At 40.8% G+C, this 72,089-nt stretch overlaps 1 protein-coding gene across 1 annotated transcript; it reads right to left on the reverse strand.

Moving 5' to 3' along the window:
• Nucleotides 1–23,353: 23,353 nt before the first annotated feature.
• LOC126111719 (trypsin-4-like) lies at nucleotides 23,354–55,223 on the reverse strand. Its single transcript, XM_049915006.1, has 3 exons — nucleotides 55,184–55,223; nucleotides 32,775–33,136; nucleotides 23,354–23,719 (listed from the first exon to the last, which is right to left on the reverse strand). The coding sequence occupies exons 1-3, from the start codon at nucleotides 55,221–55,223 to the stop codon at nucleotides 23,354–23,356; spliced, it is 768 nt and encodes a 255-aa protein (XP_049770963.1).
• Nucleotides 55,224–72,089: the final 16,866 nt, after the last annotated feature.

Raw genomic sequence — 72,089 nt, forward strand, 5'->3', positions numbered from 1 at the left:
TGTGTGTGTGTGTGTGTGTGTGTGTGTGCGTGTGTGTGTGCGTATGTGTGTGAGCGTGTGTTATTTATGTTCTGTGCCTTGTTTTAGTTGTCTTAAACCAATAAACATGTGGTGTTGCACAATGCTGTGTCTTCATTTATAACATATTTGTCTTCCACTACGGCTTTTTGTATGTAATAGATTTCTTCTAACGTTAATTGACGATGTTAACTACTTCTGTGTTCCAGAATGTGTGGATCATTTCCGATATCTGTGGGCTTGTGGTTTTAATTTGTTAAGTCTTGTGCCAAAGTAGGAGGTGAGCTATCACTCTTCAATGCTCTAATGTCTTCCATGTACCTTGTTCGGAAATTCCTGCATATTTGTCATACATATTGGTACGGATGGACGTTGCATGTGACTAGGTATATTCCTTCATGTTTCTTCTGTTATTATTTTTCTGTGTGTTACTGGGATCCTTTAGCTTAGCATTATGTTTCCAATTCTCTGGACTACTTTATTATATGTTAGTGTGTACAATTTGTTTCTATTTCCAAAAGTAATGCAATTATATATGTTGTCTGTCGATGTATGTTTTCAGACTCCTTAGATGAGTACTTTTGCGAGTGGTCACTTTGGTTCCTTTTCAGTTTTGCCTTATTGTTGAGCTTGTTTATGGTGTTTATTTACTGTTAATTTTCAAAAGTAATTCGTTTGGCACTATTAAGTTCATGTACATATGTTTAAGATTTGAGAATTATTCTGTCCAACCTTTGGCACACATGTATGTAACTGGAATATTTCCTTGTTGGGTGGTTGCATATCTTACTACAACAGGACTAGTGGCTACAGATTTTCTGTAGGTGAGAAATTCATGTTGGCTGTTGTTTTTTATTCTGATGTCTAAAAAATTTTGTTTCTTTTTTGTTGAAGTTTATAACTGTGTGTGTATGTGTGTGCACTGTGTTGATGTTATTGTGGACCTCCTCTGTCCTCCTTAGCACTTTCTGTATTAGACAAATTATGTCATTCACATACTGGTACAATCATATTATTTTGTACTCCTTTTGTTTCATAGTATTCTTGAATGTTATATTTACTATAAGATCCAAGAAAATGTTGGCCGAGCATCCACTGGCTGAGGGTTCCCCGGATAGCCCCTCCTGTTGAAAATAGAAGCTATAAATAGAAATAATGTTAAAACTTCCTGGCAGATTAAAACTGTGTGCCCGACCGAGACTCGAACTCGGGACCTTTGCCTTTCGTGGAAAAGTGCTCTACCAACCGAGCTACCGAAGCACGACTCACTCCCGCTACTCACAGCTTTACTACTGCCAGTATCTCGTCTCCTACCTTCCAAACTTTACAGAAGCTTTCCTGCGAGCCTTGCAGAAGTTTCATATCAGCGCGCACTCCGCTGCAGAGTGGAAACCTCATTCTGGAAACATCCCCCAGGCTGTGACTAAGCCATGTCTCCGCAGTATCCTTTCTTTCAGGAGTGCTAGTTCTGCAAGGTTCGCAGGAGAGCTTCTGTAAAGTTTGGAAGGTAGGAGACGAGATACTGGCAGAACTAAAGCTGTGAGTACCGAGCGTGAGTCTTGCTTCGGTAGCTCAGTTAATAGAGCACGTGCCCGCGAAAGGCAAAGGTCCCGAGTTCGAGTCTCGGTCGGGCACGCAGTTTTACTCTGCCAGGAAGATTCATATCAGCGCACACTCCGCTGCAGAGTGAAAATCTCATTCTAGAAATAATGTTGCTCTGTGATTTAATTTTGCATGATTCAGTTCCATTTCTGTGTATGTCTGGAACTTTTTTGAATTTGAGTTTGGTGTAAACGGTTGCAATGTTGAAAGACAGAAGTGTTATTGAGGGGGAAATGGAGATACTGATGATATTACTTTTGTCTGCTCTATCTCCTGTGTTTTTAAGGGTTCTGTTGTTTTTGAATATATAAGATTGCTGAAGGAATGTGTGTAAATATTTCCTTGGTAGTATGATGGAGCTTTCTTGAAACTTAATGAAACTTACCTCAGGACTGAGCGGAATGTGAGATTTCTGGCTTTTTGGAAGGTCTCTTTAAGGTTGGATCTTCAGGAGTCTCTCGTATAATTTTCTTTTCTCTAGTTTTGTAAGTGAGTATCAGTAACACTTTCTAAGAGTGTCTTCAGTTCCCTTTGTTATCTTTGGGTTGGTGTAATGACCAACTGGTAATGTCACTCTTATCCAAAGCTTTTCTGTTTCTTTCCTTTTCAAATTAGTAGCCTCTGTTATACGACCATTATATTCTTTTGTTTTAATGATTAATGTATTGTGTTGTTTTAGTTTTGTGAGTGTATTGTTTATGCTTTTCTCATCAAATCTTTTTGATGTTCTATGAACTGATTTTTTGTTCTCTCTCTGATTGCCTGTTCCATTTCCTCTACTACCAGTCTCTCTTTGCACCTTGACCGAAGTCTGATATGTTAGCTTTTTCCTTTTGCTCTATAATGTACCCACTTTCAGTAGTTAGATTTCCTATTGTCTTATGCGTTATGAGACTAGTTGTTGGATTAACTAATGGCTTACTCCCAAGACAAAAACATTAATTACTTGAGCAAAGCCCCAAATACAACTTGAACACGCACACAATGCATATGACGATAGAAAATCATCTTGCTGTAGTAGATCTGGAAGGTATTTCATCATAGCTTCCTTTTCAGTTCACTGTACAGTCAGTACACACTTCATATTATAGGTCGCCGTAAGTGGAACATCTGATCATCCTTGTTGTTGTTGTTATGGTCTTCAGTCCTGAGACTGGTTTGACGCAGCTCTCCATGCTACTCTATCCTGTGCAAGCTGCTTCATCCCCCAGTACCTACTGCAACCTACATCCTTCGGAATCTGCTTAGTGTTTTCATCTCTTGGTCTCCCTCTACGATTTTTACCCTCCACACTGCCCTTCAATACTAAATTTGTGATCTCTTGATGCCTCAGAACATGTCCTACCAACCGATCCCTTCTTCTAGTCAAGTTGTGCCACAAACTTCTCCTTTCCACAATCGTATTCAATACTTCCTCATTAGTTATGTGATATACCCATCTAATCTTCAGCATTCATCTGTAGCGCCACTTTTCGAAAGCTCCTATTCTCTTCTTGTCCAAACTATTTATCGTCCATGTTTCACTTCCACTCCACACAAATACTATCAGAAATGACTTCCTGACACTTAAATCTATACTCGATGTTAACAAATATCTCTTCTTCAGAAACGCTTTCCTTGCCATTGCCAGTCTACATTTTATATTCTCTCTACTACGACCATCATCAGTTATTTTGCTCCCCAAATAGCAGAACACCTTTACTACTTTAAGTGTCTCATTTCCTAATCTAATTCCCTCAGCATCACCCGACTTAATTCGACTACATTCCATTATCCTCGTTTTGCTTTTGTTGATGTTCATCTTATATCCTCCTTGCAAGACACTGTCCATTTCATTCAACTGCTCTTCCAAGTCCTTTGCTGTCTCTGACAGAATTACAATGTCATCGGCGAAACTTAAAGTTTTTATTTCTTCTCCATGGATTTTAGTACCTACTCCGAATTTTCTTTTGTTTCCTTTACTGCTTGCTCAATATACAGATTGAATAACGTCGGGGAGAAGCTACAACCCTGTCTTACTCCCTTCCCAACCACTGCTTCCCCTTCATGTCCCTGGACTCTTATAACTGCCATCTGGTTTCTGTACAATTTGTAAATAGCCTTTCGCTCCCTGTATTTTACCCCTGCCACCTTTAGAATTTGAAAGAGAGTATTCCAGTCAACATTGTCAAAAGCTTTCTCTAAGTCTACAAATGCTAGAAACGTAGGTTTGCCTTTTCTTAATCTTTCTTCTAAGATAAGTCGTAAGGTCAGTATTGCCTCACGTGTTCCAGAATTTCTACGGAATTCAAACTGATCTTCCCCGAGGTCGGCTTCTACTAGTTTGTCCATTCGTCTGTAAAGAATTCGTGTTAGTATTTTGCAGCTGTGGCTTATTAAACTGATTGTTCGGTAATTTTCACGTCTGTCAACACCTGCTTTCTTTGGGATTGGAATTATTATATTCTTCTTGACGTCTGAGGGTATACGACTTTTACACCTCACTCTTCCCTCCATTGTCAGTCTCACATTTGTTTGATGTCTCAAGATGTGTTCCACCAACTTATCGTTTCTTTTACCCAGGCTGTGTAATAAATTCCTATTTTCCCAAAATCCATTCAGTATCTCCTCATTAGAAATTCACTGTATCAGTCTAACCAGTAACATTCTTCTATATCGCCATATTTCCAAAGCTTATAGTCTTTTCTTGTTTGAATTATCGCCCATGTTTCGCTGTAATCCGGGGGTACACTCCTGACATAAATCTTCTGAAAAGACTTCCTAACGTTTAAATATTTATTCTGTGTTCAGAAATTTCCCTGTCTGAGGTATGTTTTTCTTGCTATAGTCAGTCTCCATTTTATATGTTCTGCATAGAGCATTATCATTTATTTTGCTGCCCAAACAGAAAGATTTCATCAACTACATTTAGCGTGTCATTTCATAATAAAATTCGTGGATTATCATCTATTTTAATTCGAATGCAGTCCATTAGCGTTGTTCTACTTTTTTTGGTGTGCATCTTATATCCTCGTTTCGAACAATATCCATTTCGTTCAGTTGCTGCTCCAAATATCTTTGACCAAAAATCCAATGTAACAGGCAGACCATTCTATTTTTATTTCTGCACTCTGAACTTTAATTCTCTTCGCAAACTTTTTTTTCTTAGATGTTTTTTTCGCTACTTACTCAACATACAGCCGGAATAACATTGGGAATAGGCTACAACTCTGTCTCACTCTCTTCTTCACTGTCACATATCTTTCGCATCCTTTGACTCTCATAACTGGAGGCTCTTTCTGTAGAAGTTTGAATAATCTTTCGCTTTCTCTATTTTCTCCCTGTTAACTTTGTAGTTAAAAAAGTCTCCAGTCGATATTGTCGAAAGCTTTCTCTAAATCTACAATTGCTATAAATGTAGTTTTACCTTTCTTCAAACTATGTTCTTAAGTTCGATTCTCTGGAACCAAAACTGATCTCCTTGAGGCCGTCTATATCAGTTTTTTTCATTCTTTTGTAAATAGTTCGTGTCATTAATGAAACTGCTACATAGTATATACCAGCCACCACCATTCTCTTTTAGAATTGGAATTATTATATAGTTCTTGACACCTGTCTGTCTGTAACATATATTTTGTATGATATTAGAATATTTTTTTCTCACGATAATCTCAATTATTCTGAAGGAGTGTCGTCTTTTCCGGGGACCTTGTTTCGACTTAGGTTGTCCCGCGCTCGGCAAATTACTTCTCACAGTATCATAGTTCCCCTTTCATTCTGATTTACCTCCTCATCAATTTGCTTGTGTAGCTGTCCCTTTCGCGTTTCAAATTTCCCTTCCTTGCTTAGTACTGGCTTCCCACTGGAGCTTTCGATATTCACATATCTGCTTCTCTTTCCTCCAAAGGACGGCAGTATCTGTCATTTTCCTAGTCCTGCATTTTTCTGCGGCCTTGTATTTGACACATACTGTACCTGGCCAGCCATTTTGCACTTTACGTTAATCTAAGTGTTGGGAAGACGACAGTATTGCCTTTTGTCAGCTTCATTGCTGCATTTTTATATACGTTCCTTCCTGCATACTGACCCTGGCAGCGCCATCAGAGCGGCTGCTATGTCACCCTTCGCCCCTGACAGAGCCGCTACTTCGCAGCCAAGTACCCGCTTAACCCGCATCAAGAGGCCGAGTTCATCCCGTGCAAGTCTTCCTACCAAGGGAAAATACTTGGTAGTTTCGCGAAATTAACCCGGGGCCTCCTTTTAGTAGTCCACCATAATGACCACTTATCCAGCATTCTAGCTTTCACAGCTAATAAAGTTAAATCATCATCAAATATATACCGTTTTTTTCAAATATACACCAAATTACACGTTCAGTGTGGTATTAGCGTCGGCTCTTACTAACTCAAGAGATACAAAATAACATTGTTTATTTTCGTTGCATTTGCGCTGTTATTTGCAACTACATTGACAAATTATGTTTACGCGATTAAAAGCATGTATTTCGTGAGTCGGACTAAATATCACTGTATAATGTGACGCCGACTCCAGCAATAATGATTCACTGCTGCATGAGCTAGTTCTATTTCATAATTTAATCCGGACTAGCGGGATTTGGGGCAATACCTAATGAGCCGCTTCAGTGGCCCTGCCTATTTTATAATAAACGAAATAAACGACTGGCAGACAGCTACACCATCGCTGCTAGCTGAAACGTATACGTGCTGAGTGTGGAAGCACCTACGTCACCCTGTGTACATTGGGCCAGTGTGGCTTCTGAGCGGTCCTTTCCTCGTCATACCAAACAATTGTACTGATACACACTACAGCTGTCTTAGGGTCCAATAGAATGGCGAGCCCAGGACACTGACAGTTTCATAACAACGAGAAGCGCCACAATATAAAATGACTGCAAACTACCAAGCTTTTCTTGGGCAGCTAACTTTAGAAACAAACCACGTATATAGGGTGGTGCTGGGAAGAACGGGAGGAATGTTCCTGTTACCATCACATTTAACATGGCGTTTGGAGATTTTCATAGCACTGGGTTCACATAGGGAACAGTTATCGATTATTTAGTTAATATTGATACCTTCAAAATGTTTTTACTGTTATATTTCTCCCAGGAATTGTTTCCATTTTTTAGAGATGACACCTCACGCGTGTTAGTCTTGCTCTGGATGTGCAGTGAGTTGACAAAAGTCATGGGATAGAAACATGCACAAATGCAGATGGCGGTAGTATCGCATACACAAGGTATAAAAGGGCAGTGCATTGGCGCAGCGGTTATTTGTACTCAGCTGACTGATGAAGAAAGATTTACGACATGATTACGGCCGTACAACGGGAATTAACAGACTCTGAACACAGAATGGTAGTTTGAGCCAGACGCATGGAACATTCCATTTCGGAATCCGTTAGGAATTCAGTATTCCGAGATCCACAGTGTCGAGAGTGTGACGAGAATGCCAAATTTCAGGCATTAGCTCTCACCACGGACAACGCAGTGACAGACAGCCTTCACTTTACGACCGAGAGCAGCGGCTCTAGTGTAGAGTTAGCAGTGCTAACAGACAAGAAACACTGCATCTAATAGCTGGAGATATCCATGAGGAGCTTGCGAGAACGAATCCGTTAGGACAGTGTGGCGAAATTTGGTGCTCATGGGCTAGGACAGGAAAAGACTGACGCGAGTGCTTTTGCTAACATCACGACGTCGCCCGCAGAGCTGGCCTGGACTCGTAACCAACTCGGTTGGATCCTAGACTACTAGAAATCCGTGGTCTGGTCAGATGAGTCCCGATTCCAGTTGGTAAGTCCTGATGGTAGGGTCTGAGTGTGGTGCAGACCCAAAGAAGCCATGGACTCACCGGAATGTGAAAGCTGGTGGTGGCTACAAAATGGTGTGGGCTATGTTCACACCTAATGGACTGGGTCCTCTGATCCAAATGAACCGATCATTGACTGGAAGCGTTTATGTTCTGCTACTTGGAGACCATCTGCAGCCGTTCATGGACTTCATATCCCCAAACAATGACGGTACGTCACAGGGCCGCAATTGTTTCCAATTGGTCTGAAGAATACACTGGACATTCGGGCGAATGATCTGCCCACCCATATGACTGGCGAAATTTGGTGCTCATGGGCTAGGACAGGAAAAGACTGACGCGAGTGCTTTTGCTAACATCACGACGTCGCCCGCAGAGCTGGCCTGGACTCGTAACCAACTCGGTTGGATCCTAGACTACTAGAAATCCGTGGTCTGGTCAGATGAGTCCCGATTCCAGTTGGTAAGTCCTGATGGTAGGGTCTGAGTGTGGTGCAGACCCAAAGAAGCCATGGACTCACCGGAATGTGAAAGCTGGTGGTGGCTACAAAATGGTGTGGGCTATGTTCACACCTAATGGACTGGGTCCTCTGATCCAAATGAACCGATCATTGACTGGAAGCGTTTATGTTCTGCTACTTGGAGACCATCTGCAGCCGTTCATGGACTTCATATCCCCAAACAATGACGGTACGTCACAGGGCCGCAATTGTTTCCAATTGGTCTGAAGAATACACTGGACATTCGGGCGAATGATCTGCCCACCCATATCGCCCGACATTTACGGAAATAATCGAGAGGTCAGTTCGCGCACAAATTTCTTCACGGGAAACACATTCGCAACTATGGACAGCTATAGAGACAGCATGTCTCAATATTTCTGCAAGGGACTTCGAACGACTTGTTGAGTCCACAAAAAATGTTGAAATGTGTGTGAACCCTATGGGACAAAACTGCTGAGATCGTCGGACCCTAGACTTGCACACTACTTAAACTAACTTACACACACTTACTAACACTCATACCCATGCCCGATGAAGGACTCGAACCTCCGACGGGAGAGGCCGCGCAGTTCGTGACATTGCGCCCCTATCCGCGCCGCCATTCCGCACGGCTGTTGAGTCCACGCAACGTCGAGTTGCTGCCCTATGCTGGGCAGGAGGAGGTCCGGTATGATTTTAGGAGGTAGCCACTGACTTTTGTCACCTCAATGTACTGTAAAACATATGTCTACAATTGTTCACCACCCTTGTGTAGCCACTGACTTTTACCTCAATGTACTGTAAATCATACGTCTACGATTGTTCACTACCCCTGTCCCCCAATGATCACTTTAGTGAAAGACAGGACGTAAGTTAGTGTGTGTGTGTGTGTGTGTGTGTGTGTGTGTGTGTACGGGAAGACCAGATATATTACGTGGCTCCGAGCAGTGCGAAATTTTTCCAGTATTCTATCGTGTTGCAACTGCTAGCGGAGGGCAATGAATAGTTATCCGCCCTATGCCTTGGCGGTTTTCGAATACCCAATAGAAATCTCCGCTTCCGCTGGCTGGCTTACGACACTAACGTGCGTTTACCCGACGCCAGCATCTGCGTGAGTCAGTCCCATACACTCGCCATTCAGTTTAATCTTGTACACCTTAGGCCAGTGATTGCAGAACATTTTAGGCGGTGATACAGTTTTGAGATGCAAAATATTTTACAGAGCCCTAAAACAAACAGACGTGTTTTTATGTCCATTCTATAATTACAATAATGTAAAGAAAATAATAAAAATTGATACATTACATAATACTGACTTCTACAACAATGTTTAAAACAACATAGAATCAGCCGGCCGGAGTGGCCGAGCGGTTCTAGGCGTTTCAGTCTGGAACCGCGAGACCGCTACGGTCGCAGGTTCGAATCCTGCCTCGGGCATGGATGTGTGTGATGTCCTTAGGTTAGTTAGGTGTAAGTAGTTCTAAGTTCTAGGGGACTGATGACCTCAGAAGTTGAGTCCCATAGTGCTCAGAGCCATTTGAACCATTTGAACATAGAATCGACAAAATAACACTGTACTTATTGCATGTAAATTGATGAAATTTCTTCCTTTTAATGGGAAGTATAAAGCCGTTTGTTTAATTTTGACAAGCTGTTTAATGTCAGGCCTCATAGAAGACAGTTGGATACCGTCAGGTTCAGCATCCTGTCTACTGCTCTATTTTGTCTTTGTAGCTGCATATACTGAAAATCCCATGTCACACAAATATGTTTTAGGAGACACGAGAAGAGCAGTCAGAGCCTGTGTAGCCAATTGTGAATATTAATCACGAGCTCTGCACCAAAAATCAAGTGGAAATTATTTTGAACTATAGTTCCATTCTTGAATTTGATGTCGTCCCTAAAAAGAATTCTTTGGTTTCGTTTCAAATGTTTTCACGCTTCTGGAAATTCGCCACAAACGAATTCCAGACCCATGAAATCAATTGTAGTTTTGCTTTCTACTCTTCAGGAAAATATGTCTCAAAAGATTCGTGGATATCATGAAGACAATGGACCAATTGTTGAGATATTTCATTTTATAATTCTATTGTCTCACAAACGAACACATTCAATGTGACAAAGCTACCTATGGCGTTCATTAATTATTCAGCCAGAAAACCTGGTCTGAAAAAGCAAGTCACACAGCTCAAACGGTCTTTTATTTTCGAAAAAATGTTAGTCATAACGACTTGTAATTCAGCTATTATTTCGAGTGATCTTGTTAAGGTATTACGCCGAGATAAACATCTAACACTGGTGTGGAAGAGAAGTGCTTCATGTCTGCTGCCATAAACTTCACTCAATATTGAAAATAATCGTCACTGAAAAAGGTGTGATTTATCGTAATTGATTACTTTTACTGCTTCATCAAGAACATTTTTGAGATTTGGTTGCATCTTCTTGACCATGAGTGTATGTCGCTGTAAGATACAACCGGTGGAACTACTGTTTGTCGCTTTACATGTTATTATTGATACCGCTCCTGCTATTTTACGAGTCAATGCATTGGCCTCTGCCATTACTTTGTCCCTATGTGTACAATTATCGATACAATTGTTTCGTCCAGGTGGGCTTTTTTTAGAAAGAAATTGCTACAGAAAAATGCTTAAGATTAGATGGGTAGATCACATAACTAATGAGGAAGTACTGAATAGGATTGGGGAGAAGAGAAGTTTGTGGCACAACTTGACTAGAAGAAGGGACCGGTTGGTAGGACATGTTCTGAGGCATCAAGGGATCACCAATTTAGTATTGGAGGGCAGTGTGGAGGGTAAAAATCTTAGAGGGAGACCAAGAGATGAATACACTAAGCAGATTCAGAAGGATGTAGGTTGCAGTAGGTACTGGGAGATGAAGAAGCTTGCACAGGATAGAGTGGCATGGAGGGCTGCATCAAACCAGTCTCAGGACTGAAGACCACAACAACAACAACAATAATCTTAAATATTACTTTTCCGGTTGTGTTAGTAGACAGTGATGTGCACACAAGCAAGTAATCTTCGAGCGAATGTTTATGTGGATTTCGTAAAATTATCAGCAAGATGCTCAGCCGCAACATCAGTCGACTCATCCATTTACAAGACAAGTTTGTTGCTTTGAATGCTACCAGTTAGTTCTTGTTTCATACAGCCTGCTGGATCGTTAATCTGACGCGAAACAGCGTCATTCGAAAGCGGCACTGTAGCAAAAGAAGCTTTGCAAATTTTCATTGAGCATACGTTGTGCTATACTTGCCACAGTTTTACTAAATTCTCAGCGAAGTGTGCACTTCGCCCACTAGTTCAATGAGATACCTGACCAAATACGTTGCTTCTGTGGCTTTTTCAAAGTGGTTCAAATGGCTCTGAGCACTATGGGACTTAACATCTGAGGATATCTGTCCCCTAGAACTTAGGACTACTTAAATCTAACTAACCTTATTACCTCACACACATCCATGCCCGAGGCAGGATTCGAACCTGCGTCCGAAGCGGTCGCGCGGTTCCAGACTGAAGGGCCTACAACCGCTCGTCCACATCGGCCGGCTGTGGCTTTTTCATTCACAGTTTTCGTCACATACTGCACATATTTTGACTTTTTAATAGTTGTTCTTTCTTATGTATAAATGATTCGTCATTTTTGTCTTTGCTATTGGGATGTATAGATCACAATATCGGTGGTTCTTAGCAGGTACCACGGAAATATTCGGAAGTAGTTTTTTGCTCAATATGCAGAGAGGTGAACCGTTGTTATCAACAAATCCGAGACTGGAGTAAAATACGTCAAACCTTCTTTCTCTAGGTGTCTTTCTCCTTGAAACTATGGAGACTGAAGCCGTTACATCACCTTCTTTAATCTCACAGTCTTTATCGGAAATCTTTGAGGTTGATGCCGCGTCTCCCAGGTAAACCACGTTTGAACTGTCAATGCAAGTTTATTTGCAGCATTTCTAAGCCAAAGTTCCATTCTATCGTTTAAAATGAACAGTTTAATTTTACAACAAGACAAACGTCGAATAATATCACTGCAAGGTACTGCATTACACAACTGTAGCCAAAACAAACACGAATCGAATATACTGCGGTCCGAGAGCAGAGCGATGATTCACCTTGCCGAATTGGATTGCGCATTGTAATGGCAAACTCGAGTAGGTTCTGCACTCTCTGCTGTACGGCGTGGGTTTACATGGTCCCGGGTGTTGAAGCATCGACGGCAGAAATACAAAATCCTTCAGGGCTGTTTGAGATGTTGGTCGATTGAGAGCGCGATGGAAAGGGTTTAGTGTAACGTCAGCAGTGTGCATAGCTGAGACAGCTCGCAGCGAGAGTCAGAGGGAGAGAAAGAGAGAGAGAGAGAGAGAGAGAGAGAGAGAAGGAGAGAAGGGGAGGGAGGGAGACAGGGAAAAAGTAGCTATACGGCCGCTGCGTGTGTGTAGTGACGAGCATCGAGTCGTCACAAAGCTACCTATAAAAGCTATATTCTTATTTTGTAGGATTTGATCGTGCATTATTGTAGACTTATTATGTTACTTGTCTCCACTTTATACACTGACAGAAAAAATGACTCATAAAACCGACATAGATGTGATATGATATTTATAAGAGTTATTATTTTAGTGTACGACAGCACTTGATGTGCTTTGTTATTCAACATGATATTATTTTATACAACCGTAGGGCAATGCGAAGCACACATTGACTATCGTTGCCCTATGGTAAACGATCGTTCAACATCAATATTTCTCAGAAATAATGCATCACTTCACGGGGAGTGATTATCATTCTGTTTACCCATAGTCAACATTAATTTCATCCTCTTTCTCTTTTGCTGCTTCACTTTCTGTTTCGTTTACTAAACTACCTGTTCTTCAGCATTTTGTTGCTTACCTGTGAGAGGGACTGCACCGTTGTTAAGGCACTGGGTTCGTATTGTGGAATATCCACCCAGGTTTAAGCTTTTCGTGAACACTGTACATCATTTCAAATGATTTCCCCGTACCTTCCCTGAAAAAGTCATCGGCACAATCGCTTAGTCTCCTTTGTTCATTCCGAGGTTAGCTATCTCTCTGTTAGCACTATTCATGACGACTCGTTAAATCCCAATATTTCTTTGTTCTATATTTATCTATACATTGGAGTTAACGTATTCAAGTGTCAAGTGTAACTGATTAAATAACAACGATTCTAGAACTTAAACGATCCCAAATTAATATTAAGGTAGAGATATTTAAGTCATAGTGCAAAAAAAAAGCAAAAAAAGTTACGAAAATTAGAGTTTGCAACGTCCCGCCAACAGTGCCGTCATGTTGTTGTTGTTGTGGTGTTCAGTCCGGAGACTGGTCTGATGCAGCTCTCCATGTTACTCTACCCTGTGCAAGCTTCTTTATCTCCCAGTACCAACTGCAACCTAAATCCTTCTGAATCACCTTAGTGCATTTATCTCTTTGTCTCCCTCTACGATTTTTACCCTCCACGCTGCCCTGCAATACCAAATTGGTGATCCCTTGATGCTTCAGAACATGTCCTACCAACCGATCCCTACTTCTAGCCAAAATGTGCCACAAATTTCTCTTCTCCTCAATTCTGTTCAATACCTCCTCATTAGTTATGTGGTGTACCCTTCTTATCTCCAGCATTCTTCTGTAGCACCACATTTCGAAAGCTTGTATTCTGTTCTTGTCTAAACTATTTCTCATCCACGTTCCATTTCCATATATGGCTGCACTCCACACAAACACTTTTAGAAGCGACTTCCTGACATTTAAATCTCTACTCGATTTTAACAAATTTCCCTTCTTCAGAAGCGGTTTCCTTGACATTGCCGGTCTACATTTTATATCCTCTCTACTTGAAACGTCATTAGTTATTTTGCTCCCTGAGCCGTTATAAAATTTGCTGTTTTGAAGAGCGCGCCGCAGTGCGTAGTGTGAAGCAGTCGCCCTTCGTTTCTGGCGGTTTCTTGAGCGTCGGCGCATGTGAGGTCGCCACGTCAGTCCAGTGGGCCGCGCCGTATAGCGAGGGGTAGTGGCCTCGCGGCCGACACGAGAGCAACAGGAGTCAACCCACGACATCGGTCTGACCGGTGCGAGCTGCGACGCCGTGAGACGGGAGATCGGCGCGCCTTCATGCGTCCGCTACTGGCAGCGGACTGTTCGGGAGAGCGTTTTGGGGGTGCCGCGCCAGGTCTTCGGCAGACATCGCAGTTTATTAAAAGTTAAGTGGTTCGTGGTGTGCTGTTTCATTGTTAAAATTTACTTGGCTTCGTGGTCAGTCTCTCGTCCCCAGCTTGCTCGTCTGTCTCTCGTCCCCATTTGTTAGGCAGTTATTGTCTGTCTGTCTGTCGGTCTGCCGTACTTTAATAGTTGCCTCTATCAGGTTTGTCGGATTCGGTGTTAACGAATTTATTGCTTGAAGTGTAACGGCCGAGTTCCTGAAATATGTTTTTATCTTGCCTATCATCTTGAGAGGCGATTGTAAGGAGTCAGGCAAATCCAACACCTTCCATGAAAACCCTGACATGATAAGCAAATCCAGTAGTATGTCACATAGCTCCGAATAAATCGTGACTTTAAATTAACCAAAGTAATACGAGTAACGAGTCAGCAAATGGAATACCACAGACTAACACAAGAATGCCAAAATGCATGTCATACCTTCCCACCGCAGTTCCGAGGGGAGAAACGAGAACAGAAGCCGAGAGCAGAACCGTGTTAAGCTGGAAGGCCCTATGATAAGGGACGGACACCCACGTCGCCAGCTAACGGCTAGGACCACCCCCCAGCCCATGTTAAAAGTTGGAGCCCTCCAGAAGAACAGTATAGATTTTACGATAACACAAAAAGGGCCACCCCAGCAGCAAGTTTTAGCGTGAGACTTTTTCGCGTCTCTGTTACGTTGCAAACTTTAAAAACATTGTCCCACCAAGAAAAGTATAGCGTTTCTCATTAGATAGACATAATTTTTGTAAGTGGAGCTTAAGGTTAACATTGAGACCCTGATTGGTCAGATGAAAACATGGCCAGATGGTTTTTTTAAACCAACTTCGGTAAATTGTAGTAAGGAGAAGTTAGGACAGAGTTGCTTCTGAGACAGCGAGGTGAGTGGAGCTGTGCTGTCCACCGCCCCCTGACGAACACCGACAAGGTAATGAACGCACGTGATGCCACATAACAGTCCATAAAGCTTCACTCAAAACTGCAGAAGTCTCATCTGTTACACCCCCTCTTTGTGTAATACTAGTGTCGATCGTCAATTAAAGCTCATGGTGTTCACATTTGCCACTGGAAGTAAAGATCTGAAACGCGATGATTTTTCTGTTATATAGTTATTGAGAAGCCACATCAGCCACTGTAATTTACGACAAGTTAGATAAGTAATTAAAGATAATTGAGGGTCACTGTTGACCATTTTGATAGTTTTCTCTTTTGTGAAACTTAATTTAAACCTAGATTATAGATGTGATATGGCGTAGGTCATCCTTCGATCCATTGTAGAACTTGGAAACCCATTCAGGGAATATTCGTTCACATTTTTGTTGAATGCAGTTAGTTTTTACCATCCTGTATTAAAACATTTCCTTTTATCAATAGTGCAATTTATAAACAATGTTTTGTGAGTAGAATAAAATTTCCAGTGGTAAACTTAACTGCTTTTTCCACGTTATTTTACCAGCTAACTAAATATAGGAAAGCCTTGAACCCCTTCCACTAAATTTAGTTAGTATTAAGATTCTTTTACAGGGAGTGCAGTGGAGCTGACGCTGAACTCATTAAGTATTTGGTTATATCATCGCTAGTCTCACTGAACTCTTCTGAACTCTACATGTCATGTGTGGTCTGGCGTCTCCTTACCAGCAACAAGTCCCAGGTTCAAACAAGTCAATTCACTAAAAAACACGCTCAGAGCATCGTTGCGCGAAAGTGGTAGGGAGACACGATATAGAACAAACAGACACCACGCAGAATGTTAGACGGTATATGTGTAACGTAGAGCAAGTTTGGCCAATCTTGTATGTTTTATGTAAAACTGCTTTCCATGGGTTTTTATTGAAATGGTCATTTTAGTATATAAAGTTGCTACCCTTCCACTGTAAGAGTTTTGTTTTTAAAATCAAGTTGCAAATTCGGTGGCAAGTTAATCTTTTAACTTTACTGTTTTGTACCATTTCCATCCCTCCCATGGGGTGCATAGTTTATATGCTTGTGTGAATTGTTAAAAATTTTAGTTTAAAGTAATCTGGTGTGTTGCAGATTTGCACCAGTCGAAAATTTGTTCTTTCTGCCTCTGAATAAATTGTGACTTCATATTTAGGGGGTGCTTTCTGATTATAATCTTAAATCTGTTTCTAAACAAAAAAAGGCATTTAGGAAAAAAATTTCCATTTGCTGAAAGAAATTTGATTTGTTTCCATCAGTTACCCACCGGCAACTACTTCCACGGTCACATAGTGTGATTAAATGTGTTACTGTTCTTGATGAATCGCTAGTAAATAAAGTAAATTCTTAAGAAAAAGTTTTGAAAGTAAACTCACTTACTACATTAAGTGTCTCATTTCCTAACCTAATTCCCTCAGCATCACCTGATTTAATTCAACTACATTCCATTATCTTTGTTTTGCTTTTGTTGATTTTCATCTTATATCCTCCTTTGAAGAAAGTGTCCATTCCGTTCAACAACTCTTCCAGGTCCTTTGCTGCCTCTGACAGATTTACAATGTCTTCAGTGAATCTCAATGATTTTATTTCTTCTCCATGGTTTTAAATTCCTACTCCGAATTTTTTTTTTGTTTGCTTTACTGCTTGCTCGATATACAGATTGAATAACATCGGGGATAGGTTGCAAGCCTGTCGCACTCCCTTCCAACCACTGCTTCCCCGTCATGGCCCTCGACTCTTATAACTGCCATCTGGTTTCTGTACAAATTATAAATAGCCTTTCGCTCCCTGTTTATTACCCCTGCCACCTTCAGAATTTGAAAGAGAGTATTCCAGTCAACATTGTCAAAAGCTTTCTCTAAGTCTACCAAACGTAGGTTTGCCTTTCCTTAATCTATTTTCTAAGATAGGTTGTAGGGTCAGTATTGCCTCTCGTGTTCCATCATTTCTACGGAATCCAAACTGATCTTCCCCGAGGTCAGCTTCTACCAGACTTTCCATTCGTCTGAAAAGAATTTGTGTTAGTATTTTGCATCCGTGACTCATTAAACTGATAGTTCGGTAATTTTCACACCTGTCGACATCTTCCTTCTTTATGATTGGAATTATTATATTCTGCTTCAAGTCTGAGGGTATTTCGCCTGTCTCATACATCTTGCTCACCAGATAATAGAGTTTTGTCAGGCTATCAGTAGCTCTAATGTAATATTATCTTCTCCTGGGGCCTTGTTTCGACTTAGGTCTGTGAGACTTCTGTCAAATTCTTAACGCAGTATCATATCTCCCATTTCATCTTCGTCTACATCCTCTTCAGTTTCCATAATATTGTTCTCAAGTATATCGCCCTTCTATAGACCGCTATTTACTCCTTCTACCTAACTGCTTTCCCTTCTTTGCTTAGAACTGGGTTACCATCTGAGCTCTAGATATTCATACAAGTGGTTGTTCTTTCTCCAAATGTCTCTTTAATTTTTCTGTAGATGGTATCTATCTTACCCCTAGTGATATATTCCTCTACATCATTACATTTGTGTCTACCCATCAGTGCTTAGCCATTTTGTACTCCCTGTCGATCTCATTTGTGATACTTTTTTTAAATTCAGTATTTCTTCTGTTACTCAAGGATTTCTACTAGCCCTCGTCTTTTTACCTCCTTGATCCTCTGCTGCCTTTACTATTTCATCTCTCAAAGCTACCCATTCTTCTTCTACTGTATTTCTTCACCTCATTCTTGTCAATCGTTCCCTAATGCTCTCCATGAAACTCTCTACAACCTCTGGTTCTAATTCCCACCTTTTTGCATTCTCTTCAGTTTCAATCTACAGTTCATAACCAGTAAATTGTGGTCAGAGTCCACATCTGCCCCTGGAAATGTCTTACAAAATTAAAACCTCGTTCCTGAATCTATCCGAAACCTTCCAGTCATAAGATAGGGAATAGATGCGCAGACATCGAAAAGATGGGGATAGAAAACCATCGTGCTCTTTTCAAAGGAACTGCTGCAGCGTTTTCCTGAAGTGATTTAGGCAAATCACGGAAAACCTAAACGTGAGCGAACAGGTGGGGATTTGATCCGCCATCCACGCGAATGTGAGACCAGTGTGCTGGCCAGTGCTCCGCTTCGCTCGGCAAGCTGTCGCCCATGATGCTGTGTTTATAGCTGTTTAATGGCCAAACACAGTGTTAAACGCATTTTGCTTGTATATAAAGCGTTACTGACTTCGATTCTTGGCGTCCCCAAGCGAATATTCAGTAACGATACAGATGTGCTTCTTGCGGATTGCTCTGCTTTTTTCTTTTCACTTTCTATGGAATACCTCTAGTGTATATTTTATAAAATGATGTTTAAATTGTGGCTGACAATGACTTTTATCAAATGGGCTCTACCTTTGACCATATTGATCATCACATATCATTAGGTAAACTGTAGAACTCTGATATGTTTTAGGGTGGAAGGAAACATCCATGTGCAAGTATGTCAAAAGAAATGAGAATGATTACTTGCTAGCAGTGGTCTAAAGTCCAAGTGACGGTCATTCAGGAATTTTATACACTGCTCAAAAGTTTTAGGAGAACGTTGGTTTGGGCCTCTACAACACTCCATTGAGCAATAACAGAGGGCTGAGTGTGTTATCAAATTATACGTTGATCTTTCAGAAATTAAGTATAGAACAAAACATCATTGTATTCGGGTGAGTTTAGGTGAAAGGAACACGTACTGAAAACAAAGTGTATACTATCATTCGTCCCATCATCCTGGGTGATTTGATTGGACGTTAGAGCTTCGACAACTAGCATGCCTTCTGTGGGCGTTTATCACTGACTGCTATGTGGCATGCTCCGAATTAGCCTACGGAGGTCATCCTGGGTTAACTATTCTCCAATGAGAGTCCTTGAGAATTCGTGAACAGTCTGTGGACGACCATGACATGAACACATCTGTCAAGCATGTCCCACATACGAACGACGGGTTTAGGTCGGGACTCGCTGCCGTCCATTCCATTACTTCAACGTCTAGGCTACGCAAGACATCCCTGTCGACCCCCGCCATAAGGGCCCTGGCATTATAAGGAATTCAGAGCCACGACCGAATGCAGCAGGCAACAAATGGTTCAACAGGATCCGTTCTGTGTACTACCATGCGGTGAGGCGACCATGGGAATTCACTTGATCCTTAACGCAGTCAGTGGTGAAGCCTCCCCACAACATCACAGAACCTAGGAAATCTCTCGATTTACTGGACAACATTTTTCAGATACCTCTCTCCACGGGTGTCTACACACGGATACGGCCTTCACTTTGCATCGAAAAATATCTGGACTCGTCTGTGAGCAACACATTTCGCCACAGACGATGTTGCCAGTTGACATGGGAACGGCAGAACTGAAGGCGAACTGCAAGATTCTGTCGTAAAATACGTAAATTGAACGGGGATCACTGCTATCAGCTGCAGCGGGACATTAAGGGGCTCCGGAAAGGCTCAAAATCATGAAAAGTTCAATTTTTACTTTTTTGCGTTTTCTGAATCTGCAGACTATTACCTTTTAATAGATATATAATTTATTCAATTCCGAAGACTACAACTATTTTTAAATTTTTTTTGAAATGTGTTCTACATGGGCGTGACCCACTGTGGCGCTGTTAAACTGCTGTCAAATGGTGTTATTATTAACGTCCGTGTTCATCAGGTACATTTTAGTGATGTGAGATAAAGTATGTGTTGTGGCTAACCTGTGATGGTTCAATATATATCGCTGGTGTGATTGTCGATTGTTTCATGTTTATTTACTCTGTCGTTATCTCGAAAATATTCGTAATTAATTCTGTTTCTTGAGTCTCTGTTTTGTTGAAGTATAATAATGAGTAAAAGTAAAGTTATTAGAAATCCTCTGAAGGCTTTTAAGAAAAGGAGTAATGTTGGAAAGCCAAAGGTATGTGTTATTACTGTAAACAATAACATTCTAACTTGGTACGAGCGATGCTTGCTTTAGACAAGGAACGCCTTCGGGCTGCAGACAGGGCTGTAAAGAGTCTAGAAATACAAGCAAGAGTAAACAGGAGGAGGAACAAGAGGAAGCTGGAGGAGGAGTTTGCAGAGGATGAAGATAATCCATCCTATGGACCTGGAATGCACTAAAAAGTTAATCCAATCTTTGTCGCTTGATTCCCAAAACTTTTATTTTCTCATACTAATTACATGTTTTCTAAGGATCTTCCAAACATATTTGTTTCAAACTTTCAGTAAATGTTACACAGTACCTTCCGCATAATTTAACACAGCCTTTTTCCAAAAAACTGTATATTTTTGAATATATAAATAAAAAATTGCAAAAAAATGTTGTGAATTATCATTGCAATTGAAAAAAAATCATCTTTAATAACTGCACTAAAATTTTGTAAAATCCCTGTTTTATGTTGTAGCCCATATTCCAATAAATAATCTGTAAAAAGTTCAACTTCCTACCTCAAATACTTTGTGAGGAAAGATGTAATTTATAAGCGTTATTTTAACATTGCAAGTATAGGGCGTTCCGGAGCCCCTTAAACGGAATGAGCTGCTACAAGCGAAAAATATAGCGGACAGGGATACGAACTTGGGATCTCCTGTTTACTAGGCAGGTGCGGTAATCACTGTGGTATCCGGGACACAGCCTTTATGCAACTGCACGGACTATCTCGGAACGCCTCACGGCCGATCCACAGTCCCACCGTGCGCCACCTATCTGCTGTCCTTGTCCATTATACTCCCGTTCGCTAGTCAGAGATTCCCACAAGAGGTCGGACGTATTTGTGCATTCACACTGAAGAAAGTGAATCCATTGGCCAGTCAGGCTTATCAAGGGACATTAAGCTAGCCGCTCGTGACTGCTGATTGCACTTAATGTCACGCTGCAGCTGACAGCAGTGATCCCCATTCAGTTTGCACGTAGTGTTTCACATGTGTTCTTTCGAAGCAACAGACACTACGTATTCAAACAGCAGTAGTGAAGCCGGATATTGAAACGTCCCCTTAGAAACATTTAAAAATGACTGTGCTGGTAAAGTTATACGTTATCTGATTTTCAAACAGCTGATCAAAACTGAACATACTCAAACAGTTCTCTCTTTACTTATTCTGATCATCACTAAATTGGCACACAATATTTTTTATCGCAACGCAATCTGACTTTCAATAATCCCTACACAAGAATGGCCCTGACTAACAATAACCTTACCTCACAAAAATCTTCGTTACTCGAACTACTGCAATACAGCGAACGCCAATATTGCCAGCTAAATAAAAGATTCTAACTACTGAAGGCACTAACTACTGATAGGCATAGTTAGCAAATGAAAGATTTTGATAGAGAACAAACAATGTATTTACCTTAATAATGTTCAAAAGTCATCATATTTATACATCTATTAATTCATGACATCCAGCTTTACAAATTTCCTTTTTTTGGCGGACACACGTCCAGATCGTCCACTTGTAGTGACCTCTCAAAACTCTGGCATTTCTCTCTCCACATCCGCCACTGCTGGCTGCTCACCTCCAACTGCACAACGCTACGTGCTGTTCACATCCAACTGCCCAAGGGTCAGGGATTCTCCCCTGCCTTGAGATGACTGGGTGTTTGTGCTGTCCTCATCACTTTTATCATCATTCATCAAAGTGGCGAGATTGGACTGAGCAAAGGATGGGAATCTGTACGGGCGCTGATAACCGCGCAGTTGAGCGCCCCGCAAACCAAACATCATCATCATCCAACTGCCCAACGCTACAACAGCGAATATTCCAACAATGCACACCAGCCACAGACTGCACATAGCACAGTCAGTGATTTTCATACAGAGCGCTACGTGGGGTTATCAACATAAAAACCTAAACAGCCTACTTACAATATTCGGACAGGACGTCTGGGTCTCATGGATCCTTTTGGTAACCTGTTGATTACAGTTCAATTGGACACAGCGGCTCCCGTGGCGCGTCTGTGATATTCTTGCAGTGGTCTGGCGGTATGTGTCTGACGCCGGTGTGCAAAGATGTCCCGACATGGGGCTTTACGTGTGGTGGTAATGCATCGGCTGCCTCGTCCAACTCGCCTTGTGTTCTGACCTGTCGCCTCGTACCGTTTACACAACCTATGGATGACATATGGAGACATTGGCAGATGCATCAACACGACGAAAAGTCCATACTTTCTGGATCAAACATACAGCTTTTGCAACTTTCATTGCATTAAGAAGTCGCATTGCATCTGCTTGGTGGAACACCATATCCACAAATAATAACTGCCTTCTGTGTACCTCACCATGAAACACTGAGACACTAGCACTCTCTTACCTTTGAGGGGTCATCTGACACTGAACTGTGTAACGTCCCCTTAGAGAAATTATACATGACTGTGCTTAAACTGACACACAATATTTTTAGCGCAACGCAATCTGACTTTCAAAAATCCCTACAAAAGAATGGCCCTGTCTAACATTAACCTATACGTTTCACAAATCACTTACCTCACCAAAAATCTTCGTTACTCGAACTACTGCAATACAGCGAGCGCCACTACTGCCAGCTAAATAAAAGATTCAAACTACGGAAGGCACTAACTACTGATAGGTATAGTTAGCAACTGAAAGGTTTTAATAGAGAACAAACAATGTATTTACCTTAATAGTGTTGAAAAATCATAATATACATAGCAGTTCATGACATCCAGTCTTACAAATTTCAAAACTCCGCCATCTCTCTCCTCACATCCACCACTGCTGGCGTCTCACCTCCAACTGCCCAACGCTATGCGCTGTTCACATTCAGCTGCCCAACGCTACAATGGCGAGTATTACAACAATGCAAAGCAGCCACAGACTGCACACAGCACAGCCAGTGATTTTCATACAGAGCGCTACGTGGCGTTACCAATAAGAAAACCTAAACAGCCTACTTAAAACTGCATGACACAGAGAATAGATGGTGAATGATTTTCTTAAGTGTTGCACTCACTGTAAGCGAAGACCTAAAGCCATGTCATAAGACCACAGGTTCAGCCTGTATCAATACAGATTTAACATACCGGATGCTGACACACGTAACCTCCTGACTATTTTGAACAGTGTATGAGACAGTGATTTACGATGCGGTGTCGTGGACATATTTTTCTTCCAAACAATTTGCTGAGGGTTTGATAATAAATTGACACCCAACCCATGTGAATGAAAATACGTTTTATTTGAGTCGCAAGTCTGGATGTTACAGCAATGTCAAACTACCTGCGGCGTGCGTCGCCGTCAGACGCCGCAGACTACGCGTATCCAGTCGCGCACGTCGGCCACGTTGACGTAGACGTCGGCCGGGCGCTGGAGCGTGTCCCAGCTGCCGGGCCACGCGCGCACGCCCAGCTGCACCCCGTCGGCCGCCACCAGCGCGCCGCCCGACTCCGCCACGCACATCGGCGCGTGTCCGCGGTCAGCGGTGGGCACCGCGCACACCATTGTGGGCCTCAGTGCCAGCCCGTACATCGCGTCACACTCGTCCCACGACAGCACCGTGCTGTTGGTGACCACGGGACCATTGTAGCCGTCCGCCGTATGGCAGAATTCGATCAGCATGCCTGTAGTTCCTGCGGTCACTTGATCGGTCGGTAAGGCGATGGGCTGTGGAAAAACAGACGTAAGTGGAGAAAGTCAAGATCTCCATGTGGAGGAAATAAAAATATGAAATACGTATAAGGCGGCAATAAATGAAAACGAGACAACAGGAAAAAGTTGGCTAGGTGCAAGTAGGGCTTTCACACTGAGGATTTTGTGCACACTCGATTATGTACGACAGTTCTCGACGATTTCTGCCTGTTATAGACATTGATACTCGCAAGGTATTGGTCCCAGGGATTCAGAGACTTTCGAGTATGTTTTAATTTCATGTTCGAACTCGGATAGAAAAAGACAAAAATATTTTTTTTACGTGAAACAATTACAGAGTAATAATTTTCCGATTTTTCTCCAGTACTTGTACTGTGAAACCTTGCTTCTTATCAAATTTCATGATTACACGTGAACGGAAAGTACGGTGTTGGTTTTAGTTAGAGAATTTGCGAGTATCAAAGTATATGTCATAAACGGCACTATTTTTTGGCTGCACTCACTGTACTTGGAAGCTTCAGCATTTTACAACGCCAAGGAAACGTAGACCTTAGTAAGTGAAATAAATTTCAAGTTCTTAGGTCTTCTTGTTCCTGAGAAAACGGATTTTTTAACAGTTGGACACATAGACAGAGGGACAACTGAAAGATCATATAAGGGTTCCGTTTCTACCGACTGAGATACAGAACGTTAAAAACTAAGTAAATTGATTATTATTTCCAAAAGTAATCGTCGCAGCTATTAGAACGTTAATTCCAATGTGAGACAAGACGGTCAATACCTTCTTCTAAAAATGTTTCCACCTGCCTACGGAATTATGATTGTTTCCACTCGTGCACCACTTCATCGGAAGCAAATCCACGGCACGAATGTCAGAGCTTGGAAAATATGGGCACAGCATGGGCAAACATAAGGATTGTATGGGGGATGTGTAAGGGCTTCCCAGTGAAATCGAAGCCGCGTAATCGCAACAACATTGGCAATATGAGCCTGTTTTGCTGAGACGCCCTTACACATTCGCATGGGTCAATCATAGTTCCGTGGACAACCACAAATATTTTTCCATTAACGCATCGATCGTCTTCTCTTACAGTGGGATAACAGTATTAACACTTCCGGCGGCTACTTTTGAAATGGTAAACGGTTGACTTAGTTTGTAGCCATCCGACTCGTTTTCATTTGACGGCTCTTGCACATATTAGATGACAGGTGGTCGCAAAGTTACAGTTTTATATCTATGTAATTAATTGAACTCACTGTACTTGGAAGCTTCAGCATTTTACAACGCCAAGGAAACGTAGACCTTAGTAAGAGACATAAATTTCAAGTTCTTAGGTCTTCTTGTTCCTGAGAAAACGGATTTTTTAACAGTTGGACACATATACAGATGGTATTGCAGGTAGTTTTCATACACAATGAATTACCTCCACCAAAGGCCTGTAGCACGCAGATAGCGCGACCAAAACAAAATTTTTGGGCCCACAGATAAAATGCAGTCTAGTGCGGTAACTCGTTTTCTGCACCGGCCTTGCAGCTCTTTCTGGATGGTCGAGGCAGTTAAGGAAGTCACATAGATCAGCCTGACAAAGCTACAACATTCTGTAACGCCGAAAATGAATTACTACTAGATAACCATGGCTGCCCCATTTTATTTTGGATCGTTTGCGACGTCCTACAATCCTGTGTCACAGGAATTTCATGCGTATAACAGCTACCTGCTGACATACTCCTGCAAACTACAAACACCTGATCACATACATGCCTTTCTCTAGAAGTGACAATCAGAAGCTACCCCTAATATGCACCTACTGACTTTGCTCCGGACCCGAAACTGATCTTCCTCTTTCTCGATTTGTACCAGTTTTTCCGTTATTCTGTATGTCAACGGTTTCTGAAAAGGGTTTGGTGTTTAGCCCCAAACGCAAGTGTAACGTTGGCAATAAGAGAGTAGGATGTTTTGCAATACACTGATACAGATTAGTTCTGACCATTGTTTGGCTAGACCCGACTCCTATTGAGGAAGTACTGAATCGAAGAGGGTACAAAGAATTTTATCACATAGTTTGATTGAGAAGTTAGGTCCATTGATACGAAGCCATCCTGAGGCATCAAAGAAATAGTTACAGGAATGTGCTGTAAAGTAATGCCTCCGAATTATTTATGTGAAAATTCCTAAAGGTTTTTAAATAAAATAAGAGTTACTAACGTTCTACATCTTTATGAACACATTTTCCCAATGAGATGACCCTTTGTTGATAATGTCACTGTAGGATATTTGTGGTGATGGAGTCACATCACTACCTCTCCTTGCACTGCTTTATCACTATCAAACTGAAGTCCTCCACAGTGTTATTTAAGTTCTGAAAACAGATTTAAATCGTATGGGGCCACGTCGGGACTATGTTGAAGAAGTCACACCACTACCTCTCCTTGCACTGCTTTATCACTATCAAACTGAAGTCCTCCACAGTGTTATTTAAGTTCTGAAAACAGATTTAAATCGTATGGGGCCACGTCGGGACTATGTTGAAGAAGTCACACCACTACCTCTCCTTGCACTGTTTTATCACTATCAAACTGAAGTCCTCCACAGTGTTCTTTAAGTTCTGAAAACAGATTTAAATCATATGAGGCCATGTCGGACTGTGTTGAAGAAGTCACACCACTACCTCTCCTTGCACTGTTTTATCACTATCAAACTGAAGTCCTCCACAGTGTTCTTTAAGTTCTGAAAACAGATTTAAATCGTATGGGGCCACGTCGGGACTTTGTTGAAGAAGTCACACCACTTCCTCTCCTTGAACTGTTTTATCACTATCAAATTGAATCCTCCACAGCGTTTTTTAAGATCTGAAAACAGATTTAAATCGTATGGGGTCAAGTCGGGACAGTATGAAGAATGATGGATGATAGTGAACACAATGCGCCGGCTTGTTGCAGGTGGCAGAGCACTTGTGTGTTTCCAGAATGGAAAGGATTTTCACTCTGCAGCGGAGTGTGCGCTGATATGAAACTTTCTGGCAGATTAAAACTGTGTGCCCGACCGAGACTCGAACTCGGGATCTTTGTCTTTCGCGGGCAAGTGCCCTACCATCTGAGCTACCGAAGCACGACTCACGCCCGGTACTCGCAGCTTTACTTCTGCCAGTATCTCGTCTCCTACCTTCCAAACTTTACAGAAGCTCTCCTGCGAACCTTGCAGAACTAGCACTCCTGAAAGAAAGGATACTGTGGAGACATGGCTTAGCCACAGCCTGGGGGAGGTTTCCAAAATTAGATTTTCACTCTGCAGCGGAGTGTGCCCTGATATGAAACTTCCTGGCAGATTAAAAGTGTGCCCGAGCGAGACTCGAACTCGGGACCTTTGCCTTTCGCTAGGAGACGAGATACTGGCAAAAGTAAAGCTGTGGGTACCGGGCGTGAGTCGCGCTTCGGTAACTCAGATGGTAGAGCACTTGCCCGCGAAAGGCAAAGGTCCCGATTTCGAATCTCGGTCTGGCACACAGTTTTAATCTGCCAGGAAGTTTCACTTGTGTGTTGCCTGGCATTTACGAGCTGAAGGAGAAGGTGCTCCATGTGTGGACGAACTCTTCGAACAGAAACTCGACTACTGCATGATGTTTCTCATGTACCAACATAGTTACACTCACACCATGCTACGTGTAACAATTTGGAGCCCCCTAGTGGCAGAGGACTGCAAATGCATAGACATGAAGAATAATGATGTAGAATTTTGATAACGTTTGTTTCATTTAAAGACCTTTCAGATATTTTACATAAAAATTCGGAGGGAATTCCTTTCAGGACACCCTTGTAAACTGGTAATGATGGGAAATGTAGGAGGAAATTAAAAATCCTGGATGTATTCAAAGATGTAATGCAGAATATAGTTTCATGCTGATATAGACTGGAATAGTAATGCAAGGATGAAGGGACTTGCACAGGATAGACTGTTGTGGAGAGCAGCATTAAATAAGTCTTCCAACTGAAGATCACAGCATCAACAAAAATTTACTTTGCAGCGCTACTCACCACAAGTGTTTGTCAATACAAATTTCTATAACACAGCGATGGAAATGTACAGTGACAAACACGTATGGCGCAGTATGGCAGCTTGCATAAAGTGATCAAGTGTACTCATTCAATTACACATGCAATACCTTGTTATTGCAACTTTGTCTCCCATACAAAACTCATATAAAAGCTAAATTTATATTTCATGAACTAGACACATCAGCATCCATGTGATAATCATAACATGAGCCTAGGAGCGAAAAAGTAAAGAAAATCGAGGAAATTTGGAATGTTACTATATCATCAGTAAACCTTGACACACAATCTATAAGAAGTCAAACAAATAACACACTTCACATCGAATTCCTGAAACCATTCCGGTTAAATCGCTATATCACATGATATAGTTACATGAAAGTGTACGATTTTTATTGATAGGCAAATCCAATAAGCAAGCCAGCGTTACATAAATATAAACCACTAACACTCACACTAGGAATTGCATGCAAGTAATTTCCCAGACCCAAGCTACGAGACGCATTTCTGTCGGAAGGGGAATTTTACGATGGCAACACCCGTCCCAATGTTAGCCCAAACCCTTCACAGACAGACATTCAGTGGACACAATGCGACACTGGAGCCACTGCGCAGACCATCGGGAAAAGCCGCCATTGTCCCTACATTTAACGAAGACCTTTTGGAAAACCTTTCTGCAGGAATACGGCTGGAGATGGCAGATAAACGTCCAGAAAAATCCAACTCAGAACACTGGTGACACACTGTGGCCACCTGCGTATAAACCCGTTTGCATATAAGCTGTTTATCTCAATATTACGTGGCAGAAGTTGAACTCCGCCATATGAAAGAAATGACGTCTATGGTAGCCTACAGAACCTCTATTGGGCGGAGTTATAACAAGTACGAGCGCTCTGATAGGCCAGAAAGAAAAAATGTGGCCACTAGCTTTGATATAAGCAAATTGCAGACAGAGAAATTGGCTCCTTCTATTGCAGAAAATCGTCGAGTGAGCGAGGTGACTCCCGCCTAATTATGTGAACACTTGCTTACAGGCTTGTCTTAACTCTTAAGGAGTTAAACTGCAAATTCTCCTAGTATGGAAAATTGCACCGAGAATTGACAGTTAACGCTTGTGAGCAATTTGTGGGAAACGATGTATGCACTATTCCAACCACATAGCATGTACCATGCCAATTAACCTAGCTAGGGAACAACTGTGAGTCTCTGGCTCACCAAAGACATAGGAAATGCATCAGACTGGTGTTTAACAGTCGAGAGAGATTTAGAATAGATTCTCAGATCCACAGCTCGCGCCAACAGCAGCCACTGCCGCCACCAACAAAAGGTAAACATGCACACTCGTGCTACACCAGCAAGTGATATTCAACTGACACTCAGAACTGCCGTTGTCTAGGTCTCTCCTATTTTTTTCGTACATTCAACCACGACCTATAGTTAAACATATTCACGACTGTCAAGCTTAACTGAAAGGAAAACAAGTTATATATCCAATCTAATGAAAAGGACTGATAAGCCACTGTGGAGTGCTTCATACTCTGAAGTTATTGAACTGCTTTAAATGTGCAGTTATATTTACGTATTCTATACAGACCCCATTCATTTCTGGGTATTTTCATTGTGTATTTCAACTTAAATGATATCCCTGGCCCCAACTACATGTAATTTTATCGACCCCAAGACGTGGTGATCAACCATCTTTTCTTGGGTTTTCGGCAATGTCTCTCGCTAAGGTGTGACGGTGGAACTTGTATGCTTGGGGCATTGATCTCCTTAGGGATGTACGAATTTCTACTCTCCTTTACTCGTTCACTGTTGAACGAAGAGTGCAACCACCTTTGTTTCGTCAACACTTTCCGCATTGGATTATTAATCCTCTTCGTCCGACGTGCTGGAACTAAATGATGTCCATTCGTTGTCTTATTTGCTTTTCCTGGTACAAATATTCTCCTTAACCTTCTTGATGGGTTTATTAAGTTCAAAATGGTTCAAATGGCTCTGAGCACTATGGGACTTAACATCTGAGGTCATCAGTCCCCTAGAAGTTAGAACTACTTAAACCTAACTAGCCTAAGCACATCACACACATCCATACCCGAGGCAGGGTTCGAACCTGCGATTGTAGTGGTCGGGCGATTCCAGACTGAAGCGCCTAGAACCGCTCTGCCACACCGGCCGGGATTTATTAAGTTTAGAAACCATCGTCACTATGATGACTTCATGAACACTAATTCTTATCTTTACACTGACACTGTATGTAAGGCCTGGCCTATTTGTAACTAAAAGTTTTGAGATATTGCCATTTTATGTGCGCTGTCGAACTAGTTGTTCGAAGCAGTTTTTCGGAAAACGTGTTCAAAAGCACTTCGGCAAGACTGTGTATGGTGGAGAGGCTGATCTTGTAAAGTTTTTTTCCTCCGTTTTCGTATGGTGTAACGTAGATGAATCTGTCGGGCCACGTGAACTCTCAAAACAATTAACGTTGGAGTTACGAGAATACTCATTAGTTACAGGAGTCCCCATATAGTACGAAAATAACAACTGGCCTATTCAAACACCTCATAATACCGGGACAGACACATTGACGATGAGTGTTGCGGCACAGTCCTGCATGAACCAACCCTTGGTCTTCTTGTTAGTGGTTAATTTCTTATAGAAGGGTTGCGGTCACAAGTTATTGTGTGGTGGAAAATACCCGTACAGTAAGTCGTGTTGCACGAAACGCCCACCACACTTCTACTTTCACATCGCAGAGGCTAGGTTGTCTGCCACTGTCCGAGCGGCTGTGTCTATTCTCACGCTACACTGGGCAAAGTGTGTGCCGCATACGTGAAACGCCGAGTACTTCTATACTCGATGAGGTCTACGGCATCCAAGAACAGTAGCCACTTGTTCAGAAAAACGGACTCTTAGCGATGAGTACGAGTTGCACTCCAGTCGACATGGTTCTGGCGGGCAAAGGTGATACATATTATGTGTTTCAGAATAACATTAGACATCAGTTAATGGTAAAATCAGTAAATGACTATTTAATAGCGGCGTTGACGTATTTAAACACTTATAAAGTTCCCGACTCCTCGTTAGCTGTCGCGTTTTACTAAGGCGCACTTTTCCAGAGCACCATCCGCTGTGTTATCTGACCTGCATGGAGAGGTAGGCGGCAATGGGCAGCCGCCTCAGTAATTTTGCACTGGGGCTGCACATCACAAGACTGAGGCCCCATGTCATTGCGATTTACGGCTACGATTAATTTACTTATCACAGTTAGCATTTTTCCCCCAATAGACGAGTACTTCTCAACTGAAAATAACTTCAATTAAGTTTCGTGATGAGAAACTGTATTACTACGTAGACTTGCGTTTTTTCGAATGTAGCGACGCAGATTACATTTTAACACTCCGTCGCCATCAAGATCACTACCTAATGAGGTATAGGAAATTTATAGAGGGGTGGAGGCTTCTACTGTGGCTTCTGTTGGGTTTATCTTAAGGTTTGTCTAGAGTGGTTTTGAGGAACAAAGACAAACGTCCAAAAGTGCAGAATTCTACTCGTCAAGAGTAAAAGTTCGATGTCTCAAACTCTATCGAGATTGCGTATTGACATAAGCGACCACCCACCACAAGGAGACCATGGAATGGTTCCAATCAGAAGTAATCACCACGGCGTTAAGACATTTATCCCTCTGGCACACAAGACAATCAATTATTGTTTTGTAGAGTACTGTTGGCCGCTGACAGATCCACAACCAGACCCATTCTTGCAATTCCTCGTCCGATTGAAACCAACGTCACTACATATCTTCCCTTCGGTCACCAAAGTTATGAAAATCACACGGTTGGAGATCCGGGCTGTATGGAGGATGTTGTAGTGCTTCCCAACCAGATACCTGAAGCGTAGTCTTCTTCCGATTGGCATTGTGGGGGCGGGCGTTATCGTGTAACAGGATGATTCCATCCGACATCATTCCGACAGCCAGAGGACAAACGGCAAACCATCACTGGAAACATCCCATATCTCCCTCGCCAAAGACCTCCTAAAATGTTCATACAAGATCCGGTACGGTATTGATGACCTCCTTCTTCAAGTGCAGGGACAGTCTGCACGCCGGGTTCCTTGAACGCGGAACAACAGTTATTGCACAGCACTATGAAGACACTCTCCAGAAACTGCGACGCGCCATAAAGTCGAAACACCCAGGAGTGCTATGAGACGGAGTCATCCTGTTGCACGTTAATACCCGCGTCCACACTGTCAATTAGACGAAGGCTATACTTCAACGATTTGGTTGGGAAACACTGCAACGTCCTCTGTACAGCCCGGATCTTCAGCGTGTGATTTTCACATCTTTGTCGACCTGAAGGAAGACTTACGTCTACGTCGGTTTCAGTCGGACAAGGACGTGCAAGTGTGGACGCAGCTGTCCATCCGTCAGCGGACGACTGCGTTCTACCAAACAGGAATTGATCGCCTCGTCTCCCAGTGGGATGAATGTCTTAAAGTTTGTGGTGACCACTTTTTAATGGAGCTATTCCATGGTCTCGTTGTGGCGGATGTTCGGCTATCATTTGACTTCCCCTTATAAAATAAGTAAATAATTGTGGCTAGCCACTGTGGCCGAGCGGCTCTAGGCGCTTCAGTCCGGAACCGCGCTGCTGCTATGGTCGCAGGTTCGAATCCTGCCTCAGGCATGGATGTGTGTTATGTCCTTAGGTTAGTCAGGTTTAAGTACTTCTAAGTTCTAGGGGACTGATGACCTCATAGTCCCATAGTGCTCAGAGCCATTTGAACAATTTTTGAGATGAGCAACAAATTCACTTTCGACCGTACGTTTACTCTTTGATTTCTTCCTTATCTTTTAACTGGCGATGGTTTTATGCACGTCTAAATGTGGATTTCCTGAATCTCGACGTTGTTTCTTGCTACACAGAGGATGTCGGTTAGCTGAATTTCGCTCGGTGTCCACCTAATATTACTGCTTTCACGATGATAGCTCCTCTAACTTCGAGGAGCAGAAACGTACCTTGACAGTGTCGGTGAATAAGAAGGGCTGGTAAACACGCATCACAGCGATGTCGTAGCGGCGACTGAATGCGTCGTAGTCGCCGTGCAGTACGTAAGAGCTGACGAAGTGGACGGCGCTGAACCTGGCCCCCGCGCCGGCAGCCAGCAACATGATGAGCCACGGGCTGGTGTGCGCCACGCAGTGGGCTGCGGTCAGCGCCCAGTCGCTGCTGATGATGGAGCCGCTGCACGCCGTAAACGGCCGCAGCACGAACACGTGCCACGGGAAGCCGACCGTGTCTCCAGCATCTTCGTGCCTCAAGATTCCATTCAATGTCGAATGGCGTTTCCTCAGTAGACACTCTGAGTGTACCACCCAACCTGAACGAAAATGAATGATGCGTCAATGTTCAGTGCACTGGGTACTGCTCGCTAGAGGCGTGTTTGACAATGGGCAATAACGTGTATTATTATTATTACTATTACTATTATAACACTAATTTTTTCTCTGCGTGTTACCTGTAGTTGAGTATTTCTAAAAACTGCCCGCTTATGCACGTATCTATTCCAGTCTTTTATTAGTCCAACTCCTCTGTCTAGTTCTCTCCATCCCGCTCTTCCTTTCCCATTCTCTGTCCATCCCCTCCACCCTCCAACCTCTATCCAACTCCTCCTCCGTACTCCTTCTCCTTCTTCAAAAAATATTTCAAATGGCTCTGAGCACTATGGGACTTAACATCTGAGGTCATCAGTAGTCCCCTAGAACTTAGAACTACTTAAATCTAACCAACCTAAGGACATCACACACATCATGCCCCAGGCAGGATTCGAACCTGCGACCGAAGCAGTCGCGCGGTTGCGGACTGAAGCGCCTAGAACCGCTCGGCCACCGCGACCGCCTCTCCTTCTTCCCTCTACGTCCTCTGCATTCCTTTCTCTATCCATCTCCTTCCATCCCCTCTCGATGCCAATCTCCCACTCATCCATTTTTCTGTCCATTTCCCCCTATATCTATTCATCTCCTCATCATCCCCTCTCTCTCCATCTCCTCTCTGTGTCCATCTCCTCCCGCCTCCTTGCTGTCTGTCCATCTCCTCCTCCACACTTCTGGCTCCATGTTATCGCCCCTCCCCAATAGGAATCTGCTGCTTCTTACCATAACAGTATTTCTTTCCGTATAGTGACTAATATGAGTACGAAATTTCGTTGAGATCAAGATGAACTTTTTACCTGTGCGTTTCTCCACGTAAACACATGTCAAATTTTGCGTGTATCAGCACGCATGTTTCATCTGATTCTCTAGCGAATTTCGCCCTGCAGTTTCAATTTCAAGTACTCCATTGTTTATGATTTCGTACCCCTGAACTAATTTGCTGGTACCTTCAATGGTATCTGTGAATATTGTCTCCAAAATGTATGGCGAACACAGCTAGTTGCAAAGAAGTAATAAATTTAAACGTCATGATTGATGTGGCAGTTTGCTAGTACGAATAGTGAAAATGTAGTAAGCGACAAGAGTTTTGCGTTTCATTGTTTTGCGGGGAATTTCAGCTAGGAAAAGTTTCGTGAAGGTTCGAAAGTAAGTGCAAAATTTCATGCAAGTCACTAAGTGCTATCAATCTCAAATGTTGTTGCTGTAGTCTGGTTTGCTGCAGGTCTCCATGCTACACTATCTTGTCCAAGCTTCTTTATCTTCGAGTAACTACTGCAACATACATCTTTCTGAATCTGCTTAGTGAATTCATCTCTTAGTTTCCCTCCGATTTGTACATTCGATGCTTCCCTACAATACTAAATTGGTTATCCTTGACGCCTCAGGACGGTACTACCAACCGATCGCTTCTTTTAGTCAAGTTGTGCCACAAATTGCTCTTGTCCCCAATTCTATTCAGTACCTCCTCATTAGTTACGTGATATACCCATCTAATCTTCAGCATTATTCTGTAGCCCACATTTCAAGAGCTCCTGTTCTTTTCTTGTCTAAACTTTTTGTCGTCCATGTTTCACTTCCATACACATCTACACCCCATACAAATACTTTCAGAAAGGACTTCCTGACACTAACATCTGTACTCGATGTTAACAAATTTCTCTTCTTCATCGCCTTCCTTGCCATTGCCAGTCTACATTTTATATCGTCTCTACTTCAACCATCACCGGTTATTTTGCTCCCCATATAGCAAAACTCATCTACTACTTTAAGTGTCTCATTTCCTAATCTAGCTCCATCAGCAATGCCTTATCTAATTCGACTGCATTCCATTATCCTCGTTTTGTTTTTGTTGATGTTACTTATATTCTCGTTTCAAGGCACTGTCCATTCCACTCAACTACTATCCCAACTCCTTTGCTGTGTCTGACAGAATTACAAAATCATTGGCGAACCTCAAAGTTTTTATTTCTTCTTCATAGATTTTAATCACTACTCCAAATTGTCTTGTTTTCTTTACTACTTGCCCAGTATACAGATTGAATAACATCAGGGATAGGCTACAAGCTGAAACGTCCCCTTAGAACAATTTTACATGTGAAACGTCCACTTAGAACAATTATACAAGCCTGTGCTTAACCTGACACACAATATTATTTAGCGCAACGCAATCTGACTTTCAATAACCCCTACAAAACAATGGCCCTGACTAACTTTAACCTATACCTTTTACAAATCACTTACCTCACAAAAATCTTCGCTACTCAAGCTACTGCAAAACAGCGAGCGCCACTACTGCCAGCTAAATAAAAGATTCAAACTACTGAAGGCACTAACTACTGATAGGGATAGTTAGCAAATGAAAGATATTAATAGAGAACAAACAATGTATTTACCTTAATATTCATAATTGACATTCAGTCTTACAGATTATCAAAACTCCGCCATCTCTCTCCCCACGTCCACCACTGCTGGCGGCTTACCTCCAACTGCCCAGCGCTATCTGCTGTTCACATCCAGCTATAGCAGTTCATGACAACAATGGCAGGCAACAATGCAAACTAGCTACATACTGCACACAGCACAGCCAGTGATTTTCATATAGAGTGCTATGTAACGTTGCCAATAAAAAACATAAACAGCAAACTTACATAAAGAAAACATAAACAGCCTACTTACATAGCCCCCATGCTCCCCACAAAAATTTTTACAAATGGTGTTGGGCACTGGCCAATACAGATTTGACAAAAATTTTTCACAATTACAGTAACAAAGATATAAAATGCACACACTTATTTATACAATGTTGGTCAACAGCTAAAATTTTCTCACAGTCCATAAAGACAGTCCAGATTGTTCATCATAGTAAAACTGCCGTTTCTTTTATCAAAGTCTGAGCAGTAAAAGGCAATGCACACGGAAGTAGTGGATTTCCATGCAGTCTTGAAGAAGTAGTGTTGTTCTTCCAACAGAAAGACAGTGCTGACTCTTGACATGCTGACAGGTAATGGGCCACAACAGAGCAAACCCACAGCAGAGTCAGTCGACGTTTTGAAGAAGATTGGTAGGTAGGTCATCACAGAGCAGACCCACTGCAGTCCTGGTAGAGAGTATTGGTGAGGCAGCAAAGGTGTAGACCCACTGTAGTCCTTGTAGAGATGGCCAGCAGCCATCTGCTGCGACTGTGCAGGTGCACAATCACCATCGAAGAATCTTGCAGAGAAGATAGCAAGTCCATAAACCATCACTTGTGCACGCACAAAGTTTTAGGAATTGTCTTTAGAACCAGCAATGCTGTTATCCAGTCCCTTGCTGAATTATCAACACATGTGCAAACACTATCAGTCCCTACTTCTCACATATTGTCCATATACTATGACCAACAGAAATGTGTGCAGTGAGATGGAACTTACAAGTTACTTAATTTGATGAACTGCTGTCAATTACAATTTTATAACATAAGAATACAATGACAAAGGTACAAAATACATAATTAAAAACATAACAATACAGATAACATTTGTAGTACAGGCTTTACAAAAGAATAGAAATAAACATATACATCAGTGTTACAGAAATTATGACATGAGTACAAAAATAAAAGATCAGAATCACTTTTAAAAATTCAACTTCACACATGAGCATTAAAACAACACAGAATAAATAATGTCTAAGCATCTTTACAAAGAAAATAACAGAGTATTAGAAAAATTCTACAACATAGCTCTCATCAGCACATAAACACATCAACACATAAAGACAGGAAAAACACAAATACACAAGGGTACACAAACACATAGTGGGATAACACAAAAGGAAAGGACAACACACAATTACATATTGGGAAAAAGCAGCAAAGAGGAAAGGACAGGGTTTGTTTTACTGCAGTATTTTGCTTGGAGATCTCCCTTCATTCCATAGATCGTTCGTCTTATTTCAACCTTTGCTTCCACCAAAAAAATCCTATCCAAGCATGCTTTCTGTATTTATGTGTTCACATATTTCTTACCTCATTATTTATTTCCAAGATAATCCTACCTATACCTCCTTCCTGTATTCTATTCATATTTCTTTCAAAATAATTATTTCTGATTGTACAATACTCATTGGGGCCCAAATCTTTCTTCGCAATGCATTCTTTACCTATTCTCCATAGTCAGTTTCTTATATAGTCTACCCCCTCTTAAGCTAACTTAAATCTACTGAGCTCAGATATATATACCAAGGGACGAGGCAATGCAGCAAAAAAAAAAATAATTAACACAAACATCAATGACAAAATATAGAAATGGCAAAGCAAGCAGCATAAATTAGCAAAGCAAGTGCAATATTACAACTAATATAAGGCAATGCAGGAAACAAGAAAAACCAGCTTAGAAGAGTAACACAAAGTCAAATTCAGTAACACTATGCCTGACAAACAGCAGCAACTTATACCTAAACATGACATAGCTCAAGCAGAAAAAATATTACACTAAAGACGATAATGCAGACAAGGGAAATGTATATTCACATCTTAATGTCTATGTAATTAAAGTGGTGCACCATAACAACTGATTGTAAAAAAAATATTACCATGTACTAGAAAAGAAAATTATGTGTTACTGTTGCTAGTTTCTTCTTATTGTTCTTTCCTTTCCAAGTGCTCCTTTCTTAAAGAATGTGGATTACAAAATTATCATTTAATAGATCTGTTGACAGAAAGAGTTCACATTAGCAAATGCATCTCATTTTATAAAAGCAATGCTGCAACACAGCTGGAAACCAGATATCAAATGAAATAAGCAATTACGCAAACCAAAGCATAAAAATATCATTCAGTAGTCATGTGACATTTCATTTCATAAGTCAATGGCTCTCAGCTCTCGTAGAAAGACACTTGTCATAATCAGGTGAGCAGATGTACGAATATTTCCCATCAATTCATAATCATTTCAATAATTAGCACAAAGTGCGAGTAATCATATGTTTTTAAGTAACGAGGGTGTCGCATTAGCGATGAAAGGCATACCTTAATGGCTTGTTTTCCAGGTGTTTGACACAGCTGTGTGCCCACAACGCATTACAAAAATCATATGTTTTCAAGTAACGAGCGTGTCGCATTAGCGATGCCCTCTACAAAGGAATGTCAAAGGCACACCCTAATGGCTTGTTCTCCAGGTGTCTGACACAGCTGTGTGCCGACGACGCACGTGCAGGTGGTCACTTTCTTACGGAAATATTTACGACAGCAGTTTCCGCTGCAGTGACAGTCTCATTCACGCATTTACACACACATTTCATAACTCTTAAAGTACGATTCTTGGTTTCCAACAACCTTTTTCACAAGTCAAGAGTCCCTATCTTCTATTCATTATTCATATACATATAAACAGGTAATCACCTTCCTCATATATGGTAGCATCATCTTATTGACATAAACATACCTCAACAGCATAATACACATCGTCGTCGTAAAAATAACATCATAACACCTCAGTCAAATCTCAAAAACGTCGTAGCTTTCTGCAATTGTTTCAAAACCTAAAGAAAATTCTCTGCTCATGTCAAAAGTGTCATCTGCCTCAAACGTACTTTAAAATCATACTCCCTTACCAAATACATCATTCAAAGTTCTCATAGTATCACAATGGTTCCAAAAAAATATGAACAGTGCACGAAGTACAGACAAAGTACAATTTCTTAAGTGTGAAGTAATCCAACTCTGTAATTGCGTAAACATGTGTCACTGACGTAGTAAAAGGATGTTTGTTTCTCTGTTAAATGATCAGATAGCTGTGTAATTTATGTGTTAGAGAAATATGGTACCGATGTGTTAAATTGTATAAGCAAATACCATATTAGCTAGGGCTCCTTGTGCTTGCCAAACACATGGTACACAAAGTAGGCGTGTACCCCCCTGAGGTTTGTTGTAATTATACCCTCAGGTGTTACAGATTACAGCAATGGAATGAAATGTATCACGAAAAACTTTCTTTGTAATTCACAAATCTCTAAAAATAAATGTTTTAAGTACAAAATTAATCACTCAAATACGTGTCCTGTAGCGCTAAATGTGCGTCTTGCTGTAAGATAATCTCTGGGAAGTGTCGTAGTTATTGTCCTCCGAAAGCTAAGTTCTGCAGAAGTCAATGCACTTACCTCATGATACACAAAAGTGAAATGCTTTGCGTATAGATAACTTAGTTATTACGCTTATTGCCGTGATGAGGAAAGTACTGTGCTGTAACGTATTGTTGTCCTACGGAAAAGGCTGTGTCCTTGTAGCAATAGCACAAAAGTCACCACTAAAACATGTCTCACTTTATAGAAGAATTCAGAAAAAACTGTGCAGATATAAAACAGATACACCGCAAAAGCACATTGTAAATTGTCACTCATTAGTAACATCGTGATAAAATCGTGTAGCTGTCACATAAACTAACCACTATGTCATCTGGCATTTCACAGAAAGCACCTCAAATCCAGAATCCACTCGTAAGCAAACCAAAATGTTGCATGAAAATTTCATTAGCAGTGCTGGTATATGTTCTAAGTATGTGAGCCGTATATTCGTTATGTAATCGTGCAACTAACAAGGAGGAATGTATAAATAACAACACTGTGTCGTCTGCTCGCAATAACAAGGCATTCGCAGTTACTTGTCTAAGTTACCTATGTTCTTGACTGGATGGTTAATTAGCTTTAAAACATAGTTGCATGTTAACAGTTTCTCAGTGTGACAAATTGTACAAGTAGCGTGAAGTGAAAATTGCAAAGACTAAGTTAAAAAGCAGATTATCTGTCAATAAATGGTTTTACATGAGAAATGTGGTGTAAACCTTTACTCTTCCTAGTACGCAGAGTTTCAACTTCAACGCAATTATCATGTGGCATACGTCGGATTCTGTAAGGTCCATTGTAAACTAGAAAGAATTTGTGACTCAAGTGTTTCTTCTTATGTGACAATGAATGAGCTTTAATGAGAACTTTCTGACCAATATATAATTTCTTTGCATTTGCTTTACCGTGTAGTTTTCTCCTTTTCTCTGCTGCAGATTTTATATTTTTAAGAGCCAAATCAATTATGTCTTTGTGTCGCAGTTTACGTGTATTCGGGAAAGGTACAAGCTCTCTGATTCTGTTCGGAGGTTCTACATTCTTCAGTACAAGAGTAGGTGGTAAAGCAGTGGAATCATGAGGCATTTCATTCAGCACATTTTGAAATAAGTGTAAATATCTGTCCCAATGCTGATGCTTTCTGTGACAATAAAGTCTGCAAAGCTTATTGATTTCTTTCATAATCCGTTCAGACGGGTTACAATGTGGTGAATACAATGAAATAAAAACAGGTTTGATTTTATGATTCCGAAGCATGCGTGACCAAACAGCAGATCTGAATTGCGGTCCGTTATCTGAAATGACTTTACTAACGTGTCCAACTTCACGTAAGAAATTTTTAACAAAGGCGTTGGATACAGACCGTCCAGTGGCTTTACGTAACGGAGTGAAAGAAACAAATTTTGAAGTAAGTTCAACAGCGACTAGAACGTACGCAAATCCATTAGATGTTCTGACAAGTGGTCCCAAGAGATCAACAGCAGCAAATTCTTTTAATTTAGAAGGAATAATAGGAAACAGCGGAGCACGATGTGAGACAGTAGATGGTTTCGCCTTTTGACAAAGTTTACAAATAGACAAGACTCTTCGAATTCTCTTTTCCATATTGTTAAAATAACAAGTCGTTCGAAGAATATGGTAACATTTTCGTGGACCAAAATGTGCGTAGCAGAAATGAATGTACCAAATGAGCTTATTAACAAAATCGTCTGGAATGCAAAGTACCCATAGCTTGTCATCAACAGTGCAGCGTTTGAAGAGTATGTTGTTTCTAACCAGGTAATAATGCCGAATCTGAGTGTGTGTCTTTTCATGCCATTTACTTTTGATGTCTTTCCAAATCGGATCTTTATCTTGTTCATGAGCAATGTCCTTTAAAGATGTGGTGATGAAGTTTTCAAAGGCGACTTTCTGAATGTAAAGAATACTGAAATTTTTCTCGAGGTTGCCTTCTGTGTTACTTTTCTCAAGCCCAGCCGGTGCGCGTGACAGCGCGTCCGCAACAATGTTCTCCTTGCCGGGAATGTAGACTATTGTGAAGCGGAATTCTTGCAGAAACAATGCCCAACGTTTTAACCTATCATGATTTAATTTTGAAGACATAAGAAACTGTAATGCACGGTGATCACTGTATACTTTTACGTGCTTACCAGAAAGAAAGAAACGGAATTTGTTAAATGCCCAAACGATAGCTAAAGCTTCTAATTCAGTAACGGAATAATTTTTTTCAGATTTTGTTAGCACTCGGCTAGCAAAAGCAATGGTTTTCTGAACAGTAGTGTCATTTTCTATGGCTTCTTGAAATAAGTGGGCACCAAGACCGACTTTAGAAGAATCCGTGCTAAGGCAGAAATCTTGTGACAGATCTGGATGAGCTAGTATTGGCGCGTGAAGTAACGCTTCTTTCAAAGAATTGAATTCCAACTGTGCTTGTTCGTCCCAGTTCCAAATAGTATTTTTTCCAGTGAGAGAACAAAGTTTAGGTGTAACTAGAATTTGCATATTCAGAAAACGACGGTAAAAATTTACGAGACCTAGAAAACTGCGGACTTGTCTTTTTGTGGATGGAACAGGAATGGCTCTGATTGCTTCTAACTTTTCAGGATCCGGCTGAATGCCTTCAGAAGAAATAATATGTCCCAAAAACTTCACCTTTGACCTACCGAATTCAGACTTTTCCAAGTTAACTGTAATTCCAGACTCTGCAAAAATACGTAACAAACTGTTGAGGATGCGGTTATGTTGTTCCCATGAAGCTTCTGCTATTAGAATATCGTCCACATACAAGGTGATGTGACGTTTTAAGAACTCAGGTAATATGGAATTTAACCCGCGAATGAATGCTGCCGAAGAAATGTTCAAACCAAAAGGAAGTTTCCGAAACTGATAACAAACGCCGAAACAAAGGAAAGCTGTGTATTTTCTGCATTCTGGATGAAGTTCAATCTGATAAAAGCTGGATCTGAGATCAATGGAAGACAACACTTTTACACCATTAAAATTTTGAAGAAGTTCTTCCATCGTCTGTGGCCTATCTGTTTCAGGAATGATGATAGTATTGATTTGTCTCGAATCTAAGACAAGCCTGATCGATCCATTTTTCTTCTCAACAATATGTAATGGATTGTTGTATGAGCTTACTGCAGGCTCAATGATGCCCTCGTCAAGCATAGATTGTATTTCTGTTCTAACACGGTCCCTATAATGCGCCGGAATTACGTATGGTCTAACACAAAATTTAGTATGCTCACGAACACGAAATTGGTATTGAAATCCCTTGATTGTTCCTGTTTTGTGAGTAAAAACTGTGGAATGTGCTTGTAAAATCTCAAAAAGGTCCTGCCTATCAGTGTCATTACAATTCTCAATTGTTTGAATTTTATTCTGAATTAACTCATTAATTTCAAATATGCCGTCGATGTCATCGCTGTCAGTACTTGCAGAGTGATTGTTAGTGTCTAGTTCCATAGAAAATTCCGAACTGTTATCTAACAGAAGGTAAAGCCGATTAATTTCCTCATCATGGTTTGAGAGCCAGTCTTCAAATTTCAAAGCTATTGACATACCTTCTTTCTCTAAACTTATTTCAGCATCGTGAAAGCTTAAGATTGCTTTATATTCATTCAAAAAGTCTACTCCCAGTATAATTTCCGTCGACAATAATGGAACAATAAGGAAGTTCATAGAGAAGCTATGGCTTTGACAAAAGAATACTAAGTTGGTTTGTTGGCGTACATCTACACTTTTTCCAAAGATTGCACCTTGTAATTTAATCTTACGTAACGGAAGTGTGGGGCAATCGTTCGCTTTGTTGCATTTGCTAAAAGCTGTTTCGCTAATTACTGAAATGGGACTGCCAGAGTCAAGTACTGCCGTAAATTTTACGTCATTTACAGTAATGTGAATCACAGGATATGCAATGTTGTTATGTTTTACGTCGTGTTCCTGGAGTAAGATGTCCCTAATGTCTTCCATTTTTACGTAATTACTAGCTACGGCAGCTCCGTCGTCAGTTTCATAAGTACATCTTGTGGCTGCCAGTGGTGTGAGTCATCGCCTATTGTCTCTTTGTTGGCGCGCGTCGTTATTGGGATTTGGAGACCTAACTTCTACAAATTCATCGTGACGAGAGTGCTCTGCTCTGTTTAAATCTCGCCAGTTCTGATGCAATTCAGGTCTGTCGTTACGATCATATCGTCTGTCGTCATGTCGGTAGTTTCCATAGTTTCTTTCTTGTCGGTCACATGGTGGAGAATTTCTCCTTGAATCGTAACTACGCGCTGGACCGTTGCGTCTAAAGTTATTCTGTCTCCCTTGATAATAGTTATTTTGGGTCCCATATTGTCTGTTTCTCTGATTGTCTCTGTGATAGTCATTACCGCGGAAAGGTGATCTTTCCCTGTAACTATTACTCTGCCAGTGGTTATCATATGGGTGGTGTCTGTTTTGGTCACGATTTACGTTGTAAGAATAGGTTTGTCGTGGCCATTTATTGTTTCTGTCGTCACGGAATTGAGACGGATGTGACCTGTAGTGATTGTTTTCCTGTTTTCGCATCCCGCGACTGTCTGTGTCAATTTCCAGTTCTTGTAACAATCCCTGAAAAGCTTCAATGTCGTCTTTGCAACGTCCTGCTAAAATAATATGTCGTAAATGTTCAGGCAGTTTGATTAAGCAAATGCGGATGAGTTCTGAGGGGCTGTATGGGTTTGATAGGTACTGATTCTTGTGCAACATGTCTTCAAAATATTTGACAAGACTGGAAAATTCAGATTGTTCAAAGTGTTTCATCATCATGATGCTATGTTTTACGCGGTCTTGTGTGGCTTGAGACCAATATGCTGAGAGGAAGGCATGGTAAAATTCTCCTTCACTGTGGCAATCGTGAATGACCGATCGCATTCTTACAGCTGGTTCATTCTCCAAATAGCCACACATAAATTCTAATCTGTGTTCTAATGACCAGTTGGGAGGAAAACAATGAGAGAATTGATGGAGCCACGCTTGTGGATGAATGTCGTTGGCAGAATTCTTGAATGTTTTGAATTTACGTGTAGTAATGAACAGCTTATAGTCAAAGTCATCGTGTCGGCGAGTAGCATGTCGGTCATTGTCACGTCGTTTCGGCGGTTCCATCTCAAAATTCGGTGTACCTTGCCAATTCCTTTCATAATTACCGAAAAGCCCTGTGCTATTATTTTGTGGCTTTTCCGTATTTATAAGTTCCTCTTCCCGTGTTGGAGCGCGAGTATCCTCTGAAATATGTAATTCTTGTATTACCTGTGTCAACTGATCTTGTACTTCCCGGATTTCTCTTTTGTACTGTGTATTGATTTGATTTTGATTTTGTTTGAATTTTCTAATTTGTTCATACTCTTCTGTGTCAGTGAAGGCTATGGGTCTTGTGTCATTCAGATCATCATCTACCTTTGTAGATAAGTTAGTGACCTGATCCGAAAGTTCGGCTACTTTCTCTGATAATGAACTAATTTCCCCCATGTGTCTTTCTACTGTGTCCTTTAAGTTTTCCTGAGTTTTTGCAAGTTGCGTAACCGAATCGGTAGATGCAACTGAGTCCATTTTAGCTTGCAAGGTCTCATGATTTTCATGAACAATAGTTTGCAGTTCTTTTATGGCTGCTTCGTGATTCTGTAATGCGTTTTCATGCCGCGAAAAAATAGGCTGAAAATGCTCACAAATTTGTGTTTTTACGTCATTACAGACCTTTTGACATTTCGATTCAATGTTATGTAACTCAGTAGTTAAATCTTCACGTGTTTGTTCAAGTGTGGTGTCTAACTTCCGAAGATTTTGTTCCATTGTGTCTAACTTTTGAAGCTTTTGCTGTGTTTGTCTCTGATTTTGTTCCATTGTGTCTAACTTTTGAAGATTTTGTTCCATTGTGTCTAACTTTAGAAGATTCTGTTCCATTGTGTCTAACTTTTGAAGATTTTGTTCCATTTGCCTCTGATTTTGTTCCATTTGTTGCATTAATTGCAATAATAATGTATTAGTGTCTGGAATCTGTTTCTCTATGCTTTTTGGCAGTGCGTTTTCACCGGCAGCATTCACATTTTGACAAGCAGAAAATGTGTCTTGACTCATTTGAGAAAACGGTGAGGACGCAAAACCTGAATCTACAGTATTTGCAAAATTGTGTCCTATCATTTCTAATTCCTGAGGTGAGCTGTTGCCGACCGATCGAGCGATAATGCTTCCCTGTTCACTACCTGTTTGACTGTCTACGCCATTGTTTGACGCCCGCTCCATTTCCCTATGCACAGTTTCCAAATTACTACTTTGAACATTAGTTAACTCATTACATGGTGGGGCCAACACACTGCTTTCGTCTTCACTGTCATTTCTTAGTTTACTTTGGAGCCGAGTGTTACGTTTTTCACACGCCATTATTGTCACAATATTTCACACGATAACACAGAAAAGCACAATTTGAATAGCAAAAATAAGAGAACACATTAACATAGCACTGAAAATAATATCTAGTTAATTGCAGCTGCGAAATACTTGGTGCAAATCTACATGCATGCCACAACTGTTTTACAGTACAACAATGAAGGGCTGCAACTACAAAGGAGATTCCCTCTACAATTACGCACTAGCAATAAACAAAATCTACACTAATTACACAAACTACAAGAAAGAAATCAGAAGATTCCAGTGAGGTATCCTAGGCTAAGGGTCGACATATGAAACGTCCCCTTAGAACAATTTTACATGTGAAACGTCCACTTAGAACAATTATACAAGCCTGTGCTTAACCTGACACACAATATTATTTAGCGCAACGCAATCTGACTTTCAATAACCCCTACAAAACAATGGCCCTGACTAACTTTAACCTATACCTTTTACAAATCACTTACCTCACAAAAATCTTCGCTACTCAAGCTACTGCAAAACAGCGAGCGCCACTACTGCCAGCTAAATAAAAGATTCAAACTACTGAAGGCACTAACTACTGATAGGGATAGTTAGCAAATGAAAGATATTAATAGAGAACAAACAATGTATTTACCTTAATATTCATAATTGACATTCAGTCTTACAGATTATCAAAACTCCGCCATCTCTCTCCCCACGTCCACCACTGCTGGCGGCTCACCTCCAACTGCCCAGCGCTATCTGCTGTTCACATCCAGCTATAGCAGTTCATGACAACAATGGCAGGCAACAATGCAAACTAGCTACATACTGCACACAGCACAGCCAGTGATTTTCATATAGAGTGCTATGTAACGTTGCCAATAAAAAACATAAACAGCAAACTTACATAAAGAAAACATAAACAGCCTACTTACAAAGCCTAACCCACTCTCTTCTCAACCACTGCTTCCCTTCCATGATCCTTGACACTTTTATCTGCCATCTGGTATCTGTAAAAATTGTAAATAGCCTTTCGGTCCCTGTATTTGACCGCTGCCACCTTCAGAATTTGAAAGAGAGTATTCCAATCAACATTGCCAAAAGCTTCTCTAAATCTACAAATACTAGAGACGTAGGTTTGCTTCCCCTTAATCTATCTTCTAAGATAAGTCGTAGGGTCAGTAATACCTCGCCTGTTCCATCATTTCTATGGACTCCAAACTGATCTTCCCTGAGGCCGGCTTCTACCAATTTTTCCATTCGTCTGTATAGAATTCGTGTTAGTATTTTGCAGCCATAACGTATTAAACTGATAGGCCGATAATTCTCACACCTGTCAACACCTGCTTTCCTTGGAATTTGAATTATTATATTGTTCTTGAAGTCAGGGGGTATTTCGTCTGTCTCATACATCTTGCTCAGCAGATGGTAGAATTTTGTTATGGTTAGCTCCCCCAACGCTATCAGTAATTCTAATGGAATGTTGTCTAATGCAACGGCCTTGTTTCCACTTAGGTCTTTCAGTGCTCTGTCAAATTCTTAGCGCAGTTTCATATCTCCCACTTCATCTTCATCTACGCCCTCTTCCATTTCCATAATATTGCTCTCAGGTACATCGCCCTTGTATAGACCCTCTATATACTCCTTCCACCTATCTGCTTTCCCTTCTTTGCTTAGAACTGATTTTCCATCTGAGCTCTTGATACTCATACAAGTGGTTCTCTTTTCTCCAAAGGTCTCTTTAATTTTCCTATAGCCAGTATTTATCTTACCCCTAGCTATATATGCCACTACATCTTTTATTTTGTTCTCTAGTCATCCCTACTTAGGCATTTTGCTCTTCCTGTTGATCTCATTTTTGAGACATTTGAATTCCTTTTCGCCTGCTTCATTTACTGCGCTTTTATATTTTCCCATTTCATCAGTTAAATTCAGTATCTCTTCCGTTAACCAAGAGTTTCTACCAGCCCTTGTCTTTTTACCTACTTGATCCTCTGCTGCCTTCACTATTTATCTCTCTAAGCCACCCATTGTTCTTCTACTGTATTTCTTTCCCCCATTCTTGTCAAATGGCTCTGAACACTATGGGACTTAACATCTGAGGTCATCAGTCCCTTAGAACTTAGAACTACTTAATCCTAAGTAACCTAAGGACATCACACAAATCCATGCCCGAGGCAGGATTTGAACCTGCGACAGTAGCGGTAGCACGGTTCCAGACTGAAGCGCCTAGAACTGCTCGGCCACACGGGCCGGCGCCATTTTTGTCAATCGTTCCCAAATGCTCTCTCTTAAACTCTCTGCAACCTCTGTTATTTTCAATTTATCCAGGTCCCATCTTAAATTCCCACCTTTTTGTGGTTTCTTCAGTTTTAGTTCACATTTCTCAACCAATAAGATGAGGTCAGAGTCCACATCTGCCCCTGGAAATGTCTTCCAGTGTCATCAGGCCTCTTACACGTATAAAACCTTCTTTTACGATTCTTAAACCAAGTGATAGTTATGATTAAGTGAGGTTCTGTGCACAATTCTGCCAGGCAGCATTCTCTTTCATTCCTTACCCCCATTCTATATTCACCTACTACTTTACCTTCTCTTCTTTTTCCTACTATCGAATTCCAGTCCCTCCATGACTATAAAATTTTCGTGTCCTTCACTATCTGAATAATTTCTTTTATCATATCGTACATTTCTTCAATCTCTTCATGTCTGCGTAGCTGGCTGGCAAATAAACTTGTACTACTGTGATAGGCGTGGGCTCCTAGTCTATCTATCTTGGTTACAATAATGCGTTGACCATGCTGTTCATAGTAGCTTATCCGTACTCCTATTTTTTATTCATTATTAAACCTACTCCTGCATCACCCCTACTTCAGTTTGTATTTATAACCCTGTATTTACTTGACCAGAAGTCTTATTCCTCCTGCCACCGACCTTCACTAATTCCCACTGTATCTAACTTAAACCTATCCATTTCTATTTTTATATTTTCTAACCTACCTGCCAGATTAAGGGATTTCACACTCCACGCTCCGAGCCTTAGAAATCCAGTTTTCTTTCTCATGATAACGTCCTCCTCCTGAGCAGTTTCCTACAGGAGATCCGAATGGAGGACTGTTTTACCTCCGGAATATTTTACCCAAAAGGACCCCAACATCATTTAACCATACAGTAAAGCTGCATGCCCTTGGGAAGAATTACGGCTGGCTGTAGTTTCCACTTGCTTTCAGCCGTTCGCAGTACCAGCACAGCAAGGTCGTTTTTGTTAATGTTACAGGGGCAGATCAGTCAATCATCCAGACCGTTGGCCCTGCAACTACTGAAAAGGCCGCTGTCCCTCTTCAGGAAGCACACGTTTGTCTGGCCTCTGAACTGGTACTACTCCGTTGTGGTTGCACCTACAGTACGGCTTTCTGTATCGCTGAGGCACGCAAGCTTCCCCACCAACGGCAAGAGCCATCGTTCATAATGGATGAACAAAGTATTCGTGCATCGTGGACTGCAGTTCTTTCATACCCACCCAAACCCATTTGACAATTAGGTAGCTTATGTGTTAGTGGAGAATATAAGCTATCTTCATTCTAAATCCCATCCAAATCCGTCCAACCGTTTCTGCATAAAGAAGTAACAAACACACATACGCTCAGAAACTTTCGCATTATGTATCTCAGAAAATGAGTTCACTATGCTGGATTTCGTACTTTATTAGTAGCTAGATACTTCCCAAGCGTCTAGGACTGCGTGATGTGTCGAAGTATAATTCGTGCAGATCCCACTGAAGTGTCTTTATGTTGCCGGAAACGGATATTTTATTAATTCCAATCGTTTTCAAGTGCCCTGTGTTTTGGCAGTGCTCTCACTGTGTCGAGAACCAGTAGAGCCACTTTCATTGCCTTAAGCCAGCGTTATCGCAGTCCTCGTATCCATCACGTTTTTCAAGTTGCTGCCCATTAAATCTGCTGTCACTTGAAGTTTATAGGTTCTCTCAATGGTGAGGTGATCAGCCCTTCTGTCTCCTGAGATGGCAAAGTTATGACGCACACTTTCTTGATCTCCATTTGTCATGTCTGGTGTATCGTGCTCCAATACGCCATCCGTGCAAAGTCTCACAGTAATTTGGTAAGTCTGTTTTCGACAACTTTTCTGGTTTGTGGCCTCACCATTCTTTGCCACCGCAGATGGTAATTTTGACGTAAGTTCCAGAGAATCATTCGTGCCACATCGTTGTGCCTCTGATTGTAATCATTCTGAGTGATATTTTTCTACGGCTCTAGATATATCATTAATTGTTTCCTCCGCTTCTGAGCATTGTCTGTATTTTAGGTCTTCTGTTGATTTCTAGATTCTGGCTTCGATTGCGTTACTTCTGATGACTTATTCCCTTGCAGCAAAAACCAGTCCTCCAGTTTCCCCCTTGAAGGTTCCGATAGTCAGCGTTTCTTTATCTTTTTTGCCTTCAGGTTTGTCCCAGGTCTCCCCATGCAGTGTATTCTTGCGCAGGTTGTCAAGTCGGTGTCGGAGGGCAACATTTGTTACAGAGTCTTGGTTTGCTGTACTTTGAGATTTCTATTGTGGACTTCAGAGCTGATTATTCACTCTCTTTGACAATGTCTGCCAATGCATGCTGTATTTCGTCCACTGTGTGCCTGGCTCGCAGGAGTCCTCTACAGCAAGACGGACCGCGTTACGAGCCAAGGCCGGTCCTGTCATTCGCCTTTGCTCGGTCCTTCTCGGGAGTACCCGGAACAGTCTGACATTTCATTTAACATTGCGATGTGGCAGTTTGTGGTCGACACAACTCTCTGAGTTCGGCAGAATCATGGTGTCAGCTCTGTTTACCCTTCGCTATTCCTTCACAGTTTGAAGGACGTTCACAGGTCCAGTTGCTGTTTGTACAAAAGGAGGCTGTCCTGCGATCCATTGTCACAACCCTTTAAAATGAGTGGGAAAGACAGAAGAGAGGGATGAGTGTTCTCAGTTCGCATAAGCGACAGGTATGCGTATTTGCTACCAAACTACATTATAATGCCTTAAAGAGAGAATTTAAACTTTTAGAAGACAATGAAGGAGCAAATAATTACGTATACAACAATCGACTGACGGGATTCCGTGTTCTGTACGTCAAGAAGCTGTCTGTGCTAAATTAACAGGTATGGGGCACTTGAAGAAATCGGTAAAGTCGTAACCATTATTCCATTTTCAGTTGCAACGGTTTTCAACGGAACGAACGAAGAGTATGGAGACTTCATATATTACGACAAAGTGGATCGGTTATGTCTGGGGGATTCCTCGAACGACTTTTTGATTTAAATTTCGCTAATGTTGAATTTATGAAGGAAAAATACGTGCACGAACGAAAATTAGAACACCTGTGATCGATTGTAGACTTCGCATTTTAAGTGGACTTGAACGCACGCTGTCCACAGTAAGACACTGCAAGGCAACGTCTTTCTCATCTGATGGGAATGCATTTAAAATGAAAATCACGTTGTAGGTGGGACACATACTGAGAAAGACAATCACAGTTCCCTATGCTCACTGGCGATAAAGAAAGTGCGAGGATTGAAGAATTCATTGTGGCCTTGGAAAATTTACAACTATAGTTTTATAAAGGTATTGAGGACACTGCCAATCTTAGGTCTGATTTCGAGAGCGTTTGTCACTTCATTTGAAAGCACCCCTGTTCATGCAAAGATGTAACTTATTAACCTGCAAGGTATTTCCAGTCTCAATTAAATATATTTTTACATTAAAAGTGTCCAGGACGTCTACATTGCTTCTCACAGGTAGATTTTCCAAGTCTCCGTAATAAGGTTGTAAAAGTGCTATAATACGTCGATCGACATATTTATGTAAAAGAACTTTTTTCGATTAAGAAATTGAACAAGACACAGTTACGATGCAACTTGACTTTGAAATGCTGTGAAATTGTCTGCATATGTCCGTAAGCTAATAGTTTGTACCAATAAAAATTTTACTATGTCTTCAGCGCGCCAAAAATAATTAATTAATACTGGAAACTTCTTTTGTTTCTGAACTTTGTTGTTGAGAAACGTGAAATATAAAACGAAGTCATATGCAATACGACTGTACTGCCTTTCAAATAGTGCACGTTTGCTATTTTCTTCTCTCCCCGTCGAGCTAGGCGGTGCAGTGGTTAGCACAATAGACTCGCACTCGGGAGGACGACGGTTCAAACCTGCGTCCTACCTTCATGATTTAGGTTTTTCGTGATTTCCCTAAAGAGCTTCCAGAACCTCGTTTACAGTAATCTGCTTCTCATGCACGGAGATGTTACGTTACACACCGCCATGTTCCACACTACAATTCGGAGCCCTCTACTGGGTAGTGGGTTACAACTTGCGCCAGCGAAGCAGGAACTTCGAACGTGTAATATGTATGGCTTATATACGTCAGATATTTGAAATATTCGCTGAACACTGCATGAAAGCCTATGTACTAGGAGAATATACAACCGTGGATGAAATGCTGCTTGCATTCAGAGGCAGGTGCAAGTTCAGACAATACATTCCATCCAAACCGGCAGATTATGGCACCAAAATATTTGCCTTGGTTGACGCAAAGAATTTCTATATCTTCAACCTCGAAATATATGCTGGGACGTCGTCACGCCACCACTGTTCACGTGTGCCGTCGCCATCATCCATGTTATGTGCGCCGTGTCAACTAGTGTTAGTGATGTTCCTCGTCCAGCGTGAACGGCTCCATGTTTTTTTTTGTTTTTTAGTGTCTACATTTTTTGCCCGCCGTTTTGATTGTATTCTCTGTGCCACCTATATGTACTGCTTATTGTCAAACTCAAGGCTGAAGAGCGGCGTACTGTGCTGCTGACAGCCCGCCTTTGTATAAGGTGTTTAAAATCACAATAAAGAAAAAAAAATGTGCTGGGAAGCAGCCAGAGGGACCGTTTCAACTGAATAATAAACCATTTGATGTGGTGAATTGGCTGGTGCAACCAATTTGAAAAACAAGCGGTAATATGACTTTTGATAATTGGTTTACGAGCTATGAACTAGTGTCACATTTGCTGAGAGAACACAAGCTAACTTCTGTGACATCAGTGCGTAAGAACAAGTGGCAAATCCCTCCTGAATTTAGCAAAACCGCGGTAGAGAAATCTACTCATCTAAGTTCGGTTTCGAAAAGGATATTACACTTTTTTCTCATATGCTCAAGAAAAACAACGCTGTTTTGCTCCTGTCTGGTCTTCACCACAATGTCGACATTGATGAATCGACAGGAGATAATAAGAAACCAGAGCTAAACACGTTTTTTAATTCTAAGAAAGCTGGAGCTGACGTTACAGATGAGCTGTCATCGACGTATGATATAAGCCGCAACTCAAATAAATGGCTTTAGACTGTTTTCTGCGCAATACTGAATATGGCCAGCACAAATGTTGCTATTGTTCAGCGATCAAATAACAATAAAAACCAAAGTGTGGTAATTTCATAAAATCACTAGGCCGTTTGCTCGTCAGTGAACACTTGAGTCCACGACAAGAAATACCTCAACTGCCAAGCAATTTGCGTAAGAGAATCAGAGAATTTAGTAGAGAATATTCTCAAGAATCGACTGCCGGAGATCAAGGTGAACGACAAAGTTGTCAAGAGTGTCGCTACGCTAGACACTTCATGTTTGTGAAGGTTGGCATAAGTACATTTGTCAAGAACACATTGTTCCATTCTGCCAACAATGTGCTATGGCCAGAGATGACTAGCAGCTTATGTCAAAGATTTATTGTTCATTTTGCGTTCGAAGAAGATTTATCTCGTATATACGTAGCATGGGAATGTATGGTTCTGTAGATTTTAAGAAATATGTAATGTTAAGAGCTGTTAAAAAGATTATTCTTTAGACTTTATTTAAAAATTAAGTAATATAGTATTTGAACTGTTAATAGTGTTTATTTCTATGAAAATCCTTTAACTAATAACTCATTCATAAATTTACTTCGCATCTTTTGCTAAAATGTGCTAATAAATACTTAATAAATATAAATGAAAAACAGGGTCAATATGACCCTCCACATCTTTGAAGTACCCTTTTTGTACCATATCCTCTCCGAGTTAAATCCTGGCCCTAGATATCTAACGATGTGACTGTGTCGGTAACTTACTACTAATGCTATATGTGAACATTGGCCTAATAGTAGACGCCGATGAACGGATTCCGCCATCCTACAAATTCGAAAGGCATTCGATAGTATGCACCACTGTCGACTACTGGCGAGGATACGATTATACGGAGTATCTTCATTGATATATGTCTTACTTGGAGATACTTGGGGGAAATAGATTCCAGAATCTTACACTGGGCAGCGATAGTTTCACAGAAACTAATATCAGTGGTGTCCCATGGAATCCTGAAATTAGTAGTCAGTAATGTTACCTATAATAAAGTTTCTTTGCTGGACGATGGGATAGAATTTCCACTTCACTTAATGAATTGCAACACTCTTTAAATGAAAATGAAGGTAAGATGAGGCACTTAACGAAGAGACGCAGTAACATCCGATAACAAGATTTCTGGGAAATTTCTGTAGCCTATACCATTTTTTTGGATCAAAAAATTAATACTGCCGAAGGAGAATGGAAAACTAGGATATGTGAAGAGGTTTCTGACAATGTGTAATTTATGTGCTGACATGAGAGAATACATGACAAGTGCGCCTAATTAAATACCACAGCTGTGGCGTCTGTTTACTTTATCAGGTAAAATGCACAGCAGATGAGGAATGACTTCAAAGATGCAATAATAAGATACTACAAGAGATGTTAATGAGAGTCTCTGGAGGTACGTTGCCCTCGTGATCCCCCGTTGAGTAAATTTAAAGAAATGGTACTCTAAAGACGACTGGGCAACAGCTCTGCTACCTCCATCCCATATTCTGCTTAAGAATCAAGACGATGTGACTGGAATTGACCACAAAAATTATATTAAGCTAATGGACTAATATCCGTCATGAATACCACATACAAAAGTCACCGAAACGGAGATTTTATAATTAGCGCTGTCAAATACCCGGTAATGTTTGCTGAAAATGACTACGGTAGTGGAGGACGACTCTCGCACATCCCTATCTTCTAATTTCATCGTTACACTACTACATGTTGACTGTGGCAACACATACTTGTCATCTGACCTAGGAAAACTACAGACCTTAATTTCTATGTAACCCATTCTCTTTTTCATTTGTCTGTAACTTATCCGCAATCACTAATCTGTTCCTCTTATTTTCACGTCTTTGCTTCAGACGTACCTAACGAGTTACAATGGACACATTGCCACACATTTCGAGATTTATTACTTACAGTGAAATAAATCCAGAAAATATGTAGCATTGGTAATATGAGCTCGAGTCCTGACAAGCTTATGTGTTCTTTTATAGATACATAACTGACAGACATTCGCAAGTTTATCATGGAATTCACGGTATTTCATATCAGCAGAGGATACCACAAGAGAAAAATTTCTTCATAAGCGGAACTCACCAACAGCGATGATGAGAAGTATGCCGTAGACACGCGCCATTGTAGTTTGGAACTCCAGCGTTCGTTCTCCCTTCTGCTGCAGGTTTGACGTGCTGTATTTATAGCAGAACAGGTGCTGCGTGCGCCTGTCCTACACATATCCAGGGAACGTCACGACTTGTTTCGAAAGTGTACTAAAATGTTTCTAGAGACGGACTGTCACTCTGTGTCGTGCTGTTTTTATCGTTTGCTCAGTGTCTCCTTGTTCCGAGCGTGTAATGTTTCTCGTATTCGCATTGTAGCAGTTCTTTTTTTCGTCCTTTTGGTTCATCATAGTCTATGGACTGGTGCAGTAACTAAGCAGGGCTTTAAAAAAGAAGCCGTTAATTATGTACACACGTTATTTTGGATACATTAGTAAACATTACTCCAAGAGAACGTCTTTCCTAAGGATCTGAACATGAGGAACCTGTTGTTTCTAAATTTCTGTAGCATATCTATCTCTTAGGAGTTTAACATGCGTAACGACATGTGAGAGAGATTTTTACTTTAGGCGTAGCAACATTTTCATGAATGCATGGGCGTTGATAACAGTTCACGCGATGTAAATAACATGTTGTTCCACAAATAACGGAAATTCTCATAATTTCAGGAAAAGCGGCCATTTGCAACAAGAAGCGTAATACTTCCATTGGAATACTAAATGAAGTCGAAGGGAAACTGAGGTGGAATAGCGGTAGCAGTTGGTACATAATTCGGAATGCAAACACAGTGTCATAGATAAAATCTCATCTTCCTCCGTGCCCAAAGATTAAATCCGCAACTGCAGTTCTTTCTAGGGAATGCACTCACCTTCTACCCTGCATCCTACAAGAAAGAACTAAGCATAACATACGCATAGCACCCAATGTCAAGTTCGTAGATGCCCAAAGAAGAGCTTGCAGCTCTTATCCAGACTGAATTACCTCGAACAGAGATTTTTCCCATTTCAAAGCACAGTAAATGTTCATAGAGACACCTGTTGGTCAGTTAATAACACTCATTAGTTACCGCTGTGTATAATATCTACAGATGTTATGAACATCAGGTTCTTTCCCTACTTCGCCACTTTCGTCGTAAATGTAAGAGAAACAAAGTCACTGAAGCAGTGCCCGCCGTAGTGGCCGTGCGGTTCTAGGCGCTACAGTCTGGAAAGGAGCGACCGCTGCGGTCGCAGGTTCGAATCCTGTCTCGGGCATGGATATGTGTGATGTCCTTAGGTTAGTTATGTTTAATTAGTTCTAAGTTCTAGGCGACTGATGACCTCAGAAGTTAAGTCGCATAGTGCTCAGAGCCATTTGAACCATTGGAACACTGAAGCAGCATTTTGTTGACATGTGTAATCAGGTAAATCTCGTCGAACACAGGATTTCCGAATTTTGAATTATTCGTTAGTCGCTCTGACTAAACGCCGAAACAGTGCATGACAGAGATAAGTCCACCGGTTCGAGCCTTTTGACTGTCAGCGTAATTAGGAAAAAAGAAATCCACATTAACATTAACCACGGCCACCCAAAAAATGTTCAAATGCATGTGAAATCTTATGGGACTTAACTGCTAAGGTCATCAGTCCCTAAGCTTACACATTACTTAACCTAAATTATCCTAAGGACAAACACACACACCCATGCTCGAGGGAGGACTCGAACCTCCACCGGGACCAGCCGCACGGGCACCCACATATTCATAAAATATATCAGCGACGAAGTAACTCAAGGAAAATTTTTTGTGTACCTCAGCTGCTTCCCTTCATTTTGAAGTTACCAGCTACCATGATGCTCCAAAACATTCTGTTTGATTGCGTGTACACATTTGCACGTCATTTCTACGATCAAGTCCAAGGCCGATAGCAAGTTCGTCAATGAAATACAAAACATAGAGCTGAAAACGCGTTTATTACTGACACCATCATACAGACAATACAGAACAAGCTTCTAGACGGAGAATACTGCTATTTATAAAACATTGAATAATCCAGTGTATACAAACATTAGAAACATAACTGTATGAATGCAGAGTCTCACGGCGATAACATTGAATAAAATGTTGTCGGGTTTCCAACCGCGTCAATTGGTTAAAAATACACGAGCTTTCGGCCAAACACTCCTTGGCCATTGTCAAGTGTTATGACTGCCAGTGGGACGCATATGTACAACGATACGTTATCAGAGAACTGCTGAATGTTATTGCTATGTACCAATGTCCAACTGGTAAAGGGGAGGCTACGAGTGGTGAGCAGAATTCTTATACGACGTGCATTCAAGTTCTAAGGCCTCCGATTTTTTTTCTAATTAACTACTCACCCGAAATCGATGAAACTGGCGTTACTTCTCGACGTAATCGCCCTGCAGACGTACACATTTTTCACAACGCTGACGCCATGATTCCATGGCAGCTGCGGAGGCTTCTTTAGGAGTCTGTTTTGACCACTGGAAAATCGCTGAGGCAATAGCAGCACGGCTGGTGAATGTGCGGCCACGGAGAGTGTCTTTCATTGTTGGAAAAAGCCAAAAGCCACTAGGAGCCAAGTCAGGTGAGTAGGGAGCATGAGGAATCACTTCAAAGCTGTTATCACGAAGAAACTGTTGCGTAACGTTAGCTCGATGTGCGGGTGCGTTGTCTTCGTGAAACAGCACACGCGCAGCCCTTCCCGGACGTTTTTGTTGCAGTGCAGGAAGGAATTTGTTCTTCAAAACATTTTCGTAGGATACACCTGTTACCGTAGTGCCCTTTGGAACGCAATGGGTAAGGATTACGCCCTCGCTGTCCCAGAACATGGACACCATCATTTTTTCAGCACTGGCGGTTACCCGAAATTTTTTTGGTGGCGGTGAATCTGTGTGCTTCCATTGAGCTGACTGTCACTTTGTTTCTGGATTGAAAAATGGCATCCACGTCTCATCCATTGTCACAACTGACGAAAAGAAAGTCCCATTCATGCTGTCGTTGCACATCAACATTGCTTGGCAACATGCCACACGGGCAGCCATGTGGTCGTCCATCAGCATTCGTGGCACCCACCTGGATGACACTTTTCGCATTTTCAGGTCGTCATGCAGGATTGTATACACAGAACCCACAGAAATGCCAACACTGGGAGGCGATCTGTTCAACAGACATTCGGCGATCCCCCAAAACAATTCCCTCCACTTTCTCGATCATGTTGTCAGACCGGCTTGTGCGAGCCCGAGGTTGTTTTGGTTTGTTGTCACACAATGTCCTGCCTTCATTAAACTGTCGCACCCACGAACGCACTTTCGACACATCCATAACTCCATCACCACATGTCTCCTTCAACTGTCGATGAATTTCAATTGGCTTCACACCACGCAAATTCAGAAAAAGAATGATTGCACACTGTTCAAGTAAGAAAAACGTCGCCATTTTAAGTATTTAAAACAGTTCTCATTCTCGCCGCTGGCGGTAAAATTCCATCTGCCGTACGGTGCTGCTATCTCTGGGACGTATTGAAAGTGAACACGGCCGCATTTTAAAACAATGCGCATGTTTCTATCTCTTTCCAGTCCGGAGAAAAAAAATCGGAGGCCTTAGAACTTGAATTCACCTCGTAATTACACATTGTACCTGTAGGTTGTGCTGTTGTCAAGTTTCATTATTAATCTTCGGCACCTTATTGTCATATTGAACCAGTTAAAATCTGCAGATATGCAACCCAATTTCGAGATTCACAAAGTGGGCTGCCTTCGCGCCTTCACGGAAACACCGCGCCAACGACTTGCACCTACGAATTGACATGTGCCACATCACCAAGGAAGCACATATTGAGTGCCTGATTTGCGAACTTGGAGAGATGCTTTGTTCACTGATGTGGGTCTGTTTTCAGTGTGTCTTGTGGATTTTACACTGTCGTTTCCTGAATCCCTAGGGATACATACAAATACCCTTGTTTCTGCTACCATGCGCTCCCCCACCCATGCCCCCTTGGCCAGCCGGTGTAGCCGTGCGGTTCTAGGCGCTTCAGTCTGGAACCGCGCGACCACTACGGTCGCAGATTCTTATCCTGCCTCGGGCATGGATGTGTGTGATGTCCTTAGGTTAGTTAGGTTCAAGTAATTCTAAGTTCTAGGGGACTGATGACCTCAGATGTTAAGTCCCATAGTGCTCAGAGCCATTTGAACCATTTGAAACATGCCCCTTTGGAAAACGAAACGGTGGAAAACATTCCTTTCCTATCGTTACTTCTGACTAAGACATGCATGAAAATAAACATACAATGATGTGTTTGAAATTGAATTGGTAGTCAAAGACTTAAGGTATCTTGCCAGTGAACCGCTGGAAAAGCAATAATAATTTTCATAAAGTTTATGTGAACTCTGAATACAAAGAAATTTTAGGACAACGAAAGTGTTTTGAGGATGAAGATTTTGTTATAAGAATAATCAAACTAGCCTCGTATTATATAAATATTTATGTCAGTCAGTAATTAAAATATCTTCTGCCAGTCTACGTTTGAAGTCTATAGACTTATTAACTTCTTTTCCTAAATGCTTAAAACTTTGTGCACACATTTATGACATTGTTATCTAAAAAGGAGACTACAATCATATGATTTCAATCAATAGTTCTTATACTATAAATACATCAATTAGACAATCAAAATTAAGGTAATTCGTTTATAATTAATAAGAGTTTTTCTTTGCCTCCTGGTGATAGTAAGTTGGTGTTTGTAGTCTACTTTTCTCCAGATGGTAGCCTAGATGCTTTTAGCAGGATACTCGATTCATCTATGTCTCAGAATCTCTCAACGAAAGACTAAACCCCGTTACGCGAAAGTAAGAAGAAATAATAGACTGGCAATGGTTTCATTCATTATCGGCGGAACGTACAGGCATTGTGGTGAAGTGAATCTGAACTCTTTCTCCGAGACCTGCTTCCATCAACTAGGTCGACAGCCCACACGTAGCAGATATAATTGAGGAAACACAGTTTTCGTCCGCCAATAGCTGTTCCTTATTATCTCATACCGATCGGTTTCGGACAATGTTGCTCATCTACAGATCATGTCTAGTAGTTGCATAATATAGCCCGTCGTAATGTAATGTTATACAACACGCTGTGTAACGTTAACAAAAATCCGGCCATACGTAACACACTGCCCGACAAAAAGAGTGAAGCATCGAGTGGGGTAGCTGGGGGGAGGGGGGGGGGGAGGGGGAGCGTCAAGAATCAAACTTCACGGAAAATGAGCGTATGTTATGTTATTCCAGTTTTAACAAAATCGACTCAAATTTACAAAGAAATAGGCATTACTAGCTCACAGCCCTCTATCCTGGATGCATGTACTGATTGGATTGATAAGAGGCTCATGAAGTCTTTGTGTCCTCTCCTGATCGAAAAATGTTATAACGCAAAAATGTTGTAAATGGTGTTGGATGTCGTGTATACTGGCAATATGACAAATTTACGTTCGAACTGAACGCACATTCCATCGGGATCTGGGGAAGTATCTAGCCGCGGGAGGACCTCAACATCGTGCAAACAGTTCAAAGAGTCACGTGCTACTAATGGCCGAGCATTGTCCTGTAAAAAAATGTTGCCACAATACCGTCGCGTAAGTGGTATCTCATGAGGAAACGTGATGTACGTGGCATACTGTTATACCGACGAATTTCTCTCAGTCACTACCATCCTTGACGTGAAGTCTTCCCCGATGGCGATGATTATCGCTCTTTCCAAAAACAGCGGAGAAATGGAACATCTCCCCATATCACCTCCATACTTGCCGACGGTGAGCATCTGTTGTAGTGTGAAACCGAAGAACTAATGTGACACCATGCATCAGTAGTCCACGCTTCGCAATTGCTCAAGTGCAGCAGTTTGGGTTGTTGTGTCAACGGCAGCCTACTTATGGGTCGGTAATCCCAGTTCCGACTGCTACCACCCTCCGACCAATGGTGTCGGATGACATAGAATGTTGCAGGGAATAATCCATTACTTGTTTCCGGATTGTAGGTGTAGATGTGAAGGGGTTAGGACGAACTTGGCTCACAATATGGCGATCTTCCGCTTTTGTCAGACGTCGTCGACTAGAACCTTGACGACAGTTATGCCAACCCCCACTTTCCTATGCAGCCCACCATCGGACCAGTGTCACAGCCGAACGCCCAGCTAATCTGGGTGATGCAAGATTCGTCCAGCCGGCCAGATGGAGACCCACAGTGAAGCCCTCTTGAAACTTTGTCAGATACTGATGACGCTGTCTCACACGAGTATGCGGCATCTCTATATCCTTCACAGTGCTCACTCAACATCTGTCGCTGTTCTCAGCTGTTGTACACTCCACCTGGCTTGGTAATAACAATGAGCACGAACAACACTCATGAACTCTCTTGGCCGTTCTACCTTTGCAGCTCCTGTCATTTACACACTCACTGATGAAGTGTACGTATAGAAAGTTTCATTGACATCCCACCATCTGTTCTGTGTCTTACACTTGTTTGGTCAGGCAGCGCACTTTCTCAAATACGTGACAAGCTCGAAGATATTTCGTATAACGGAACCAACTACTTCCTCCAGGACAGAAGTATCCCAATTAAGAGTATAAATTTTTATCCAATGAAGTCTATAAATGCTTGTGTGTCTTGCATCCACAACTGCTCTGCAACGTGTTCATGGTAGGAACTGAGGCGGATTTGTTTATTACGCCAGTGCAGTGTGACAGGACCGCTCCTGTTTTCCACGCACATTAAAATTCCTTCTGATAGCGCGTCCAGCTGTTTCAGTCTGGTCGTTGATGATGGTGCTACACAGGGCAAACTGTCGTCGTTGAGTGACTGAAGGAGGATTCAAGACGACCTGCATAGAATTTCTAAATGGTGCAATCAATATCATCTTGTAAGAGGTCCATGGTTAAAGAATTTGTTGCTAGCGCACTCGAGCAGATGTAATTTCGATGGATTGTTCAAGCGCTGCCTGCGATATGTAACGTATAAGAGAATCTCAGACCAGGGAGCAGTGTTGTCAGCAGTAGGAACTGTGTAACAGTTGGAGTAAGTAGTTGCTAGCGAGCGGTCGTGTGTATGGAGTTGGCTGGGCAGGTAGTGGGGGCGATGGCGGTGCCAGAGCGGTATAATGTAAGGTAAAAGCAGCCTCGTGCATATGTAGTATTGTTATATCAAGTCCCATGTAAATGGTTTTAAAAAATCTCTTAATAATAATCTTTCTCACAAAAAGTAACTTTTGACGATCATTCATATCTATTTAAAGAATTTACTAATTTCTCCAATCCTTGGTCATCCCAATTATTGAAAAGAAAAATCAGTTGTTTCTTTTTATACATGAGAAATCTATCGGGCAGCATTGCAAAGAGCTGCGCCAGAAAATTTCTTATAGGATCAGATATATACACGTGGACTGATAAGGTAAGGAATGAGGAGGTTCTAAGCAGAATCGGAGAGGAAAGGAATATGTGAAAAACACTGATAAGGAGAAGGGACAGGATGATAGGACATCTGCTAAGACATGAGGGAATGACTTCCATGGTGCTAGAGGGAGCTGTAAAGGGCAAAAACTGTAGAGGAAGACAGAGATTGGAATACGTCAAGCCAATAATTGAGGACGTAGGTTGCAAGTGCTACTCTGAGATGAAGAGGTTAGCACAGGAAAGGAATTCGTGGCGGGCCGCATCAAACCAGTCAGTAGACTGATGACCAAAACAAAAAATATACTCGTTATCTGGCGACCTAATTGAGGTAAGATTTTTCAATTTATTCAGAATGAATTTTCAGGGCCATGACGCAGCACTGGTGATGTTCTAAATTTACCAGTTTAAATTCACAGTCATTATTGAAATGTTATAAGTGAGCGACAATTTTATTGAGAGGTTAATCACATTGTATTATTTGTAGGTTACGGAACTTATTTTTTTGGGAGGATACACTGAATGTGAATGATATAACTAATTATATTTTTTACTGTTGAGAGGTTTAGGAATTTTTCTGTTTTGAGGTTACACTAAATGTGAATATTTATTCATATTATTTTTTTATTTTACACTTGTCGACAACCGGCCAGGATCGTATTTTCTTTGTGAATTTCTGAGAAGTAGTCAGTTATATATCTGCTCTTATTTACTTACTATTAAACGTAGTTTGCATCTGGCGCAACGCATTTACTAATTTGTCACTCTTTCATTCACAGATCATCAGCAATTTGTTGCTCTTTGTTGTAATTGTATTTGTTCCATTTTTGCTTTGTCTTTGTTTCATTTTGTGCTTAACTTTGATTTGTGAAAATGCCGCGAAAAGCTGCTAACAGTACATCGCGATGTGCAATGAGTGAAAAAACCGACTCGAATAATTTGACCGATAATACTAGCGACACTCAGTGTAATAGTGATAATCCCCTAATTACAGATAATCAGTGCTTGCCGGTCACTAGTAATGATATTGATCCTAATGAAGAGCAAACAAATTCAATTATGTCCACCGTAAATGTAACAATTGACGACGCGGCATGTTCCGTTACAATGAACGCTGTCCAGTTTGACACACGATTGGCAAAATTTACACGGTGAACAGACAAATGTTTCTAACGAAGGTGAACAATGTACTCAAAATATGTCGGATTTATTTGATTCTGGTGTAGTGACCAACAGTGCACATCCAATTGGCAAACCTTTTCTAGAATCAGACAATGACCAAATGGTTACACAAAACGTGACGCAAGCAGATACACCATCACACAGCACAGAGAATAGTGTAGCTAATTTTGGCATGGATCAAGTTATGGCATTATTGCCATAAATTAATGAATCGAACAAACAACTTAATGAAAATTTCAAACAGTTGAATGAAAAACAGGACAACCTTTATCAATCGAACAAACAACTTAATGAAAAACAAGACAACAATTGCAAATAGGTTAGTGTACAGATTACAGCCGTTGCCGTGCAATGTCATGATAGTAAAGAACAACTACGCGAGGAAATTAAGGCATGTGCTAGGAACAGTAGTGAAGAAATTAGATCTGTTGCACGAGAATTAAGTAATACGCAAGCAGCCACAACAAAATTACTTAGAGATGAAATTAGTGCAGTTGCTAAACAATGTTCAGAAAACGCAACACAGTTACGCGACGAGTTTAATGTCAGCAGAACTTTCACGCACACTGGATGCAAAAGTAGGCACGAAATTTCACCAACAGGAAAGCCAAACTGACGAACGTTTTAATCACCACTTACAAAACAGTGAAACGCGTTACCGTAAATTTATACAGGAACAGAATAAAGTAAAGAAACAAGTCATGGAAACAATTACTGCACAGAGACAGGAAGATAAGCGTAAAATGTTTACGAAGGCAAAAACATACGTAGACAACAATATTGCTACAGTATCAGACGAAATCAAACAGTTGAACACCGAATTGCATGATGAAATCTCCGATCTTAAAACAAAAACAGACACACACACATTAGACTTTCAGACAATGACCAACAGACTTGAAAAGTTGGAACTAATGCAAGATCCCGATGCCATCAAAGCAGACGTTAAGAAATTGAACAAAACCACACGTAAAGTACAAAAACAAATTAATGCTTGTGACACTAAAAACGAAGATCACGTAAAAGCACTGACTGAAAAATTTGATGAATTGGCCAGTCGTATTGACGTTATCGAAAATAACAATGACATCAAATCAAACGATACTTCACCAGTTTCGTTTAATTAAACACCCGAATTCCAAAATTTACAGCAGGCAATCAGTGAGATAGGGTCATCCAACAATACATTGCGTAGAAAATTGTCATCTTTACAGCAAGAAGTGACAGAAATAAAAAAAATTTTCAGCCTCTAACACGTCACCGCATGTGCCACATTCTGAACATTTGTCACATTTGCACAGCCAGTATAGCTTAGGTAATTTACAGAGAGTATGTGACTTAGATTCCGAACAGTCACAGACAAACAGATTATCATACAATCCTGAACCTGTTCAGACATTCAGAGACGATAATTATGATTACAAGCACTTTCTATCTGTTAGGAAATTTAAGGTATTTAAGAATGACAGAAAACAGATTCACGCTTTGCACTGGATACAACAATTTTCTTTCGCAATTCCACAAGCTTGGCCTGTAATGCAGAAACTAGTATTGGCCTGGATACAACAATTTGTATTTGAATTTTCACTGGCACTGCCTGTAACGCAGAAACTAAAATTTATTTGCAGCGCGTAAGTGACCTCAGGGGATTCATTACACTTCGATGAATATGTGCCGTAGCGTGTACAGGGCCCCGAGCCGTAGTAGTGCTATTTCGTCTTTAGTTTTCTGCACTGCTGCCTTCTCTTCTACTATTCTTTATATCTATCAAAACAGCTCTTCAACTATCGATCTATCTAGAATTAAGAATGAGTAAAGAAAACCAGATATGACAAGTTTTACCGAAAGTGACAGTTTTCGTTAGACACTCGCGAAATAAAAAGAAATACCAGCATAATTTTAATAAGAGACAAAATTTTAATCATCAGTATGTACAAAATTTTCAGCAATCGCAGACACATTTTGGCTACAATAGAGGGTTTTCTCCGCAACAGCATCAAAACCAGCCGGTTAGTATACCTAACCAACAATGTAGTCTGCAAGGTCAACCAAGCTTTAATGTTTCACCGCCTACACGTATAGAGTCGGCTCCACCAAATAGTAAAGGACAGCAACAGGGAAATCACTACGTACAGAAGACACATCATTTCAACTCGTATCGCAACGCGCCGTATAGCAATGATTATTGTGACAGACGTAAAAGAGATGAGCACAGTTTTCAGCGTAACTGTCGGTCCTATTAACAGCAGAATCACCCGCAACAACAGATTATCATGAATGAACCAGACAGTCGGTATCATCCCGAACGTAATACGTCAGGAAGAAATAACAGAACAGTACCAATAGTCGAAATGCCACAGCACCCTCCTTAAAATAACAGTACGTCAGAAAGAATTTGACTACAGTACAGGTTGCATCTTCCAGCAACGTAAGCAATACTTTTCACACACAGAATCTTGTTCACTAAAATGTTATTACTTTTGACTACATCCGAGAGACTCTTTTGCATGAAAAAGTTGTTATTCAAAAAACCATTTCCCACCCTGTCATTGAAGTAAAGATTGGATCATCCACATTTTCAGCAGTAATCGATTCTGCATCACCTATGTCAGTTATAAATGAAGAAACCTTCAACGAATGTAACAAAGAGAATATTTATCCTACGTTACCATTAGGCAAAACTAAAGTAAAAGGAGCAGTATCTGGTAAAGGAGTAGATGTAAAATTATAGACACACTTATCGTTTTGTATTGCAGGTCATACATTCCACTTAAATTTTTGGATTGTTCCCTTATTGACAACAGACGTTATTCTAGGTACGAATTTTCTGGTACAACATGACGCAATCATTGACTTTCAAAATTCCTGTTTAATGTTACAGGATGAGAATGTACAACTGGCATTAGAATTTCAGCACGCTTTATCTGCAGATGAAGAGGCAATTAACCGAACACAGGTCTTTTCTACATCGCGTAACACGGACTGTCATTCCACATTGTTCACAGATACGTACGTACACAATTATAATACACCAGACGAAGCTGACTATGACGTTATGCAGATGATTTGCGATAAAGTAAAACAAAGCAGTGCAAATACAGACGTCGAACGTACTCAACTACGCAATATTCTTTTACAGCAAGCTCCAGGTTTTGACAACATCCCTGGTACTATGTCCGGTTTTATGTATGAATTTCAAGTTAAACAGCACGACACGCTTAAAGCCAAACATTATCCCATTCCTTATATTCACAGAGAACAAGTTAAGAAAGAATTGCAAGCTATGCTTGACCAAGGAATTATTGAACCGCCAGTTAGTCCGTACATAAACCCGCTCCATATTGTTAAGAAAAAGGATGGCTCACTTCGCCTCGTACTTGATTCGCGTCACATCAATGACATTATTATTAATGAAACATATCACCCACAAACACTAGAAGAACTTCTACAGAAATTTCATGGTACTGCTGTTTATTCCACATTAGATTTGAAATCAGGATTTTGGCAAATTCAGCTCCATCCGAACTGCAGAAAGTACACAGAATTTCTCTGTTTTGGTGACTGTTATCACTTTTGTAAATTACCGTTCGGTTTAACAATTTCTTCAGCAGCGTTTATTCGCTGTTTGAATACTATACTTCCGACAGAACTAAAAGACAGAATCACAACGTATGTAGACGACAGCCTTATTGCAGAAGCTAACTGGTTGGAACACAATTTGATTCTGGAACAACTGTTGCAAACTTTTCGTGCACAAAGACTGAGAGTTAATCTTAACAAATCGCACTTTGGCAAAACTTCTATAAAATTTCTTGGACATGTAATTTCAGCAGAAGGCATTGCGCCTGACCCGTAAAAACTTCAAGGTTTACGTGACATTACTGTTCCCACGACAAAGAAACAATTACGCAGCTTTTTGGGGTTAATTAACTTTTTCCGTAAATTTATTCATCACTCTGCTTTAGACACCCCTAGATTATGCCAATTAATGGGTAAAAACACTGTTTGGTCCTGGGATAGCCAAGTACAGTCTGAATTTGCTAATCTGAAACATGCTTTGTTGAATGCACCACTTTTATCACACCCAGATCTTACTAGAAATTTTTCCATTATCACCGACAGCTCTAACACCGCTTCAGGCGTACACATTTTTCAGGAAATTGAAGAAAATGGCACTACAGTAATTAAAAACATCGCCTTTGCAAGTCGCATTCTGTCACCTGCTGAACACAATTATTCTGTTACAGAACTTGAAACATTATGTGTTGTAAGGGCATTTACGAGATTTAGGCATTTTCTTTATGGAAGACATACGACCGTTTACACAGATCATAGAGCTATACAGTTTTTACTTTCCGCAAAATTACACATGACAGATTAAGCAGATGGAAACTTTATTTACAGGAATTTAATTTTACAATTGTTCACATTCCCGGTACACAAAATGTTGTAGCAGACGCACTATCCCGTTCTCTCAGCAACAATCAGCAAGACATCGCAACCAACATCTGCCAAGCAAATTTTAGCGTCATGTATATTCAACAAGTCGCATTTGAAAATTTTATTTCGTCATCATTACGAGAAATAACACAAGAGCAAAGCAAAGACAACGTGTGGAAAGAAATTAAACACCTTTGTCAAGATAGGAATAATGTTACCATCAGAAACCATTACACTGTACGCAGTAACATTCTGTTTGGCCGCTCTCACCCTGACAGCAACAATTGGTTACTATGCATTCCTGACGAACTTGTTAACAAATTAATTTGGTACACTCATTTAAGTTACGCACATTATGGAGCCAGAAAATGTTTTCTTATACTGAGACAGAACTGTCATTTTGCCAACATGGAGAAACGTATTCGACGAGTTTTAGCGTCATGTAAAATCTGCCAGAAAGCTAAATCAGACACGACTTCACATATTCCTCCGTTACATCCTATTGTACCCGTTAAATTGAGACACATGGCCGCTGTAGACATTTTTGGTCCGATTCCCAGATCTAATAGAGGTTTTTGCTACGTCTTTGTCGCTGTTGAACTCACTTCGATATTTGTAACCTTCACTCCGTTACGCAAAGCTACTGCTAAATCTATTTCGAATGCATTTGTAAAACATTTTTTATTTCATGTAGGGCATGTATTGAAAATAATTTCTGACAATGGACCACAATTTCGATCTGCGATATGGACACGTATGTTACGAGCTAGAAACATTTCTCCGATCTATATATCCAGGTATCACGCTTCTTCGAACCCTTCTGAACGGCTAATGAAAGAAATTGGTAAACTATGTAGAATATACTGCCATAAAAAACATATTGATTGGGACGCACACATACTCTCATTCCAGGATGTAATTAACTCCATACCAAATGAATCTACTATGCTATCTCCGACTGTTATACTGAAAAATGTTGAACCTCCTAACAAAATTAAAGAATTAGTATCCTTTCCTACATCTCGTCGACTACGCCACCATGAAATAATTGACATTGCGCTGAACAACATCAAACGTGCCGCAGAGCGCCAGAGAAGACAGCAAAAACACGTTTGTACACGCCGTGACTTTCACATTGGACAGAAAGTATTAGTACGCACGCATTATTTATCCAACAGAGGGAAGAGCAGATGCAGTACATTTGAGCTTCTATACGCACGTCCATACAGAATTCGCAGCATTCCTCACTCCAACGTAGTACATGTTGAAACTTTGAGAAGCAGAAAAAGCAAAGGCAATCACCATGTCTCCAATATTAAACCCTGAAACGTCCCCTTAGAACAATTTATACAAGACTGTGCTTAAACTGACACACAATATTTTCTAGCGCAACGCAATCTGACTTTCAGAAATCCCTACAAAGGAATGGCCCTAACTAACATTAACCTGTACCTTTCACAAATCACTTACCTCACCAAAAATCTTCGTTACTCGAACTACTGCAATACAGCGAGCGCCACTACTGCCAGCTAAATAAAAGATTCAAACTACGGAAGTCACTAACTACTGATAGGGATAGTTAGCAAATGAATGATTTTAATAGAGAACAAACAATGTATTTACCTTAATAGATAATATATATAGCAGTTCATAATATCCAGTATAACAAATTTCAAAACTCCGCCATCTCTCTCCCCACATCCACCACTGCTGGCAGCTCACCTCCAACTGCGCAACGCTACGCGCTGTTCACATCCAGCTGCCGCTGCCCAACACTACAATGGAAGACGACAATGCAAACTAGCTACAGACTGCACACAGCACGGCCAGTGATTTTCATACAGAGCGCTACGTAACGTTGCCAATAAGAAAACATAAACAGCCTACTTACAACCCTTTATTGAATGAACATAGTTTACGATTTATCACACTGTAATGCCATTTCCAGATAATTATATGACCACTTACTGACGATAATATTTTTTCCTGGCTAGTGCCCGGCAAGGTAAGGTTAGCAGGTCGCTTTTGTCGTCGTCCTATATCAGACAGCGCACATTTTCCATTTTTTTGGTGTATGTATGATTGTTTTCCCATCGAAAGTAGAATTTTGATCTGTATGCACTATGAAATCTTTAAGATGCAAGCACCAGTTGACATTGACATTTTGCCTTATGATATCTCAACATCGTGACTATTTTACATTTTTTGCTACTACATTTTGATACTGTGTGTACATTTTTTCACTTGAAAACTGTTTATGTTTTTGACCTAATACGTTTTCTGTCATGCTATGCTGTATGCTTAATTATATCACTAGAAACAAGTTTTTCTTTAATGGGTATATGATTTAATTTAAATGCAAGATATTAATCCATATTCATTATTTTCAGAGAGCAATGACGTATAAAAGAGGTAAATTAAACAAACCACAGTGGTTTACTATGAAATGGGAATTTCACCTTCGGAATGAACGAAAGAAAATGCAATAACTTGTCACGAAGAGTAAATGGATCAGAATTAACAAGCATTAACCAGAATATACTATACACATCGTATGATAGCAGTCTTGACTAACTATTTTTCTTTCAGAATATGAGGCGATTGATACAAGCTGTCAGACAGAACTACACATGTTAATTTTAGTGATGAAATATGCTAGAAGTAAGAAACTCTATACTATGAATAGTTGTATGAAGTGAATGGTAATATGAATATGAATAATGAAGTGTCTATTTTTTCGCAGATGATAATAAATGATGATGAATGGTTGTATGTAAAAAATATGGTAATGTGAATAATGAAGTTTTTCTTTGCAGATGATGATAATGATGAAGTTATTATAATATGAATAATGAAGTTTTTCTTTGCAGATGAGAATAATGATGAAGTTTATATATTTACTATTAGTTAAGAGACGCTATGTAGTTATTTAAGTATTTGTTACAGTTCCTTTTGACAATATGTCTTATGTTGCATAGTATAATGACTGAATGTTTTGGGAAAGACAGCTAGAGTACATACATACTAAGTACACGTTTCATTACCTATTAATTCGAAGTTCACTACTTTTCAGCATAATATGCATTTCTTCTTTCAGCTCAATAATCCATTTTGTATTTTTTCCAGGAGAAGCTTTTCATGATACTAATATGCTATAAGCACTTAATTATTAAATCTGTTCCAGTACTTGCATTCTTTTTTACCCAGTTGTGTCTATCATTTATGAATGTGATCACATATACTGTCTATGTTTCATACCTTGCTACAGCTGACTCATGACGAATGACGTTATTAATCCTTATTTCCAGCAATAAGTCAAAAGCAAATGTTTTCATGCCCCAATAATTAATTATCAATCCCAATGCAATGCATTGCTAGTACAAAAAAATATTACCTGTCCCAGCTATTACCAGTATATAATTAAATAATGCTACCAATTTAAGATATATTTCTAGTTCAAAATATAATACAAATTTCTCTGTTGTATTGAATCATTTATATCTATGTATTATTGGACTACAGGCCTTGAGTAATAGTTACAGTGTGTTACATCTTAAATATGTCCTATGTCACTTGAATGATGAGTTCTGAGTAATACTGAATGATGACTTATGCATAAATGCTGTGCCAATAATTAACTCCTGTTTTGAATGATGACTTGTGAATAATACTGAATAATGTTTTGCAAAACTATATGAATACTTTGTAACTGGCCAATGAGTGCCAATAATTACTGCAATCAGATGAGTTATGAATAGTGTTTTGTAATACTCAATGCTTGCTACATGTTTAGTAACTGACCGATGAATGCCACTGTTTACTGTAATATGATGACTTACGCATAAATGCTATGCCATTAATTAACTCATGCTTTGAATGATGACT

Source organism: Schistocerca cancellata, chromosome 1 (assembly GCF_023864275.1).
Source record: "Schistocerca cancellata isolate TAMUIC-IGC-003103 chromosome 1, iqSchCanc2.1, whole genome shotgun sequence".
NCBI classification, from domain to species: domain Eukaryota; kingdom Metazoa; phylum Arthropoda; class Insecta; order Orthoptera; family Acrididae; genus Schistocerca; species Schistocerca cancellata.

Coding starts and splice junctions, on each gene's coding strand:
- LOC126111719 (XM_049915006.1), bottom strand. CDS start 55,223: ATGGCGCGTGTCTACGGCATACTTCTCATCATCGCTGTTG. Junction 33,137..55,183: donor ACTTCTCATCATCGCTGTTG/GTGAGTTCCGCT, acceptor ATTTTCGTTCAG/GTTGGGTGGTACACTCAGAG. Junction 23,720..32,774: donor TATTCACCGACACTGTCAAG/GTACGTTTCTGC, acceptor GTTTTTCCACAG/CCCATCGCCTTACCGACCGA.